The 69,841-nt window shown below is 43.8% G+C and overlaps 5 protein-coding genes and 1 non-coding gene across 15 annotated transcripts; all 6 read left to right on the top strand.

Moving 5' to 3' along the window:
• The first annotated feature begins 2,948 nt into the window (after positions 1-2,948).
• LOC137608428 (sepiapterin reductase-like) lies at positions 2,949-6,337 on the top strand. The gene is made up of 3 exons (XM_068334805.1): positions 2,949-3,339; positions 3,965-4,255; positions 5,387-6,337. Exons 1-3 carry the CDS (start codon positions 3,012-3,014, stop codon positions 5,575-5,577), a joined length of 810 nt encoding a protein of 269 aa, XP_068190906.1. The 5' UTR covers positions 2,949-3,011; the 3' UTR covers positions 5,578-6,337.
• Positions 6,338-9,477: 3,140 nt separating this feature from the next.
• Positions 9,478-28,243, top strand: c15h18orf54 (chromosome 15 C18orf54 homolog). 4 transcript variants are annotated; one of them, XM_068334257.1, is made up of 15 exons: positions 9,485-9,595; positions 17,880-18,038; positions 19,841-19,976; positions 21,250-21,406; positions 22,290-22,457; positions 22,636-22,780; positions 22,994-23,060; positions 24,463-24,649; positions 24,952-25,116; positions 25,190-25,282; positions 26,024-26,117; positions 26,209-26,266; positions 26,500-26,664; positions 26,864-26,919; positions 27,381-28,243. In XM_068334257.1, exons 2-15 carry the CDS (start codon positions 17,971-17,973, stop codon positions 27,529-27,531), a joined length of 1,710 nt encoding a protein of 569 aa, XP_068190358.1. In that variant the 5' UTR covers positions 9,485-9,595; positions 17,880-17,970; the 3' UTR covers positions 27,532-28,243. The 4 variants fall into 4 exon arrangements, with proteins under 4 accessions (XP_068190360.1, XP_068190358.1, XP_068190357.1 ...); XM_068334256.1 differs by having other exon boundaries at positions 25,190-25,312; XM_068334258.1 differs by lacking the exon at positions 9,485-9,595 and adding an exon at positions 18,797-18,858 and having other exon boundaries at positions 18,002-18,038; positions 25,190-25,312.
• LOC137609037 (U6 spliceosomal RNA) lies at positions 16,047-16,147 on the top strand. Its single transcript, XR_011038279.1, has one exon. It is a non-coding gene; the product is annotated as a U6 spliceosomal RNA (small nuclear RNA).
• Positions 28,244-29,044: 801 nt separating the features above from the next.
• wdr91 (WD repeat domain 91) lies at positions 29,045-42,469 on the top strand. 6 transcript variants are annotated; one of them, XM_068334251.1, is made up of 18 exons: positions 29,045-29,193; positions 31,159-31,295; positions 32,110-32,289; positions 32,374-32,581; positions 32,686-32,768; positions 34,202-34,311; positions 37,294-37,465; positions 38,445-38,642; positions 38,732-38,928; positions 39,563-39,617; positions 39,714-39,809; positions 40,258-40,352; positions 40,508-40,640; positions 40,851-40,959; positions 41,120-41,232; positions 41,347-41,454; positions 41,534-41,623; positions 42,151-42,469. In XM_068334251.1, the coding sequence occupies exons 1-18, from the start codon at positions 29,145-29,147 to the stop codon at positions 42,313-42,315; spliced, it is 2,298 nt and encodes a 765-aa protein (XP_068190352.1). In that variant the 5' UTR covers positions 29,045-29,144; the 3' UTR covers positions 42,316-42,469. The 6 variants fall into 6 exon arrangements, with proteins under 6 accessions (XP_068190352.1, XP_068190354.1, XP_068190355.1 ...); XM_068334253.1 differs by having other exon boundaries at positions 29,140-29,260; XM_068334254.1 differs by lacking the exon at positions 29,045-29,193 and adding an exon at positions 29,234-29,252.
• A 3,327-nt stretch (positions 42,470-45,796) lies between these two features.
• Positions 45,797-52,732, top strand: LOC137608621 (uncharacterized). Its single transcript, XM_068335122.1, has 2 exons — positions 45,797-46,825; positions 49,244-52,732. The coding sequence occupies exons 1-2, from the start codon at positions 46,283-46,285 to the stop codon at positions 49,427-49,429; spliced, it is 729 nt and encodes a 242-aa protein (XP_068191223.1). The 5' UTR covers positions 45,797-46,282; the 3' UTR covers positions 49,430-52,732.
• Positions 52,733-53,950: 1,218 nt separating this feature from the next.
• thap1 (THAP domain containing, apoptosis associated protein 1) lies at positions 53,951-58,044 on the top strand. 2 transcript variants are annotated; one of them, XM_068334948.1, is made up of 3 exons: positions 53,951-54,171; positions 55,299-55,491; positions 57,481-58,044. In XM_068334948.1, the coding sequence occupies exons 1-3, from the start codon at positions 54,101-54,103 to the stop codon at positions 57,859-57,861; spliced, it is 645 nt and encodes a 214-aa protein (XP_068191049.1). In that variant the 5' UTR covers positions 53,951-54,100; the 3' UTR covers positions 57,862-58,044. The 2 variants fall into 2 exon arrangements, with proteins under 2 accessions (XP_068191049.1, XP_068191050.1); XM_068334949.1 differs by lacking the exon at positions 53,951-54,171 and adding an exon at positions 54,187-54,443.
• Positions 58,045-69,841: the final 11,797 nt, after the last annotated feature.

Here is a 69,841-nt window from a genome sequence, read left to right as displayed (position 1 = left end):
GTCCGGTGATGGTTCTCATCCCATTCCAGACCTCCCGCACTTGGTTGCGCCCCAGCTGCTTCTCCAGCTTCGTCCTGTACGCCTCCTTGGCCTCCCTCAGGCAGAGTCTCACTTCCTTCTGGGCCTTCCTCATCTCCTCCTCGTTCTTGCTCCTGAACGCCCGCTTCTTCCTGTTCAGGACAGCCTTGACTCCCTTGGTTACCCATGGTTTGTTGTTGGGGTAACACCTGATTGTCCTGACAGGGGCCACGGTGTCCACACAGAAGTTCATGTAGTCTGTAAAACACTGAGCTGCCCCCTCAATGTCCTCCCCATGTGAGCCCACAATAACATCCCAGTCGGTGGTCTGGAAGCAGTTCCTCAGCATCTCCTCTGCTTCCGGGGACCACCTCCTGACCTGTCGTGTTGTTGCTGGCAGCCGTTTCACCAGCGGGATGTAGGTGGGCTGTAGGTACACTAGGTAGTGGTCTGATTTACCTAGTGGAGGGAGGGGGGTGGCGGTGTATGCCTCCTTAGCATTAGTGTAGAACAGATCGATGGTTCTGTTCTTCCGTGTGGGACAGTCTACACACTGGACCATTGTGGGGAGAGATGAGTCCAAGGTGACGTGGTTAAAGTCACCGGTGATGATGACGAGCGCCTCCGGGTGCCGGGTCCGAAGAGCAGAGGTGGTCCCACAGATGGTCTCTCGTGCCGTCTCTGGGTCCGCCCATGGAAGGATGTAGACGGCGAGGACAATGACGTGTGAGAATTCACGCGCCAGGTAGTAGGGTCTGATGCTAACAGCTGTTAGCTCCAGATCGGTTACACAGTGTTGATTTCACCGTCACATGTCCCGGATGGCGCCATCTATCGTTGGTATAGATGATTAATCCACCTCCTTTCTTCTTACCGGCGGTGTTCATGTCCCGGTCCGCTCGTATGGAGGAGAAGCCGGTTAGTTCGACGTTAGCGTCCGGCACGTCACCAGTTAGCCACGTCTCTGAGAACACCAACAGGCTGGTCTCCCGGTAGCGCTGTTCAGTCCAGCACAGCGCCGTCAGTTCGTCCAACTTGTTCAGTAGAGAGTTCACGTTCCCCATGATGACGGAGGGGACGGAGGGTGAATGGAATTACTGAAATAAATCAACTTTTTGATGATATTCTAATTATATGACCAGCACCTGTTCATGCTGTCTTCATTTGTGGCACCTGATGTTTTATGTTCTCTGGAAACTGGGTCCAGACAGCTTTTTGAGTGTTAAAGGTTGCTGAACCATGTGCTAGAAATTCTCATATCTCAATGGGCGGTGGTGATGGATGTGGTGATACCAGCTGATGCCAACAACAGAAAGAAGGAACAGGAACAGGCTGAGAAGTACCAAGGGATGAAAGAGAAGCTGTGGAAAGTCAAGTCTTCGTGGTCGTGGGAGTACTTGAGGCAGTGACCCCCAAACGGAGAGACGGGCCCCAACATATACTGGAAACAACATCTGAAGCCTCTGTCCAGAACATAGTCCCTGGGAACAGCTGAGATACTGAGGGCCCTCAAACAGGGGGACACAGATACCACCCTGGTGTGTGTGTGTGTGTGTGTGTGTGTGTGTGTGTGTGTGTGTGTGTGTGTGTGTGTGTGTGTGTGTGTGTGTGTGTGTGTGTGTGTGTGTGTGTGTGTGTGTGTGTGTGTGTGTGTGTGTGCTTCATAAGGAAAAGAGATGAGAAAGGTCTGCAGGGGGTTAGGAATTCTGTTGAAGCTGATAAACAAGGTTAGAATAATTGAACCTCACTAGCTGGTTCATGTAAAATAGTTTCTTTCAACTTTAGAGTGTGTAAATGTCCCAAAAATCTTGTTTCCCAAAGGTCGTACTTGCCTTCAGATCCATCGAAGAACATTTGCAGTGACATGAGTCCAGCAGCACGTGTTGCCATTTTTCTTCCTGCGTGCTTAACTTTAGCTGGTACTCTGCTAAATCAGTTTGTCAGCTCCAGTAATACGTCTCGGTTACTTCTTAGAATATGCATTTATAATATCGTTCAAACACCAATAAGAAAACAGAATGAAAAAGTGACGTCATACATCCTGTAGACTTCTACAAAATAAAAGCCTCTTTTACACAGAGCGTAAGAGTGTTCTAAAACAAATACTTAACAATCAGAGTGTCTGTCTATTTTCCTTGACCCATCTCTGTCCCCAATCTATTTCTCTTTCCCAACCAACAGGTCAAGGTAGATGACCGCCCTCCAGGGTCTGGGTCCTGCCCACAGTTTTTTCCTCCATGAGGGAGTTTCCCCCCCCACCGTCGCTTATGCTGCTCTGGAGGTTATTGTTGGTTTTCTATCTGTAAAGCGCTTTGAAATGTCTTCAGATGTGATTAAGCGCTATATAAATAAAAGTTGATTGATTGATTGATTGATCATGGAATTCATTAATTGTGTGTGGTTCCTGGAACGTATTACCCGGGAGGACTGAGGGTGCACTGTATATTTCTGTATACATGTATAAACCTTATTCAAATACTGTGCATTGTAATATTGTTTGTATTTATTCCATACATTTACTCTTTCGCTATACTTCTGCATTTAGGTGAACCCATTTACACTGAAATATTCTTTATAATCCCTGAAAGACTGTATGCATATATTTTGGTAAATTATGCATATTCATTGTTCATTTGCTCTCTGGTCTGGTGCCAAACATCTACTTTACTGTCCTGGTGCAGTGAGTCCATCCAATGCGTGTCAAACACGTGTCCTACAGTGTGTTCACCTGCGGGTTTTCCGCCTGTCCTCCAGGTTTAGAGGTTCACACCTGTGTGTTCCAGTTGATTCCGTGTTCGGGTTGTTGGTTCTCATTTGTGTGGGTGTAACCGCCTTTTTCATGCGTGTAATTCAGAGTGGAACTGAGAGGTGGCGACAAGGAATGGGTGGAACAGCAACGTGGCGTTAGAAGAAGAGCAGTACCGGTGTGTGTGTGTGTGTGTGTGTGTGTGTGTGTGTGTGTGTGGGTGTTGGGTCTGACCATCTTCACCAACATGTCTTCACCTGCAGGTCGACGCACGGATTTGGGCCGGGCTCTCTGCGTCATAACGGGGGCTTCCAGGGGGTTCGGGCGGGCTCTGGCGGTGGAGGTGTCCGGGCTGCTGAAGCCGGGATCGGCCCTGGTGGTGGCGGCTCGATCCGCTGAAGACCTGCGGACTCTGCAGGCAGACCTGGCCGAGTCGGAGGCGGGTCGGGCCGGCCTGATGGTGCAGCGGGTGGCGGCCGATCTGGGGGAGCAACAGGGGGTGGATAGTGTGGTCAGAGCCTGCAAAGAAGCCTTCTCTGAAGACATCGACCACGTTATTCTGGTCAACAACGCTGGTAAGAAGAGACATACATGTATAAAGCATTAATTAGTGCAGAGCTATATACTCTTTAAACTTAGTCATACACTTTTGTCAGGGTGACTTTTCTAAAAGTAGATTAATTCAACACCATTAGTGAAGTGAAATGTTAAGAGTTAAAAATCCAGCTGTTTCTGTACAAAGGAGGAAATAGGTTGCAATATTTTTTTCTAGTTTGATTGACATACATTGATCCCTCGTTACTCGCAGTCAATGCGACAAACTATCTTATTATTTACAGTAATTTAAACGTTTCTGAACCCCCCCATACTGATATTAAACCACCTTCTATCTGTATTACCTTTAAAACACTCTGATAGACACTTTTGTGTCTCACGGAAGTCCGAGACTCACGGAACGTAGCGCACTTCGGGATGCCGTATGGTATCACTTGACTGCCAACCAAAAATTCGCGATGAGGTGAAGTCTTGAGCGTTGATGCGCGAGGGTGTACTGCACTCTTTTACTTAATTTAGCCTTATTCTTCTTCTTGTGCTCTCTTGTTGAATATTTTCCCAACACTTGGATACCTATTTTGATGGAGGTGCTTGTGTGTTTGGTGATGAAACACACACCGATACCTTCTTTCCCTCTGATTCCAGGCTCTCTGGGTGACGTGTCCAGATATATTCCAAGTTTCACCGACATGGCTGAGGTGAACTCTTACATGTCTTTAAATGTCATTTCCCCACTGTGCCTCACCGCCAGCATCCTGCAGGCCTTTCCACAACGTCCAGGTCTGAGACGGACCGTGGTCAACATCTCTTCACTTTGTGCAGTGCAGCCGTTCCCCTCCTGGGTTCTGTACTGCACTGGCAAGGCTGGCCGAGACATGACGTTCAGAGTTCTGGCCGAAGAGGACCCAGACTTAAGGGTTCTTAACTATGCACCAGGTGAGGAACAACTCGTTAGTTATTGGTATATTCAAGTTTAACCAGCAAGAATGAGAGCAAGACGTTGCAGAGGGTACTATCCTGTTACACAGATACAAATATCAAATGTGAAATATGTAAGATAAAGTAAAAGTGGTGGAATGGGTAGCTATATTTCTGGATTAGAGCATTTCTGTAATCTCACTGTTCGTCTGTTTTATTTAGTCTTTACGTCATAGTTGTTTTAGATGTGTGTGTGTGTGTGTGTGTGTGTGTGTGTGTGTGTGTGTGTGTGTGTGTGTGTGTATGCAAATAAAGTTGTTATAATTTGTTCATATTGAGGGTAAAGCATCTTAACCTGCAGGCATCCACTGAGATGAAACTTTTTCGGAGCTATTTATTCTGAAGGCACAACTATCATACACTATTTATATTTTTAATGTGTTTTCATTGGCGTGCCTTGAGGAGTGGATAGTTTTCTGAAAGTCCTTACAAATAGAAGTGGCAGGAGTCAAAGGGCACTGTGAATGTCAGCAAGACCTAGTAATGATTGACTTTACAGAGGATTGCTGATCTGACAACTGAGGCAGATATGGCATTGTGTGCTAAATGGTGCCAATATTCCAGGTAAACAAAAGGACGCTTTGGTTGAGTTGTATATAAAGGTCCAGTTTACACTGTTAAAAAAATATTAATTTGTGAAGGCAGCAAGGTAAATCTTCAGACTTGAACTACACCTGATACCATTGGCATCATTGGGACTGTGTGCAGGAACAGATAGAATCTTCAAACAGGTCCATGACTCAGTGTGGATGGCCCTCTTTGACAGGTTTGACTGGTCTTGGGGGATTATGTAACCACTTGTATCTATTATTTATAAAATTGTAGTTTGCTATGGCAATTATAATAATGATATTTTTAGCAATGATGATACTTGTCTGTGTCAAAAATGATTCAGTGGTCCATTTAATCATAGTCCATTTTAATCTCCCTGAAGAAGAAGAAATACGACTGGGAAGAAGTCAAGAGAAGAGACTTTGAATTAGCAACTTTAACAAGTTCTCTCTCTTCTTTCCCTTGTGGAAGAGGAGCGTTATTTTTTTACTTCAGACACTTGAGTCTCATTGTTTTCTGTCCTCTGCATTGATTCAGGGCCTCTTGACACAGCTATGATGAGGGATGCTATTTCCACAGCAGCAGATCCCACCATCAAGAAGACGTATGGTGACATGCATGCTAAGGGTGAAATTCTCACGTGTGAGGCATCTTGTACCAAGCTGATCAAGCTGCTGCTCGAAGACACCTACAAATCAGGAGCTCATGTCGACTTCTATGACATCTAGACGAAACAAGACAACTCTGATAATTCACATGTGCCTTGTTGTATTTCAAAATCTACAAACCCTCAGGTTCAAAAGTTGACAGTTACAATTAAAAAAAGTTCATATCTGACCTACATTGTACCATCAATGTTCACTGTGCATGTTGTGGCCTACTAGTGTTAAACTGACCATAATGAATGCATGGAATGTCAGACTGGCATTCAGGGGATTGACTGTATGTGCCGTCCATGCTAGAGTGGAGTTCATGTGTCATGTTGTGATTAAATCTAAAGTTAGTGCACAAAAAAATGCGTGTTGAACATGGTAGAAATTGCTGGACAACAGGAACATACAATAGGTCTATGGTTGGGCAAAGTTTTTCTAAGTTTTGTTCTATTCAGTACCATGATGAGTCGTTTCATCTGTCCAGTGAATGTTCTTCTAGAACTGCTGATTTATTGATGTTTTTTAGCAAACTCTCCCAAATTCAAGCACCAAACTCTGGGCCTACCATATGCAACAAAAGGAATTTCCCACACCCATCCATGAAATGGCTTTGAGTCATTGTCAAATTACTTTTGGTCTCTTTTAAAATAGGGTGGTGCATGTTCAGGACCTGAACTTCCCAAACCCTTCATCCCTCAAATGAAAGCAGTCTTCACCCTATGTTCATGTTCATTATGTAACTATAATTTGAATGTGTTTCATTAAGCAGGTGTGAATGTCCAAATATATATGGACCTAACTGGATATGAATCATTCCAATAAACATTGACTTCTATGATTGTTTCTGGCATCAACTCATTTTAATTTATCCCAGGTCAGGTGTTTGCTGTTGTCACCACAGGTTGATAAAATCTGAAGGGAAACGGCACTTGTCGAGGGTAGCAATGACCTACTAACCACTTCAGACAGAGGACGTGTTTCTATACTGGTTCTCTTGGAGCTTTTGACACAGTTGACCACAATATTCTATTGAAACGACTGGACCAAACAATTATTAAGGGATCAGCACTGATGTGGTTTAAGTCCTATTTTACTGACCGTTCCCAGTTTAACGTTAATAACGACTCCTCCCAGTCCACTACGGTTAGCTATGGAGTTCCTCAAGGCTCGGTTCTTGGTCCAATACTGTTTATCTTGTACATGCTTCCTCTGGGTAATTTGATAAGGAAACACTCCATCAACTTCCATTGTTATGCCGATGATACGCAATTATATCTCTGGATTAAACCTGATGAAGCCAGTCAGTTGGACAAATTATAGGAGTCAAAGAGATTAAGGATCAAATGACCAATAACTCTACATCTAAATTCTGGTAAAACTCAGGTCATTGTGCTCGGCCCAAAAACTGTTATGGATGCAGTGCCCAGTGATGTCATTGCCTTGGACGGCATCACTTTTGAGGCCAAAACCAAAAATGATGAGGCAAAATTAATCCATGCTTTCATCACATCCAGACTAGCTGACTGTGATTGGCTGTAGACTGGACTGGAGGCCGTGGTGGAGAGGAGGACTCTGAACAACAGGACAACAGCTCTAACATATCAGAGTTCCCCCAGTCTGATGTTTGGATATGGCTTTCATTAAGCCCTGTGTAATCAGAGTTCCTCACTTATTAATAACTTTATACTTGCCATGCAAGGGTATTATTATTATTATTACTATTATTGTTAATATTTTTAATATTATTGTTCCCTTTCCCCGTATGTCTTAATTTTCTTCAGTGTATATATTCCCTGTTTCTGTTTGTTCTGTATGTCTGAATGCTGCTGCAACATTTCAATTTCCCAGTTTGGGATCAAATATCTAAGACTAGATTACTGGAACTCACTTTTTTCAGGCTGCCTCAAAAAGTCACTGAAGACTCTTCAACTAAAACAGAATGCTGCCGCCGGTGTTCTGACCAGGACCAGTACCAGAGACCAGGTTCTGACCAGGACCAGTACCAGAGACCAGGTTCTGACAAGGACCAGTACCAGAGACCATATTTCTCCTGTGTTAGCTTCTCTATCCTGTCTTCCTGTGAAAGCTAGGATAGATTTTTAAAAACTCCTCATTTACAAAGCTCTTGGTGGCCAGGCACCGACTTATCTGAAGGAACTTTTAGTTCCATATAATCCATCTAGAGCTGCGACCCCCCCAATCAGGGGGGTCGCACAGAACCTTTGAATTTTTTTTTGGAAAGATTATCAGTCTAAAGATATTTTATTTTGAAAATAAAACTTCAAAAGCATAAATGAAAAAAAATGAAAAAAACAAAAGCACAACTCCAAACACATCTGTTTGAGACTGACTGCAGCTGAAACCTGTTGCCCTTTTATTGGTTTTATCTTTTTATTGTGGATTCTTTTCATGAATTTTGTATAATTCTGTAGTGTCCTTGAGTGCCAAGAAAGGTGCCTTTAAATGAAATGTATTATTATTAAGTTGTTAAACTTTCAGTGACTTTGTTACTGGCATGTACCCTCTTGCAGCTACATTAACTTGTTACTGGGTATTTCCCTCTTATTGTTCTCATGTTTCTCACTCATTTTTTGTGATGTAACTGTTTATTTTTCTGCAGTAATCATGGAGCTATTTCTCAGTCAGCAGAACGTGACTCCCTGGCCCCCTTGTGTAAACACTAGATGGCTGATAGAACTGAGACCGGCTGGTGAACATTGTGGGGATTTATGGAGTAAATCACACAGTGTTTGCAAATTGGATAGAAATCAGTGGAGGACACAATGGATGAGTTTGGAGAGAACATGATAACAGCTGTTACTGACAATCGTCATGGACGATGAGGGATCACTGGTTAACAAGACCGGTGAGCTAAGCTAACGCAGTCTGAAATGCTTCGATGAAACATGAGTACAATCTCTGATAACTACTGTATGTTTCCATTAAATGCATCTAGACTACCCACAGGGGTGGTACCGGAGTGGTAGGGGGTTATAACTGTTAATTATAACAGGAAGAGGAGGGGCTGGCGTGGGAAGAAGGCGGGGCTGACCCGGTTTTCACCATCGACTGTTAGTGATGTCTGAATGGCCCCCAACGGTCAATGAGCCCAGAAAACAGCGCTTTGACATTCCCTGTATTGCATATATTTTCTGAATAAAATCGAATATAATTAAATTTAATGTGTTAATCCTTGCTTGCTATATTGTAGCTGTATATTATAGGAAATTGTTTTATGAATATTGGTCCTTGCAGGGTTCAATAAACCAATAAGAGATATAGATTACACGTAAAGATTACATAAATTGCATGTAAACAGTATTTAATATAAATATATACATGTGATTTGTGTGCGTGAGTTACATACTGTAGGATGATTAGTGTCACTGGAAACAAACCAGCTCTATGTTGGGAGATCAAGTCTGAATCCTGAGACGTGATCACAGCAGCTCCACCAGCTTCATCCTCACGTCTGGATCGTAACGCCTCATCACTGACGACGTGTTGTTACTGTACGTCAGGTGATGGAGCAAAGAAAACACTTCACCTGTAAATTAGAAATGATGTGTGTGGTTTATTATTTTCTACTGTGTGAGCAACAGAGCCTGAAAGTAATTGTTAGAAATTAAATCTACTTTGTTCGGTGGCACCAGTTCTGAATGTTCCCAGACTTGGGATCTCTTCCTGGTTGTGTCACACCTCTTGTCTAATAGTTTCTGTTTGTTCTCATTTTGCTAACATATCATGTCATTTCAGATCCTGTCCTCATTTCCAGTCAGTTCGTTCCCGCCACCTGCCCTGTCTCCACACACCTGCCACTCCCCTATCTACCTCCACCCTTCATATGCAGCCCTGCCTTCTAATCTCTGCCAGATGAAAAACGTGGTTGGTTGGAGAGATGGCAGAGGGAAGTGACGGAGTAGGAAGTGAGATGGCAGAGGAAGTTTGGAGCATTGCAGGTGAACAGCGTTTGAACAGGAACAAATGGAAGAAAGTGGCAAAGGAGGCAGCAAGGAGAGGGGATTATGACTCATCGGTATCGAGCAGTGAAGGAGAGCAAAGAGAAAAGCCAAAGCAAATGGACAACCGTTTGGTGAGTGGAACCCGGTTAAGCTGACGAAAGCCATTCATAAAGTTCTGGGAGAGGTTAAAAGTGTGAAAGTGCTGCGAAATGGGGCATTGATGGTCTTATGTAGGGGTGGGGCACAGCAAGGAAAGGCAATAAGAGTGAGTAGAATGGAGGGAAAGTCTGTAGCATGCTCGATGCAGAAGAGAGGAGAGGGGCTGTGGGGTTATTTCGAATGTTCCCACAGCTACTACCTGTGACGAGATCAGGGGTAATATAGAGGGGGCAAGAGTGCTGGAAGTGCAGAGACTAAAAATGAGTAGAAATGGAGAGAAGATGGACAGTCTCTCTGTTAAAATCAGGTTTAATGAACCAAAGCTGCCAGAGAATGTCTACATACTGTAGGTTACATGTGTTATAGAGTTATACCGTTTACCCCCCCACCCCTCAGGTGCTTTAAGTGCCAGAGGTACGGACATGTTGCAGCGGTCTACAGGGGGAAACAGAAATGTAGGAGATGTGCAGGTGATCATGAGTACGGTAAATGTCAAGAAGAGGCCAAGCTCAAATGCTGCAACTGCGGGGGGGGGGGGGGGGGGGAGCACGCTTCGGCGTATCGAGGTTGTGAGGCGGGCAAGAAGGCGGCAGAGATTCAGAAAGTGAAAACATCAATGGGAATATCGTATGAAGCAGCGAAGAAAGTGGGGCGAACCAGATAGATCCTGCAAAAACGGTGAGGGCAGACACCAGCAACAGAGTCGAAGCTAGTGTGGCTAAAGCTAAGGAAAATACACTTAGAGTGGGTAAGAACGACTTTGTATTGTTCATGGTGGAAGTGATAAATTGTTCAGCACAAACTAATAGTAAAACGGAGGAGATTAAGATAATTATCACGGCTGCAGAAAAGCACCTTGACATCAGAGGGCTCAGCTGTGAACAGGTTCAGGAAACATTAGCTGGAGAAGTAGAGTCAGAGACATGGACTGGACACTCCTCATGGTCCCAGCTATCCTACAGTGGAACGCTAGAAGTCTTATTGCTAATGGTCAAGAATTTAATAAATTTATAGAAGAAAGGGGTGAAGAGGTCAAAATAATATGTATTCAAGAGACACGGCTAAAGCCACAGTGGTACTTTACGTTAAATGGGTACCCTGCAGTTAAAATGACAGAGAAGGTAGAAGTGGGGGAGGAGGGGCCACATTTATTAAAAGAGGAGTGAACTATAGGGTAGAAAAATCAAGTGATAAACATGAAACAATAGTACTGAGAATATGGACAGAAACTAATAGTGTGACAATAATAAACTACTATAATCCAGGTAAGAGATTGTCCAGGGAGGTACTTCATGAAGCAGGCGGACAGGTGGAGGGTGGTGTAGTATGGTGGGGGGATTTTAATGCTCACAACACTTTATGGGGGAGCATGAATACAGACTTCAATGGGAAAATAATAGAAGAATTCATAGATGATAGCGAGATGGTGTGTGTAAATGACGGCAGAGGCACTCGATACAACACATCTAGGAATACGGAAAGTGCAATAGATCTCACTCTAATGTCGGCTGGGATGGTAGGAGTTAGTACATGGGAAGAATTAAAATACACAACTATGGGGAGTGATCATTATCCAATAATAGTCAAAATTGGAATTAGTCCAATACAGGATAGTGAGGACAGACCGCCAAAGTGGAAGCTAGAAAGTGCAAATTGGGAAAGATTCAGAGAACTCAGTCAAAGTAAATGTGGGGAAATAGATGAGGAAAGAATAATGAATGAGGATGAGTTTAATGAGAAAGTGGTGGGAGTAATAAGGATCGCAGCAGAAGAAGTCAGTTCCGCAGATGAAGGGAAAAAGAACAAGGGAGAGCGTGCCATGGTGGAATGAAGACTGTAGCAGAGCAATCAAGGAAAGAAATAGAGCATGTAGGAAATTAAAAAAGCACCATACTCTGGAGTCGTTGACTAAGTACAAGAGAGCACAGGCAGTAGTGTGCAGAGTTATACGCCATGGAGACAGTACTGTAATATGATAGGGCGAGAAACACAATTAACAGATATATGGGGAATGATCAGGAAAATGAGCGGAATTAACAGAAACTACGAAATCCCAGGGCTACGGGTCGATAACCAAATAGTATGTAGGGAAAGATTGAGCAGAGGTTCTAGCAAAGACGTTTGTCAGGGTACATAGCTCTGAAAACCTAACTCTGAATGCTAAAAGTAATAGAGAAAAGCTGATAGAACAAAACCAGGGTATTAAGAGTAAAAAACAAATATCTAAGGAGGGAATAAATGTGCCGTTTAAGATGCTTGAGATAAAGAGAGCAGTAGCTAAAGCAAAGCAGACGACGCCAGGGAAGGATGGAATCTGTTATGGTACGCTGGCACAGATGAGTGAGAGAGCTCTCAATACTGTGCTTAAGTTGTACAATAAAGTATGGGAGTCAGGCAAAATCCCAGCCAAGTGGAAGGAATCAATTATAGTCCCTACACCAAAACCAGGGAAAGACCAGTCAGACCCAGCCAGCTATAGACCCATTGCACTGACATCTCAGCTGGGGAAAGTAATGGAGCGAATGGTTATGGAGCGGCTAAATTATTACTTGGAGAACAAAAACCTCATGTCACAGTACCAAAGTGGTTTTCGCAAAGGTAGAGGGACTATGGATAATGTATTAGTGTTAGAGTCAGAGATTAGAAAAGCTCAAGCTAATAAAGAACTAGTTCTAGCAGTCTTCGTTGACATTGAAAAGGCAGATGATATGATGTGGAAGGAAGGTCTCCTCATGGAAATGAGCAACTGGGAGTCACAGGAAATATGTACAACTGGGTGTTGAGCTTTCTGTTTGAAAGGAAGATTGAGGTGCGGGTGGGTACAAATTACTCCAGACAGTACAGTGTAGAGAATGGACCTCCCCAAGGAAGTGTGTGCAGTCCAACATTGGTTAATATTATGATAAATGATATCTTTGAGCAAATACAACCAAGAGTAGGGAAGTTGTTGTTTGTGGGTCAGGGGGCGCAACACACAATATTTACAGCAGAAACTGCAGCGTGCTATTGGGAGAGTAGAAGGGTGGGCAGAATGTTGGGGATTTAAATGCTTAGTGAGCAAGACACAGACAATATGCTTTGCGAGAAGACGTAAGGAAGTGGAATTATATCTATATGGACAAAAGATAGAAGAGTTTGGAACAGTAAGATTTCTGGGGTTGTGGATAGATGAAAAACTAACGTGGAGACAGCAAATAGACAGGCTTTGTTAATAGATGCAAAAAAGTGAATAATTTATTGAAGTGTGTAGCTGGAAGGGACTGGGGAGCATCAAGAACATCACTGTTAGGGATATACCAAGCCGTGATGAGAGCCACATTAGACTATGGGTGTATAGCATATATGTCAGCCGCAGATACTCACTTGAAGAAACTAGAGGTACAGCAAGACCCAGATACTGGCCGAACTGGGGCTGCAGTATATACCCATACAGGAAAAATTAGAATAAAGCAGAGGTGTTCAGATCACATATCGGTGTATGCCGTAGAATTAGTAAGGATAATAATAGCATTACAGTGGATAAAAACGCATGGGAAGGAAAAGTCAGTCATAGCGTCAGACAGCTGGGCAGCTCTTTCAAGCATACAAACAGAAGATTTTTATTTTTTATTTTTGCAATAACACTTTAATCACATTCAAACATTTTACAATTTTACATTACATGAAAGCACTAAAGTGCTTCAGAAGAAGAAGAAGATTTTGTGGAAAAAAACTTCAATCACATTCAGAATATTTAACAATTTTTCATTAGATGAAACTTCAAAAACACTAAACACCAAAAAAACAAAAGGAAATACAATATAAAAATTAGTACATTATAACAGGAAGTTTGCAAAAGTGAGGTGGTCATCAACTAAAGTGCATAGGACATTTTTGTGACACCAGATGTTCCTAAAGTTATTCAGGTGTTTTGTCATTTTATAGAAACCAAATTCTAGTTTTAAGCGACATCTGATGTTACAGCAGAAAACAGGAGCTGCTTCTGGAACAGTATTGTTTTCAGTTCTCCTCTTCCTGGTCACAGAAATAGTGAGTTTTGCCTCTCCAGAAATAAAATGTAAAAGCTGCCACTTTCTCTGATTCCATCTATTGTACCCAGCACCGTAGATGGATTTCCTGATACTAACATTTTCACTGAACAAATTAAAAACATTCGTCAGAAGAGTGAAGAGCACTGAAGTCTCCCACACTCACTGAAAGCATGACAGACTGTCTCCTGAAGGGGACAGAAGGGACACTGGCTGGACACCGCAGGGTTAATAACAGAGATAAAGCATTGGAACCGACGGCACCATGTAAAAGTCTCCACTGGAGGTCGGCTGTTTTCTCCTTGAGGGGGGGTTTGTACAGAAGTCTCCACTGTGAGTCAGGTCCATTTCCTGTCCTCCTGTTGGCCCAGGTAGTGGGGGCTCTGTTACACAGGTTTTTCTTGTTGATCACTTTTACACATTGTCTGTACAGTATTTTTTTGTTGGCCGTGTGCAGGCTGATCTGTCGTTCATCTCCGAGGAGAGGACCCTCCAGTTCTCCAAACAGGGGACTGATGTGGACCTCAGGGACAGGATCTTTGCTGTCCGGTACAGTCCCTGTACTATAGTCCAGGAGGAGGTTCTCTCCTTCCCAGAGAGTCTTTGCCTCCACAGTTGTAGCCCCCTCTGAGCCCCCCTGGTGGACTGGATGTTCAGCAGGGAGTTCACAGCCTGGGCATCCGCCAACGCAGGTCCAACGTTGTCCACCAGCTGCTGGAGGGCCATGGTCCTGGTTCTGCAAAGCGCTGCAGACAGACCAGGTGTGGCTCCACTGCAGACATCCAGCCTGGCTCCATGCACTAGTGGTTCCCTCAGTAACCAGAACAGAGAGTCAGAGCTTTTTCCTGGGCTGCTTTTAAATAGGACCAAACAGAAGAAGAAGAATCTCTGCCATATGTTTAGTGTCCTGCCTGACTCTCCAGCCTACGTATCCTGCCTGATCTTGACCGTGTTTGAATACCGTCTGTTGTCTTGACCCAGCCTGTTTCCTTCTCCTCGTCTGATCTGTCTGCCCGGTTGGTTGATTGCTTCGTGCCTGACCCTGCCTGATTCTGGACTGTTGTTTCGCCTGCCGTTTATTGGCTACCTCTGCCTGTTGGACTGATTACTTGGAACCTGAACCCTGCCTGTACAATTTAACCCTTTTTGAGACTTGACCTGCCTGCTACTCTGTCGTGCTTTTGGGTTCCCCTTACCAGTCGTGTTCGAGCCCTGACAGGTTGGTTCCATTGCAAAGCAATTAGAAAGCAAACTGTCAGGAATCTGAACCCTAATCTGATCAATCCAGAGGGTATTGACACGATACGCAGTTCACCACGCTGTTTCATCCATTCTAGCACCTCTGGGACTGGTCGGTGTTTCAAAGCCCAGCCCATTGATCCAAACCACTAAACTGGTTCAGCTGGGGAATGAAGCGCTTGGCGTTTCAAAGCACTTGAGTGTGTCAAACGTCATCAGTCACGTGGTTTTTCCTCGTTTGAAGCTGGCTTCGAAGCAATAGTTCCCAGGGGAACGCTAACCGAGTCCGGGGCGCGTGTTGGAGCGCCGGGACAGAGGGGACATCACTACTTGGCCCCCAATCATTGGAATGTGGACATTCTGTTTTTGCAGGGTGTCTGTGCTGCAGTCACAATTGATAACCCTGAAAAAAACACAGCTTTGACGTTTCCTGTAGTGCACTTATTTTGTGAATAACACCAAACATTTCATTTAATGTCACAGCTTGAACAAACTGGTGGAGAACCTAAAAGCACACAGACAAACGGGCAGGTCAAGAGTCTCAAAACAGGTTCAATCAGACAGGCAGGGTGCTGGTACCAGGGAATTAGTTACAGTAATCCCTCGTGTATTCGCGCTTCAAGATGCCCGGCTTCACGACATCGCAAATTTTTAGTAGGTAGTCACTTGATTCCCTACGTGAATTCTATTGGCTGACAGGATCCGGTAGTGCGCTGCGTTCTGAGACTCACGGAATGCAACGCACTACCGTGTATTAAAGAAGTGCTTTAAACAGTCTATTAGAGTGTTTGGAAAAGGTAATACAGATAGAAAGTGGTTTAATATCAGTATGGGGAGGGTTCATCAAAGTTTAAATTACCGTAAATAATAAAATAGTTTGTCTCTATATTATGGAATTTCATTTTTTCCAGGTGTTGCTGAAACACAATAATTGCGACTGACGAGGGATTACTGTGCATCGCTGTCAAAACTCACCGCAAACATCTACAAGGAAAATTTCAGCCTTAACTGCAATTTAATTTATTAATGCATTTTTAGGTCATGTGTGGTTTTAAACTTCAATCAAATTCTACTCAATACTTGGCATTTTTATGTTTTTATTATTTCATCCATCTTCTTTACTCCAGCTAATTCCAAAGTCTTTGGTAATACTTTGGTAATACCTGTACACATGCTAAAATTTAAACCATACAGAGAAGATTAGCATGGCCCCTTCGCAAGGATGACATGCAAATTCTTGAAGCGTTCCACATTTTTGGGGTGGCAGTAGCTCAGTTGGTAGAGCAGGTCGTCCAATGATCACAAGATTGCTGGTTCGATTCCTGCTCCCGCCCAGTTACTGTGGAGTCTCAGCTGACAGTTCAAACGCATATGCATGTGTTTGAACTAACAAAGTCTGATCTAGAGTGGAGTGTTCTCGTTTGCGTGTGTCCTTGAGTCTTTGATGCATATTTTTGGACAGGGACGCACAATTGTCAGACAGTCTGTGTCTCTGGGACACAAGCTTTAAATGCAATTCCATTCAACAAAATATTCACAATTTTTTTTCACTTCTCCACTTGAATTTCGAACCTGTAAATCGCCATTATTTTGTTGTCACTGAAGTTTCTTGTTACAAAACTCACCTGTGTGATTCTGCCTAATTAAAAACGATCAAACGGCAACACGACGTCTGCTGGTTTTAACGCTGCAGTGAGAGAGGAGTTAGTTCGACCCTCCAGAGCAAGAATAAGAGTCCTGTTGGGTTTGTCTGTCTGTTAAAACGCTTTGAAATGTCTGCTGATGTGATTAAGCACTATGCAAATAAAGGTTGATTGATTGATTGATTGATTGATTGATTGATTATCACCATGCCTCTGTAAAAATGCAAAAGTTGGAGAAAAAGCAACTACACTTTGATTCTCTATGGGAATCATTAAAGTGCTCAATGGCACCTCAGCAGTGCTCAGGAGGTGAACTTGCACCTCTCCACTGCCAGTTGACCCTCCAAATTTTTTGGGTCTACATGGACTTGAACCAGCCACCCTCCAGTCGCCAGACCTAGTGGACTGAGCTACTACAACCGTACATAATTTGAATAAATGAGAACTGAATCTATTACTGAAATGTATTATCATCTTCTTGTCCTTTCAGCTTTTCCCTTCAGGGGTCACTACAGTGAATCTAACCCTGTCTTCTCTCACACCAACTACCTTCATGTCCTCTTTCACTACATCCAACATTCAGCGTCCCTACTCTCAGTCCTATACTCTTGGTGTTCTTCTTCTCTCTCTTCCTACGAACACACTTTCCTCCTCTCCTTCTTCGACCAACAATAGTCCAATTTCCACCGACACCCTGTAGGTGAACAGCCCCGATGGCGGTGGATGTTAACCTGGGCCTCGACCGATCTGGTATGGAAGTCATAGGTTTGATTCACATGTTTGATTTGGCAAAAGTTTCACCACCAATGCCCTTCCTGACACAACCCTGCCATGCCTGGGTACTATTATTATTAGTAGTTCATATTTTAAATATTATTATCATTCCCCTGTGCCTATTGCCTTAATTTTTCTTCAGTGTATATTTTCCCTGTTTCTGTCCGTTCTTATATTTAAATGCTACTCTAACATTTAAATTTCCCAGTTCTGGATAAAGTATATCTGTCTGTCTGTCTGTCCCTCCGTCCGTATTTATCCGGGCTGGGACCGGCCCCATTAGACACTGGCTTGTGTCCTCTTGCAGCTACATTGCAGGAATTTATCATCTAATAATATTTAATGTAAATGGTCAATAGAGGCCGTTAAGCGCCTTTAATTTTCCACAAGCACTAGGTGGCACTGTTGGTAAAAAGATACGTTTTATTAAACATGAAAAACAAGCCAACAACGTCCATACTGCAGGACTCACGTAGTTTTGTCGTTTAGAATTAACCACAAGACCCACAGCCGTGTTCAAAGGTTTGTGTGACGTAACTATTATCTGACGTACTTCCTGCTTTTGAACGTAGTTTGGTCGCGGCGGAAGTGACGCGCTGAAGCGGAAGTGAAGCGGAAGTGACGCGCATGAACTGACCTGTGAACGTCGCCCGGGAGCCTCGAATGTTGTTCGGTCACATCCGCCCCGGTTCGACCGCCGGATTGGACTTCTGTCGCTGGTTTCGGGGGCGGTGAGTGTTTTAGCTCGTTAAAGGTTGTGTTTTTAGACATTTTGTGTTCCGGTGTCTCCTTCTAGCGCTGCTGACGGCAGTGTTAGTGGTGAGACTAGTGATACTAGTGTTACTAGTGTTACTAGTGTTACTAGTGTTACTAGTGATACTAGTGATACTAGTGTTACTAGTGTTACTAGTGTTACTAGTGATACTAGTGTTACTAGTGATACTAGTGTTACTAGTGTTACTAGTGTTACTAGTGTTACTAGTGATACTAGTGATACTAGTGTTACTAGTGTTACTAGTGTTACTAGTGATACTAGTGTTACTAGTGATACTAGTGTTACTAGTGATACTAGTGTTACTAGTGTTACTAGTGATACTAGTGTTACTAGTGTTACTAGTGATACTAGTGTTACTAGTGTTACTAGTGTTACTAGTGATACTAGTGTTACTAGTGATACTAGTGTTACTAGTGATACTAGTGTTACTAGTGTTACTAGTGTTACTAGTGATACTAGTGTTACTAGTGTTACTAGTGATACTAGTGTTACTAGTGTTACTAGTGTTACTAGTGATACTAGTGTTACTAGTGATACTAGTGTTACTAGTGTTACTAGTGTTACTAGTGATACTAGTGTTACTAGTGTTACTAGTGATACTAGTGTTACTAGTGTTACTAGTGTTAACACAAAGCTAACGAAGTTACCCCGAGGTGTGGTCGTCATGTGAAGCGTAACTCCTCCTACACACATGATGAATGTATGTTTCGACAGGGTCACATGACTGACGTGTGGTGAGCGGTGACGTGGATGGCGCTGCCTGGACTGTGTTGTAGGTCAGCAGGTTTAGCTCTGGGCTAGCCAGACCGGTTAACGGTGAGGATAACCTCCGGACTCACCGTTCAGCCGGAGACAGGACGATAATAACGTGTTACTGACAACGATGTTCAGGGAGAGACAGAACCGGTTCATGTCTGTCTGGGTCAGGGGTGTCAAACCTTCACCGGGGGCCACATCATCAGAATAACGGCTGTCCTCACAGGGCCAGATGTAACTAATAAATGTAACTCAGTGTAATGTAACGTAAATGTAACTACTCCTTAATTTTAAATAACTCTAAATTTATTACTTATTCAACTTACATTGTTTCTCTGTTATGACATAAATCCTTTCAATTTGTCAAGTTATTAAACACACATAACTCCATCAAGGATCAAACTATCCAAGAGAAAGAAAAAGATATATACTTTATCAGTCCCGGAGTAAATTGCACAAAAAATATAAAGACATAAAAATTAAATTTAAAAAATTAAAATGAAGGTGTTTTTTTTTTCAAAGTTAATATAGACTTAATTACCGCGTTGTGGAAAATTTGGTTTTTGGTCAAAACACACTTTTGACCTCTATTTTTAGACACTGACCTTTTATTATGTTGTGGGCCACATGAAATGATCTGGCGGGCCACATTTGGCCCCAGGGCCTTGAGTTTGACACATGTGGTTTACATAATTCATCCAGTGTATCCACGTCATTGTGATGCAAATTTATGACTCCCCCTTTACAGTGGACTGACTGCCAGATCTCTGGTCCACTAGTCTGACCCGATCAGGAATGCCAAATTTACATGATAGAAATATGAGCTGTGTCACTGCAGTCGTGAGGAAAAGATCGATAACGTTGTTGGTGTTTTGGTTAACTTTGTTACGTTATGTTTACGTGCTGTTAAAATCTTCTGCTATGTGAGGATTTCATTCTTCCCACTTGTTTAGATGTGACTGAGTGGCTTGTAAAGTCATGTCACTGTATGTGTGTTGTCAGCATGGACTTGAGAGACTTGTCTGGTGACTTCCTGTCTCCGGAGTCCACGGTGACCTGTCTCCTGTCCAGCTCAGGCTACCTGAGGAGCAGCTGCTCTGCTCGCGAACCCGACACAACCTTCACATACAGGAACAAGGTACGCCCTGATTCCTCACCTCTGTGCTGCTGTGATTGAGTGGAATTTGATCAGCCGATGAGGCGGCAGTAGCTCCTCCACCAGGACATGGTTTGTGGACCTAAGAGCTGCTGAGGTGCCCTTGAGCAAGGTACCAAGCCCCAAAAAGCTCTTCTAGGGCACCTCCACATGGCTTCCCTTCACTACACCATCTCTCTGTTATTACATGTCTGCAGGCCCTGTGTGTGTGTGTGTGTGTGTGTGTGTGTGTGTGTGTGTGTGTGTGTGTGTGTGTGTGTGTGTGTGTGTGTGTGTGTGTGTGTGTGTGTGTGTGTGTGTGTGTGTGTGTGTGTGTGTGTGTGTGTGTGTGTGTGTGTGTGTGTGTGTGTGTGTGTGTGTAACATGAGTTAAGCCTTTATTCGCCCCACGGGGGGAATTTTCACAGTTACAACAGCTGTAGTCACACACAATGGAAGAACAGGATAGACAGTCAACAAACACGATAAATACTAATAGTATGGAGTAAGTCATAAGAAGTGAAGAGAAATGTGAACATACATACAAACATACATAAGTAGTAACATACAATTTATGAATTTTCAAAGCTGCTGGAAGGACAGACGTACGATAGCGTTCCTTCACAACTTTAGGACAGAGCTGACCTTCTTAATGAGCTCATTCAGTCTCTCCCCCAGCAGACCCCCCCATAAAAGATGGAGCGCTCTGGAATATTTTACTCCATAAATTGGAGTTTTAAAGGAAATCCTCCACTGTGGATTACTAAAGTGTCTCAAATCGATTCGTCCCAGCAGACATTGACCACACATAGATGTTTGGGCCTCACAACCTGATAGGCAGACTTTACATGAATTTCTTTATTTGTTTTGATGACGTAAAAGAAGAGCAGAATGAATCTCCTCTGCTGCTACGCTGTATAGAGTCCATTAAAAAGAAAAAGTTTTACATTGGATGATCATCACTACTGTGATTTAATGATGTTTTAAACTTATATTTTAGGTCTTGTTTTATCCATTTTATTTTATCTTCAGAAAAGCACTTTGTGATTTTGTCTGTGAAAGGTGCTACAGAAATAACCTTGCTCCACTTAAGTACTGTAAGGCCTGAAGACTGTAAATGTTAAACTGATGTTTTTAACTGAGTGATATCTGGCCTTCACTTCCCTTGAATGTCAGTATTGTAATGAAGCTCAAAATGTTTGCTGAGGAGACCTTGATGTACTGAACTTACTAAAAATAACTTAATGATGCTTTATTGGTGATTGATTTGACACCAGAGCTATGAATCGGCCTCAGCTGCGTTGGATGCGTACATCTCAGACTTTGAGGACACTCCCCACACCAGAAACCCCCCCACAGAAAGGTGTGTTTCACTGCACGGCCCACCCCCGACGCCGAGCAGACCCAGACTGAGCATTATCAGGAATAAAGATGGTATGTCGCTACTGAAAATTATTTATTTTATTTATTTAAAATTATTTATTTGTATTATTATTTTTATTATTAATTATTTTCAGGTTATTCAGTTCCATGATGCAAGAGCAACAGTTACTATGGAAACCTAAGCTGGGAACTAGCCTGGTCAGGAGCAAGCTGATAATTAAGCCTCCAGAATCCCTGAAAAACCGATCTGAAAGAAAAAAGATCTTTCCCATCGACTCTGACGACTGTCCAATCAAGTTTAGAGAAGATAATGTGACAATAAAATAAAGATAACATTAGATTGAACTTTATTTATTACTTAAAGTAATACAATACATATAAATACATGTACACACACACCACACACACACACACACACACACACACACACACACACACACACACACACGTGTGTGTTTAATTGTAGATTAGATCACTTTATGCTTATGAGACAAAATATTGAATTCACATATTTATATTATGTAGCAGTAATAGAAATGCAAAAAAGGTAGTGATTTATTACATGGTTAATTTAGTCTGTCATGTTATTTAACTCAATGGAATTATTGTTTTAAAAATGTCGTGTGTGTCCAGTCTCTTGCCTTTCGGGCTGTAATTCCATGTGAAACAACAACGTCAGTGGTTCAACCAGAGATTTTGTTTGGATTGCTTATAAGATGTGATAACAGATAATTAATAACACTCCAGTGCTGTGAGACTGTACTGTTGGACGACTATCTTATCGTAGAAATCTCATCCTTTTACAAATCTATTAATTGAAATCCACTTTGCTGTCCATAATGAAATTTTTATTGATTCAGTCATAAAATAAATGAATAAATCTAATTTTCTGCTTTCTCTAAATGTTGCCCTTGTTGTCTTTTTCTATCTGTAGTTCTCAGGGAGCATCTGACTGACGAGGAGTTGGACTTCCTGAATCTCCCCGGCAGCTCCCTCCTTCATAGCACCACCCGTGATCGACTCTCCATGACAACCGATGAGCTGCTGTTGATTCCACACGACGGATCAATGCCCGTCACTCGCACATCTGCATTTTTACAAGGTTCTCACATGCAGTCATTTTGGAATCAATGCATTTTGATGTCATTCAGCTCTTGTTTTCTGATATTTGGGTTAATAGAGTAATTTGTTGATCAATGAATATATTTAAAGACATTGATTAGTTGTCGTCATGTCATTCTGCTGTCAGCTCCTCTAACCAGACTCATGTGTCGATCCAGGACACTTGTCTCGTCCTGGACCCTCTCAGCTCTGCTCCTCCTCTGGATCAGTAAATAAAGTGTGGGACAGACTAGGTAGTGGTCATGCTATCCCCCACATGGTCCACCGGCACCCCCAATCGGCCCGGATGTATAGTAGACCCAGGTTAGTCCTCATTGTACTGATAGTTGTTCAGTTCAGTTCAGTTCAGTTCATTTATTACAAATATATATTAAAAGCATTACAAATTTGTTCACATACAATAGGTGGCAATGCATATTTGTAAATGGGACACCCTTGAAGCAGCATTTAGTTTATGTTCTAAGCTACAGAAGACAAAAGGTCAGATCTGACACGAGGTTCCGTTCTCCTCTCCAGGTGCAGAAGACGACCAGGAAGGGCCGTGTTGAAACCAGAAGACATGTCCTCAGACAGCTGCAACAGGGTGACTGTCTTTGTTTCTTTGAGGCCTGACAAACATGTTTTTGGATTTGACTCTGAGTAAGAATATGGACCATGGGCCAGTTGTACTGATTGGCAGTTCATTGTTCAACAGTAAAGTTTGATCAATTTGTTGTCAACCCTGTTGTTGTTCAAAGCTGTCCTGGTGTGTGTTCACTTTGCCTCATCATTCTGTATAGATTGAGAAGGGTGTTCACAACACTAAAATTCTAGATATCAATAAAAGGATGGAGCAATAAAAATGGGAAGTTTGATCAATTTGTTGTCAACCCTGTTGTTGTTCAAAGCTGTCCTGGTGTGTGTTCACTTTGCCTCATCATTCTGTATAGATTGAGAAGGGTGTTCACAACACTAAAATTCTAGATATCAATAAAAGGATGGAGCAATAAAAATGGGAACACAGGACTGGCTCCATGACAAATTATAACCCTATTTCCAGAAATGTTGGGACGCTGCTAAACATGAAATAAAAATTGTATGGAATTATTTACAAAGAAAAGTAACGATAAATTTTAAATGTGAAGATGGAAAAAACCAAATAGTTTTTAAAAGTTATAACCTCATTTAATTAGTTAATTTTGTTTGAGCAGACTCATGATTAATAGTCTTTCATCAACTGGGAACTGATCAGACCTCTTGCTGCCATTTAAAAATGGAAAATGTTCACGTTCTTGCTCATCGCAGGACGTCAGCTGCTCCAAGGTTTGGGGAGCCTTTGTTGTATTTTACATTTCATAATGTGCCGTACCTTTTCTGGACTGCAGACATGTCAGTTTACCCCAGAGTCACACTATTAAAATGACACAACATGGTTTGGTGTTATGTCGCTGACATTAAGACCTTTCCTGAAAAATGAATGATCTATTGTGCTACTTATTACCCTGAACCTGAATGTACATTATCATTCACTATTAATAGAGTCTTTACAAAAGCTTATGTCACACATGCGCCCCGATACCATCATGGTTGCTAGCTTCAGACTTAGCAGACTACAGGACACTTTGAATCAATCCACTTTAAATGATCTCTGCCCAGTAAAGACAGCTGGGAACTGGATTTGATTTATCATCAGTTTCCTCTTTGTATGGGAGACTTTTATTAGTGGAGCAGCAATGAAGTGTTCAGAAAGCCTCTGCTAGCATTGTTCCAACCAAGACATTCAGCGTTCAAACTGATAAACCCTATTTTCTGTTTTTATCTCTTTTACACAATGTCCCAAATCATTTGGAATTGGGTTGTGCTCATTGTTGTCAAATGTCTCCTTTTTCCACCAGACTTCATGAAAATCCATTAAGCAGTTGAAGCATAATCAATTAAAATATTGCTGAAAACAATCTCACAATTCTATTGCTCATAAAAGATATTCATCTTTTTTGACCCCCCAGTCTGCAGACAGGACAGCAGAGCCGTCTCCACTGCTCCACCTCCCTCACTGGTTCACCAGCAACAAGACTGACATGGACTGTTCTGGAATCAGCAGCGTGCCGGACCTGACCTACCCCGCCTGGGTCCAGTGCTGTGCCCCCAGTGAAGAGCCCCCACCCTCAGACTCAGAGTTGTGTGGTGATCACGGTACGACCCACCCACTGCAGTACCAACACCGTCCACTGGGTCTCCACAGTGACTGTCTAACGTGTTCTTATTGTGTTTGTTCATTCTTTTTTTTTATTTACTGACCTGAAAAACACCTGTTTCACATCACTTCTGTAAAAGGTACAGAGTTCCCACTAGAATCCACTTAGAATCTGCTCAAGTTCACAGTTTCAGCAGAAAGTTTTTATTCTTTTGACTAAAATTTAAAATTTTGAATGAGTGATAATTGACTGATGTGGGATGTTTGGAGCATAAATTAATCACTCGTCTCCCCACTGAAGCTCCCAGATCCAGAGCCCCGTCCTGGGTGGCCGAGCTGGAGGATGATGATCCTGACCAGGGCAACAGCCAGCAAAGTCTCAGGGATCTAAGGCTGCAGTTTGCTGAACACATTTCCCTTCTTGCTCCAGAGAAAAGAAGCTCTGACATGGAAACAATACTCAGAGGTAAAACGCAGCAGATTTCTCCAAAAACTAAAGGGTTTGATGTTCTATATAGTTTTGCTGTTTTTTCTGTCAGACAACAGGATTGAGTCCCTGATCCAGAAAGCTGATCAGGTGTTGAACTCTTTGGCACATCGTTCCGGAAGAGAAGCCAGTGTTATAGATTCAGATGAGAGCAAGACCCAACCAGAGGCACGAGGTGACTTCCTCCTCCTGTGAGCTGACACGTTAGCTAACGGTTACAGGACTCTATCAGGGCAGGCATAAATGTACCTGTTGGGAGCAAAATTTAAAAACCACGTTGGATTTTGTGCTGATTTGCAAAATACACTCTCATCCATCCATCCATTCATTCATTCATCCATCCATCTTCAGTACATCTTCAGTACTTCCATCTTGTTTTTAGAGTTGATGGATCACATTACTGTTTAATGAAACATGTAACGTACGCTGGATATTTAAAGTATCATGAAATATTACCCCAGACATGAATTATGACAACGACAGATAATCTGTGGGAATAATAATGGTTTTTTTTTTATGTGCTTGAAGAAGTAAAGTGAATTTCTGAAGTTTAGTTCCGCCCTCACATGCTGTACACTGGAGGATTCACATTTCTGCATCTCACGTTCAGATATTGAGATTCGGATTATCTTTCAAACTATTTGTGACATTAAAGTGAATTTGAAGTGAACACAGAGAAACTTTCCACTTTCAGTCAGTAGATGTAGGCTTTTAGTCGTGTGGCGTCAACACTGTTGGAGACCTGAGAGCAGAAACATTCCAGACTTTCAAGCAGGACTTCTGAGATCAGAGGGACAGTGTGCTTTAGTGCATTTAGAGAGGATTAGTGTGTTCTCACCACACAGTGCTGCCTGTCATTGATAACATGCTGGTGTTACTGTTGTAGTCGCCCCTCCTGGGGGTATGAAAGAATACACTGGTCCTGCAGACTCTGAGGAGCTGTTGTACTCTTCTCCCTCACACTGCCATCCAGTGAATCAGTAAGTCGTTTGTCAGACTTGTTAGATTTAAACTGTCTTAATTTGTCCCTCTGACACACTGACTAAATGTGATGACAAATTACACCTGCAGGGAGGTGGCTCCAGCAGCAGGGGGCGCCACAGAGGTTCTGACTGACAGGAAAACTTGGGTAGGTGATGCCAGATTTGGCTTTACTCACCTTAACGTATTTAATGCTGAGACAGGTGCAGCTTGTTGTTCAGGTGTGTTCAATATTCCAGAATGTACGGTAGAGGAGCTTTGTGGTTCACACAGAACGATGGTTCAGACGTCCAGGTGTGAACGCACCATAAATGATGCCCCTGTCCATCCAGTTTCATTGCACCCTTGTTGTGTTCCCCCCACACCCACCCCCACCCCCAGGGTCAGAGCTGCCATCTCCATGGTAACACCATCTTGAAGCAGCCAGGTCCAGTGGAGGCTCTGAAACAGATGCTGTTCAGACTGCAGGCAGTGGAAACAGCGCTTCAGCACCGAGAGCACCCATCACCCCCCATGAGCCCACAGCGGGAGGAAACATGTTGCATTGTGGGTCACCAGCCTGGCCGTGTGTGTGTGTGTGTGTGTGTGTGTGTGTGTGTGTGTGCGCGTGTGTGTGTGTGTGTGTGTGACTTAAAGTGTGTCTGAACAAGTGTGACAGGAAATGAAATGAGCTGGAGAATTGGTTACACGTCTGTTCACGTGGAACGTTCACAAGTCCAAAGTTACACCAGAATGTTTCTTACAGACTCCTGAACCTGAAGTAAAGCTACGAACGACTCCTGGTGGGGCATCACTACAGAGGTAACTTCCTGCTACCCTCTGACCCATGACTGACCAGGTGACCCAAAACCAGCAGGAGGTCTAGTCTAAACCACACCAGTCAGTCCAGAGCAGTCACAAGTCTTGTGTCACAGGCACCAACATTAAACGCCTATGACAAGATAAAATGATAGTAATAAATAACACTGAACTCCAGTCATGAGCTGCTGAAGGTCTGGAGAACATCCTGTAGAAATAACTCCCACCTCTGAGCAGCACAGGTTTGAGCCCCCACCTCGCAGCCAGTGAGCCTTAAGGACCTGCTGCTCATGTTTTTGTGCCAGACACCACGTCTCCACTGGTCTGATGGTGTCCTGGATGGGTCAGGGCTGGTTTCCCACCAGAAGGGGTCTGACGTGACGTCAGGCAGCTGTCCTAATGTTCTGGGCTCTCAGTGTAGTTCATGAAGCTGTTTTCACACTGACGAATGTTTCCGTCCTCAGAACTCTTCATCACCTGAGCCGCCTGAAGGCTCTGGTGGAAGAACCCAGAGAGGAACTCAAAGTCAGAGAAGAGGAGAAAGGTGAAGATGAAGGACACTACTCATCTTCATCTGCTGATGGACTCGTCTGCTACTCCACCCACAGACCTTAATACACCTGTATCAGTACATAGCCCGGCATGTATGTAACATGTTTGAACTATGTTCAAACCTGGTGGCGTGTGAGCACGCCTCAGTAGCAGGGTTTCATTTAATTTGCTAAACGTTAACATGCTGCTAATGTTAATGCTATAGTTACATTACTGGTAACACAACCATTTTTCTGTATTATGCTAACATTAGCATTTCCACACACCAGTGTTAGCCCATCATAATGAGGCGTTGTGATTGTCCTGTCAGCATGAGGCCTTACTCCACCACGTGGGATGAATGAGTGGATGAAGCTGAGGACTTCTGCTCATCTGTCGTGTTATAAACGTGAACAAAGAGGACGTTAACCTTTAAATCAGGATTATTTCCTAACAGGTTACGTTGTTCTGTACTTAACGCTGATTGATTGGCTTTTTGGCTGATGCTATTGATCCTGATCAGATGTTCTTTTCACTGAGTGGGAAGCAGCTGGAAAAGGACACCACGGACTTTCCCTGATGTCAGTGAAATTAAAATTCACAATTAATGAGAACAGTGGTGGTAGTTTGTTCTTCACGTGGCTCTGTGATGCACTGGCGTCGCGCTTGGAGTGTACCCTGCCTCACACCCAAAGTCCACTGGGGTATGCTCCAGCATCCCGTGACAGCAGATGAAGCTGGTACTGAAGATGAATGAATGAAATGTGAGTGAATATTAAAAACATGGAAGGGTTCAACTTAAACTCACTTTATTGATCCTGAAACCATCAATTGTGGCAGCAGGTGTTTGATCATCGGTCCTTGTTCAGACCGGACACTATTTTGTTCTTCAGAGCTGCCTGGTATTTTCCGTCCAGGTGTGTCAGGGCAGGTGGGTAGGACTTCAGGTGTTCCTTCAGCCGCCTCAGGCCCCCCCTCAGCCGCTCGTTGTCGTCGGTGATTCGCCGGTACTTCATCTGGTGCAGGTCCCTCTCCCTCTGGGCGGTCACCAGGTCCCCCCGGAGCACCAGCAGCTCCTGCCGCCACATGTCCGTCTGCCTGCGGGCCTCCAGCAGCTGCTGCTGGAAGTGCTGCCGCTGTGTCAGGGCGGTGATGATGGGGGCGTCCAGAGGAGCGGCTCTGGGGGGGAGCTGGTGGGTGGAGGCGTACCACTCCGCCTCGAAGCGGCCCAGAGTCTTCCTCAGGCCGGCTCTCCGGAGGGCGTTCCTCAGGAAGTCCTCCACCACCTCCGGGAGGTCCTGCATGGTCCCTGCGGGGGCAACTGGACACTGGCTCTGTTCATCCCATAATATAAAGCTTCTTTCATCCTCTGATCCTCTTTCAGTCTGTTCCATTTTATTCTCTCTTGTATTGTCGTTTACACGTTGCTATGGTAACCGTGTTTTACCTCTCAGTGACATTTCCGCCTCTCTGCGGAAGTCTTGGGACCGGATTTAGTGAGAATTTAAGATTCTGACACTTTTTCTCTTTAAACGTTGTTTTATTTCTGTACTTGTGTCCAGACGTCGTGAGAAGGAGGATGAGGAGTAATGACCACGACCCCGGATGGAGACATTACGTTGTACCCGTTCAGCGTGTTGTAGCGCGACGCGGTGGCCGGCAGGGGGCGCTCCGGAGTCGTCGCCTCTGCTCGTCACATGACCGTGTCACGTGACTGCCACAGGACACAACAGGAAGAGATCGTGTGTAAGTGTTTGTCGTCCTGTCGGTGTGTGTCGCGAACAGACGGGTGTGAGCTGCTGCAGGTGAGGAGGTGAGTCTGCTCACACCTGAGGGTTCTGTAGGTCCCGTCGGAACCAGAATGTCGGAGAACCGACTGGTTTCACCACGGACTCGGGGGAAGACGGAGGTTCAGGCTCTTCCTGTCACACCTGCAGATTCCACTGAGGCTGAAGACACGAGGTCAGGTGGACGGAAAGGTCAAACAAACGAACGCGTCGAAAAGGAAAGGGTTTCCTGTTGTGTGACGCGCGGATTGTCCTCAAATCCCGCTTCACAGAGGAGACGTGTTGTGATGTCAGAGTTCATGTGTTCACTTCACTCGGGCAGCAAAGGGGATGAAAATGAGATGATGACGTTGACCTTGACAAAACGAGGTCAAGGTCAATTTTTTTAACTTGTGTACTTTTTTTTTACACGTATCTCAGGAACCGGATGAGATCGAAAGACGAAACCAAAGGCGTTATCTTCAGGGAGGCAAGGAGATGGAGATTAGATCACAACCTTGACCTTGAAGAAAAAGGTCAAGGTCAAATTGTCACTTTTTTTGGAAACCTTTTTCGGTACACATCTCTGAAACGTGATGAGACATAATCACAAAACAAAAAGCAACATTTTGAGGAAGCCAGAGGCTAAAAAATGTGATGATGACCTTCACAACCTTATAGGTTGACCTGTAATACCTCTAGCAGTGCTCAACCTACAAATATGAAATGTAAAAGCCAAATGCTCGATCAATGTAGACTCATTGCTGCGACCGTTAAAATGTAGGTCCGGGTAAAATTTTGAATTGAGGGGTGTCACGGGATAGTTCTGACTGCCTTGTTAGTTAATTAGCTCTGCTTTGTAAGGACAGCCCTGAGTCTAAAGTCTGCTGCTGGAATATTATCTCTTTAATATCTGAATTCAGGTATTACAGAGAAGGAGCTCATTTTCAGGACAGAGTGGTGTTGCAGCGGGTAGCGCTGTCGTCTCACAGCGAGAAGGTCTTTGGTTCGATTCCATCTGTGTGGAGTTTGCTTGTCTCCTATGTCTTCATGGGTTCTGTCTGTGGTCTCTGGCTTCCTCTTTCAAGGCGTTTCCTTTATTTTCATGACTACGTTGTCGATTCTCACTGAAGGCATCAAAACTATGAATGAACACATGTGGAGTTATGTACTTAACAGAAAATGTGCCACTGGTCAGATGTCCATTCCTTGTGTTTCTTAGCCCAAATGAATCTCTTCTGCTTGTTGCCTCTCCTTAGCAGCTATTTGACCATGAAGGCCTGATACATGCAGTCTCCTGTTAACAGTTGTTCTCGAGACGGTTCTGATTCCAGAACTCTGTGTGGGCTTCACCTGGTCTCTGGTCTGAGCTGCTGTTATTTCTGAGGCTGGTGGCTCAGATGAACTTCTCCCCAGAAGCAGAGGGGACTCTTGGTCTTTCTTTCCTGGGTCGGTCCAAAAATGTGTCAAATGTTATTACTTTTGGGATGATAAACGTCATGTTGGGATGCACAAAATTTAGTTGAAGCGCATCCCAGGGATGCACTACTTTCTGGAGCTAAAATGAACTGTGTGATGGACATCCTATTTCTTTTGTTAGCTGATTGGTTCTTGCCATAATATGAATTTTAATTGTCGTTTGGTCTGTCGGCTGTGTATTAACCTGGCTTCTGCACAACAAGACTGATGGTTCCAACATCATTGATAAAGAAATTCCACTAATGGCTCCTAATTAAGGCAGGCCTTTGAAGTTAAAACCATTTCAGGTGACGACCTCTAGAAGCTCATCGAGAGAACAGAAGAGTGAACAAAGCAGTGACCAGAGCAAATTAGATCAATACCATTAGAGATTGTAGTAGGTTCCTTTTTGTCTGATGACATGTTACTGATGACTGCAGGCACACAGACTGAACACCAGAATTTTTAATCATGTTGTTTGTTACAGGGTCAGAGGTCGCCATGGGGTCAGCAGTTGAGAGAACAGAGGAGCACCTGAGGGAGTACCTGATCTACCGCGGCTTCACCAACACTCTGAAACACCTGGACAACGACATCAAAGCGGACAAAGAGAAAGGCTTTCGGGTACCAAGAGAAAAAGTGGATCATAAATCTTAACATACGTCAGATCAGTGTCTGCATGTTGTTTTCTAAGTCACCGTCCTTGTGAGAAAAAGAGAAAGTCTTCAGGGTTTTTTTAATGTAAATGCTGATAAGTAATATTTGTTGATGCTCAACTCTCAAACCTGGGCTTTGTTGGTGATAAATAATTCCTTTGGCTGTTTTGCACTATTCACTCCTGTTCATTTAGTCATATTTCAGTTTTTTAAAAAAAGGAAACTTCACAACAAAGTCATGAAACAGAAGTGAAGCAGCTGGCTGGTTGTAGTTTCAGGGAAAGGTCACGTTTCCTCTACAAACTGGTTTATATTTATGGTGAAGAGTTTAGCCAATGAGAGACCTTTAAATGATTGTGTTGTTGCATCAAATTCTACACAATAAATACATACGAAGGTAGAAGTGATCTGTTACAGAAGACGTATGTAGTCATTTTGTGTCAGCTAACTCCTCATGGAGCAGACCGTGTGTGGGGGTGGCAGTAGCTCTATTCCCTAGCACGTGGGCTGGGGACCGGAGAGGGGCCGGTTCAAGACCTACCCGTGGTCCAAAAAACTGTGACCTGGCAGTGGAGAGGTGTTACTTCCCCTCCTTTACACTGCCGGACCCTTGAGCAAGGCACCCTCTCCAAAAAAGTTGCTCATTGGACGCACCAGAAAGGGGTTGTCCGCCACTCTACCAACACTGTGTGTGTGTGTGTGTGTGTGTGTGTGTGTGTGTGTGTGTGTGTGTGTTTGCTAGGCATCTCTCTAACGTGGAATCTAACTGATTGGGTCTGCAGGTGGATAAAATCATCGAGCAGCTGCATCACTTTGTCCAGAACTTTGACCTGTGTGGTCTGAAGGAGTACTGGCTCTACCTGGACAGACGTCTGTTCAGCAGACTGGAGGACGTCTACAGAGCCACGGTCAACAAACTGAGAACTAGTCTGTACAGATATTACGTAGTCAGCACTATCCAGGTACAGTCCTGTGTAGAAATCAAACGCACTACCCTGTGGGGGTCTAAAATGGACCAATAGTGAAGTGTCTGTCTCCCCCTCCAGAGAGGAAACCTGGAGAAGACTCAGGAGTTTTTCCAGAAGCAGGCATCAGAGCTGCAGGGTCAGGCGGAGTGGCGTGATTGGTTCATCCTGCCCTTTATCCCCACGCCTGAGCAGAACCCGGCCTTCTCTCCTTACTTCTCCCGCCAGTGGGCCGATACTTTTCTGGTGTCTTTGCACAACTTCCTGTCTGTCCTGTTCCAGTGTATGCATATCCTTCAGCTGTGGCGCAGGTCTCCATGCTGTTTGACTGAAATGTTAAAGGTTCAGTGTCACGCCTCTGCATGTCATTTTCTCATCCTTAACTGGTGTCACCCCAGCCTGTTCTGCTGAGCTTCGATGCTGAAGTCCAGAGGACATCCAGTCTCCTAGAAGAGAATGAGCAGCTCCGCCAGCTGGTGAGAAGACTCTTCAAGTATAATATCTAGAGACAGTATGTTCACTGGTTTGTTTGCTTGTCACGTTCTTGTCAACACGATATCTCAGCCATGCTGGGGGGAATTTCTTTGCATCTGAATAAGTGGCCTCTTGGTGTCAAGGATAGCGTGAGCAGAATGTGGTAGTTAGGGTCTCTGTGGACAAACAAGACACGCTTACGTCCAGGAGACTTCACAAAGGTTCGTACGTGACTGAAGAATGCTGCTTATAGCCCAAAAGCAGACATTTCATTTACTGTAACATCAGAATATTGTGCTTGAACACTTTTCACAATGTCACTCAGAGCAGAAGAGAGTGGGACCGTCGATCTGGTTTGGTCAGAGACTGAAGGGGTAAGGAAGTCAGAAGGCTCTCCATCTCCATCGCTGATCGATAGAATTTGTTCAGCAGGTTGTGATGGCGATTGGCATGCCTCAACTTCCTGAGGAAGTGCAGTCTTTGTTGAGCCATCCCCACCTGATACCTCGTACAGGGTTAGGGTTGGGTTAGGGTTGGGTTAGGGTTGAGTTAGGGTTGGGTTAGGGTTGAGTTAGGGTTGGGTTAGGGTTGGGTTAGGGTTGAGTTAGGGTTGGGTTAGGGTTGGGTTAGGGTTGAGTTAGGGTTGAGTTAGGGTTGAGTTAGGGTTGGGTTAGGGTTGGGTTAGGGTTGAGTTAGGGTTAGGGTTGGGTTAGTGTTGAGTTAGGGTTGGGTTAGTGTTGGGTTAGGGTTGAGTTAGGGTTGGGTTAGGGTTGAGTTAGGGTTGGGTTAGGGTTGGGTTAGGGTTGGGTTAGGGTTGAGTTAGGGTTGAGTTAGGGTTGAGTTAGGGTTGGGTTAGTGTTGGGTTAGGGTTGGGTTAGGGTTCAGGCAGAGTGCACCATGTGTTTGGATTCCCCAACAGCCACAACCATTTCATTGGTCGTTGAAAATCGAGTCCTCCTCCCTCTTGGCTGACTTGTTGACTGGATATGGTGTTGGTGTTTATGGGCTGGATGGGGCACAGTCATATGTGTAGTAGTATGTCATATTTAAGTGCTGGCTATGTTTCATTTTTAATATAAAGGACATCCCACATCGATTTCAGACCTTCAGTTTCAGGCCAGGCCAACTTCAGTACAACTTCAGTACAACTTCAGTACAACCTCAGTACAACCTCAGTACAACTTCAGTACAACTTCAGTACAACTTTAGTACAACTTAAGTACGTACACATATGCAAATAGTTCCTTCAGGAAGTGTTCAGCGTCTTCACCAGGGTTTAACCGATCAGATTTTAGACTGTTTCACCCAATCATTAGATGGTTCCTCACCTTGAATATTCAACAACAACCCCAGCCTACAGTTTGCTGAGTTATTCCTGATCTTTCTGCCTGTTCTTCTTCTTATGCTTCGTTTTCTTCTTCTTCATTATGCCCAGCTGTTTGCCCTGCAGACAGAAAGCCGGGACCTGAAAGATGGGGACGAGATGGTCCACCACAAGCTGCCGTTGTACGTCCAGAACATGGACCGACTTGGAGACACTGAGCTGTGAGACATTAATATCACTGTCTTTACTGAGAACTGACTACACCTAAGATGCCTGCCATTCTGTTCATTTTGTGTTTTGTGGACATGAAAAAATGCTCAGTTAGTTCTTAAAGTTGGTTTTTGGACAAATAGTTCTTAAAAATGGCAAATATATAGAATTTTGATGATATTGCACTTGTTTGATGTCTATGATGTGATTGCCATACTTGAATGAATAATTTGTTAGACACCAGTTTTACATAAATGTACACACTTCACCAAAAACCTCTTTCAGTTGTTACACTTCATTGTCATCTTAAGTCAGCATTCTCCAATATGTGAGAGGTTCAAATTTCTGTCCCTCATCGTCGTTTGAAAGTTATTTTACTTCACTTGAAGGAGGTCTAATATGTTGGGCATCATTCAGTGGAAACCTCCATTAAAATGCAGGACTTAGTTCAGTTTAATTCATTACTTTTATTCATATTGTTTAAAGAAACTGATGGTCTCAACAACAACAACGAAAATCAAACATTTGTTAACCTGTAGTTATGTTAATGAGCTCGGTCAGTTTTCACATCACAGGTTACAGTTGTCCAAATCTGATTTTTGTGCTCGTAAATTACTCAGATATTGGTTTTCATTACAGTTTGAATATTAAATTGTGGTCTTACACAGTACAGTTTAGGTCAACATAAATTGATCAACTTTTTTTGGATGGCACTTAATCACATCAGCAGAGATTTCAAAGCACGTTAACAGACAGAGAAACCCGACTGGACCCCCCCAGAGCAAGCGTAAGCGACAGCTCGTGACATATTAGCTACGATTTATCAATTCTGGGGATATGATGTTATATATTATCAAAACAGAGAACTGCAAGACTTGTGGTACTCTATGCTTAAGCAGGACCACACAACTTATATAAATGCAGGTGTGTCTCACCCTGCGTTGCTAATTGGTTCCAGGAGACGTGACACAAGCCGAAACTTGTCTCCAGGCTAAACCAAAATAGCCAACACAGTTTTGAACTGTTATTATTTAATAACGTAACTCGTAATGAAGTAAGCAGAGGTTTACTTGTGTGACAGTTATATTAATGCCACACAAAATATTAAAGTATAGTGATCTGTCAATACTCACGGTTAAATGCGTTCCAGGACCACCCACAAATATCGAAATTCCACGATATAGCGACTAATTATTTATTTGATTATTTATGGTAATTTAAATGTTTCTGAACCCCCCCATACTGATATTAAACCACCTTCTATCTGTATTGCCTAAAAACATTCTGATAGACTGTTTAAAGAGCTTTTAAGTGTGTCTTTAATACACAGAAGTGTGCTGCGTTCGGTGAGTCTCGGAATGCAGCGCATGAATGTGAACATGAATGTGAACATGAATGTGAACATGAATGTGAACATGAATGTGAACATGAATGTGAACATGAATGTGAACATGAATGTGTGAGGGAAGAAATTTCAAAACAATGCTAAAAATCTGAATTAAAACTCTTCATGCCACTCTTTAAAGAGTCTTAACCTAAAACATTGAACTGCAGGATTTAAGGCCCAATAAAATTCATCATTTTTTAAAATGTGTTTTATAAATTCACCATATTTTTAAATTAAATGTTCCCTTTCAATCCCTGACCTTAATTGGAGATCTTAGATAGTAGTTAGTAACCATCGTCTCATCTACAAAAAGATGGATGGATAGATGGATGGACGGACAGTTCTGTGATTTATCTTCACATGCTGACGGAAAATTAAAAATTACATGTTATAATTTATAATTCTGCATTTTTGAAGGAGTGCCAGATACGTTAGACTTAAATTGTAACTTGTATGTGTCTCAAAATTGTTCATATCATTTGATTAATGTTTTTGGCAAAAATAGTCCTCAGTAGACGTAGAGCAGCTGCATGTTGTGGTGAAGTTCATTTAAAGAGCTCTTTTGTGCTGATCAGAAATTATATAATGAAGCATTGTTATTAATACAATAACTATGACATTTTCCCCAGTGTACTGTGATACATATGTTACCAAATAAACAATTCATCTGATGAATTGCTGTTTTTTTGTCAGCATGACACTTTTTTATTTTATTTTATAGTACCGTAAAAATAATACCACAGTCTAAATACCAAAAAATGAAAGTAAAAAGTGATAATTAACTAATCCAACATGATGTGTAATTGAGACCATCAATATTAAAATTTGTTTTAACTCATCATCTTCACATATTTTTGGACATAATATTCTGAGTAGAATAATGATGTCAGTCAAAGTTACATCTTCCTGTTTGTTTGTAGCTACTTCATAATACTCGTGCCTGGAAGTGTCGTCTTTGTTTTATACGTATGTTCAACATGACGGCTGTCCTCGGGTCCCCATCGTTCTGGGATCATCTTTTTTCTCTAATTTCACCAAATGCTGTCTCCTCCTTCCACTGTCAGACAACATTCCTGATCCTGTTGTCTCCTCTGTGTTTTCTTTGTAGCTGCAGCCAATAACTGCAGTTGTTGCTACTTAAGACATGGGGCTATAAGTAATTTTAGATAAGAATGAAATAGATAAGAGTTGTTTGAGGGTTTCACCATCAAACCTTCCGTTCCTCGCTGAGGTAAGTGATTACAGAACTGCTTCCCAAACCTTCTGGTTTTACTAAAAAATGTGGATTTGGGGCTGAGAATATTAGTCCTGATTACGTTTTCATTCATAAAGTATTTTATAAATTCTGAAAGAAGTACTTATTATACAGTATAAACATGTGTATACATATACTTTTGAATCTAATCTGGTCGTCATTTGGATGTAAAGTTGAGAATGAGTGATAGGTCTCTTCACACAGGTGGAACGTAAAGTATTAATGAAAGTAACTGAGACTTGGTTTTCTCCTCTTATCAGTGAGTCCTTCCGTGCTCCTGAATCTTATCTTGATATTATAATTCTGTACCTGTTCTTTACCTACATTTTTCCTCTGTTTCCGTCCTCTTAGGGACTTGGTGTCCAGCCAGCGTGCCGTCATCACTGCCACCCCTCCCTCCAGAAACTTCTTCTCTACATTCCTACCGCAGGGCAGACGCACTCCAGGGAAACCATCTCAGGTCACCACCATGCCCTCCCCAAGCCAGATTACAGTGACCAGGAAGGATCCACTGACCAATCAGGTGAGAGCTGGGGAGACTTTGAGCTCAGTTGGATCAAATACGTTAAATACAGCTGCTAATATTCCCAAATTAGCCAAATGCTAGTTGACTTCAACAGCCAGTGTGTAGCTCTGATCCAGGTCGTTACCACACACTGCTACCATAGCCTGAACACAAACCACACACACACACACACACACACACACACACACACACACCCCTGACTGGAGCGGGGCTAACTAGTTAGCCAAATGCTAGTTGACTTCAACAGCCAGTGTGTAGCTCTGATCCAGGTCGTTACCACACACTGCTACCTTAACTTGAACACGAAGTCCACCTCAGGGATGACCACGCCCTTTTTACATGTCAATCCATCAGTGTGACTCCAGGAGTGTGTGTGACGTCACACGGAGCTGTTATGACATGAAGCGTTTTCCCTGTGGATTGTGCATTGTTTCATATATTTATCGATTCAGGAAGTGTTTGTTTTCCAGATTCTAGGAGTTGGTAGTTGGTCGGGTTAGGGAGGACCACTGTGTTTATGTAGAGACCTGGAGAAACGTCTTTTTCATAATAGGACCCTTTAAATCGTCCGTTCTCAGACTGCACACAACCTTGTGGCAGCCCTCCCCAGCAGCGTACCATCCCGTAGCGTGATGCAGTAGTACCTCACATTCTAAGGATGAGACTTAACCTTCTGGCTCAATTTGGGCTCAAATCAAACATCTGTGAACAATCAATAGATCAAATACTTCTCCTGCCACTTTACACCCTAACTGTGCAGTGTGGAAGTGGAAGAAGAGAAACAGTCGTTCATCAGGGTTTCAGATGATGGTACAGAGTATTCACCTGTGAGGCTGCATCTGTCACACAGTAAGGACACACCGCAGAGGCTTCGGGCTTCTCAGGCTACACAACAAATCCTCTCTCACAGCAGCAGCGGAGCTCTCCTGACAGCTCATTACCCTGTGACCGCTTTTTGGATGTCTTGTTTTTCTAGCCTACAAAGTCCAAAGAGGGGGTCCAACCCAAAGAGGGGAAGCCGGTTTCCTGCCAGGCATCAACCAATGAATTAGCAAGCTCCCAGTCCCAGCAGTCAGCAAACCAGTCAGCAAACCAGTCAGCACACCCCAGGTACAAGAGAATTCAGGATCATGAGAAAGAGAGGAAGGAGCTTTTCTCCAAACCGCCGTCACAGGTACCCCGGGGGGGCTGTAGCGTTACACCTGTGGCCGTAGGTGTCCATGCTGCCGGTGGAGGACTTAGCTGTTGTGTGATCGTCCTCAGACGTTGGAGAAGAAGGGGGAAGCAGGAGAGACGGAGCTTCTTGCTGAAAAATCCAGTGACCCTCCCGACTCGTCTTCATCAAACAGCAGGAGCTGCTCAGGAAGAGCAGAGGGGGGAGGTCTGTCAGCGGAACAGCCGTTCATTAAGCTCAGCCAGGAGGAGTATGGAGAACACCACTCCTCCATCATGCACTGCAGGTCAGCCTGAACTAGCGCCGGTGAGGCTGATGTGTCCAGTGTGAGGGGGGCGGTGGAGCGTTGGGGGGTTGTTGACTTCTAGCTTCTTAGCAAGACGGTTGAGATCCTCCTGAGGACCTGATGTCTGTCAGTGAGGGTCGGCTGCAGATTCACAAGGACATCAACAAGAAGGTCAAGTACACGGGGGGGCCAAAAAGACACGTTTGCTACAAGCTGAGGGCCGGACTGGTTCAATATTTATTAAACGTATTTATTAAAACATTGTCTATTGAACCAAGAGCTCACGCAGTCCGTATTATGTCATGATTAAATGAATAAAGCTTCTTATGGTTTTATCGGTAAATTCAAGGGGAAACGTTTTGAAAAGGCAAACAGCGTAAAAGTAAATGTCCTTCAAAAACAAAATGTTAATATCAAGATGAATGCATTAACACAGTTGCATGAATTATTAACTGAAAAGACATTATTTTGCAAAAGTTTTAAAAAAGATTATTGTGCTGCTCTGCGATCCACCAGTCACTGCTTTCAAATAGTAAAGTAATAGAAAATGTAACCGGTTGTATTCTTCCTCATGGCTTCGGTTGAGGAATATTCATGCTTGTGTCTTCTTCTCTCATCCGTCCTCGTCCTTCAGAGTTGACTGTTCTGGTCGTCGCGTTGCCAGTTTGGATGTAGATGGAGTCATTAAAGTAAGGATGACCTGTGTACCTTCTGCAGCTGCATGAGCATCACCATGGATTAATATTTAACATTTTTAATCAGCCACACACTTTCCTGTTGCACAGGTCTGGTCAATCAATCCCATCATGCAGACCAAAGCCACCATCATGTCTAAGTCCCCCCTGCTGTCTCTGGAGTGGGCCACCAAACCGGACAGACTGGTATGAACACAGACTGAAGACATGATGACGTCCTGTCTGCACTCGGAGGCTCTGGAGCCAATGGGAAGAGAAGAATTCACAAAAAACACAGAAGTAGACTTGAGAAAAATCAAAAGCACTCTTTTTGTTTTTGCGCACACGTACATTTATTGTCTCAGAGCCGATCACTGCTACATTTTTTTTAAAACATTTTTTTTTAAAAACTAACAGATGTAATGATGTAGTTTTGAAGTGTTATATTGCTGAATGTTAATATATTTTTAGATAACCAAAGCTAGTAAAGAATACGTGAATGATCTGGATCCCATCGGATCGCACAAGCTTTGTTTTTTACATGTGCAGACGAAGAATCCACAGACAGTCGAATGGAGAGCATAACGTCTACAGCCAGGTTTAAATGTCACATTCTGAAGTGTGTGTGTGTGTGTGTGTGTGTGTGTGATGTCAGTTGTTGCTAGGCAGCGGGATCGGTACGGTTCGCCTGTACGATACGGACGCCAAGAAGAATCTCTATGAGATGAACATTGATGAAACTCACCCACGGTAACGAGTCTCTCACGCTTCAGGACTTTGTGTTGGATCTCTGTGGAGGAAATCACTCCTGGAGAAAATTCATTTATTGTTACTTTAGACAATAATCTTTATTTCTGACAGTGGACACCCCCCTTCTGATGACCCCCCCCCTGTGTTGGTCTCAGTATCTTGTCTCTAGCCTGCAGCCCCAGCGGCTCGTCGTTCGTCTGCTCGGCTGCAGCTGTCAGCAGGTCGGGGTCGTGTGATCCGGGTCCTGGACAGCTGCTGCTGTGGGACACCAAGACCGTCAAACAACAGGTGATCACCAGACAGAGATTATCGTCATCTAATCCAGTGGGCTGAGAGATTATACGTGAGATGATCCTCTAATAGCACTGATAGATGGATCAGTTAAAAGAACACGACGAAAGTTTGAATAAAGATCAGACGTAGAATCAGATTTAATGTGTGTAAAATGAAATTTGGTGTCTGTCTTACTGACATTTGGGGTATGATATGTTATGTTAGCTCCAGTTCTCTCTAGAACCTGAACCTGTAGCCGTCAACTGTACGGCGTTCAACCACAATGGGAACCTGCTGGTGACTGGAGCTGCTGACGGAGTCATCAGACTGTTTGGTCAGTGCTGGAGGCGCAGCGGCGTTATTCTGCATTATTATTGTATAAGTTAGAAGCTTGTGGATTTTTAAAAAATGATTTCACAAGAACAAAGTTATTGCCAGGACTCCATTCTCTTCACCCACGATTCTCCAGGTAACCTGTGATTTGTGTTGTGCAGACATGCAGCGGTACGAGAGCGCTATGAGCTGGAGAGCTCACGATGGAGAAGTTTACAGCGTGGAGTTCAGCTACGATGAAAACACCGTCTTCAGCATCGGAGAAGACGGGAAGGTGTGTGTGTGTGTGTGTGTGTGTGTGTGTGTGTGTGTGTGTGTTGACCACCTGTTTTAATGTGTAACGTCCTGAGGAACACACTGTTCAGTCAGTCCGTGTTCTGGTGTTCAGTTCATCCAGTGGAACATCCACCGCTGTGGGGTGAAGCAGGCGGAGCAGCTTTTACCTCCGGACGCCACGGGGCCGTTCGTCCTGTCGGGGTACAGCGGGTACAAACAGGTGGGCTTATACTGTATACTTGTACTTCTACTATACTTCTACCGTTATACTGTGTGACTCATGAGTGAACTGTGTCCAGGTTCAGGTCCCCAGAGGTCGACTCTTTGCCTTCGACTCTGAGGGGCAACACGTGTTGACCTGTTCCACCACGGGGGGCCTCATATACCGGGTAGATACGCCCTCACCCCCACCTTCACCTGCATCTAATGACACTCTTATTACTTTTTTTTTTTGGATAAAACACACATTTTGTAGCATTTCTAAATATTTTTCAGAGAAAGTTGAAGACTGTGTTCAGAACTCATTCATGTTTCTTGCCAAAAGTGTGAGCGTAAAAAAACTAATGACAGAAAAATGCTTTAAGTTCCTGGAGAAAATGCATGTGGATGGTGTCCACCAGAAGCACTCCGTGTATATTACAGAAAGGTAAAAGTCGTTTGCTGAAAATCATGACAAAATTATTTTATTTTATTACAACTGACTGAAGAAAAATCCAAAGGCAAAACTGTCTGTTGTACTGAACTGAAGCTGCCTTGTGTCGTTCTGTTCATAATAACAGCGTTGTCACAGGCCATCACTCCGTATCAGTGTCGGATGTAAAGTGTACATTCCTCAGTACGTCTGTCAGTACACTAATCTTGAAGGGTATTGTTGAGTTTCGAGGTGAACACTCACGTCTGTCCCCCCTCCCTCTAGATGACCAGTGGGGATCCAGCTCTGGAGAGCGTGCTGTCGTTGGGTGGGCACAAAGCCCCCGTGGTGACGGTGGACTGGTGCTCAGCCATGGACTGTGGCACCTGTCTGACTGCCTCCATGGATGGGAAGATAAAGCTGAGCACACTGCTGGCCCAGAAACCCTGACTCCGGACCCAACAGGACCACTGAGGACGGGATCGTCAGAGTACCAGTGCCCTGAAGAGATTTACATCACCCGTTTTTCTGAGGTTATACGGTGAAAATTGATTAATTGAGATTTTTTTAAAAATCATATTGCCATTAAAACCACTCAGCTTTCTCCAGATTCATTTGTTAAAGCTTCATTCCGTTTGTCCTGCACCCCTCTAAGCGTATGACCTCAGTGGACAGATAATGACATCACTGCTCGATCTACCACTCAGAAACAGGGGATGTGAAAGTTTCCAATACCCAAAGACAAAATTTGAATTGGAAAGACGAGATTAATTTGGGATTAAAATGTTTTTATATAATCAGCCAATGAGGATGTATGACATCAATAAACATTGCTCTACTAGAAAATGACCTCTACCCACAATTTAGACCACATAGCGCCACCTTGTGGAAAAATAATACCCCTACAATTAATAATATCCATCAATCCATCTCCAATCGCTTATCAGGGATCAGGTCGGTACCGGTGGAAAAGAAGTATTATGGATCTCTCGGATGAAAATGTCCAATTAATGCAACTGAAACCTTTTCAGTACGTTTGGAGACGGGCAATGTTTTAACAAAACACATGGAAATATTTCAGAACTGAAGCTTTTCCGTCAAATATTTAACAAAAAGCGATAACTTTTTTTTTAGCCACCAGAATAACTGGTGATAAAGTGATTTCCATTGATAGCCAATTTCACTGAAAGTGAAAGAAATTGCATTTGAACAATATTCATTCAGCTGAAACTGAAAACTGAACTGAAAAATCTTCAAACTTGAAATAGATATATTAGTAATTAAAGTAGAAAAACATGTCATTAGCTTCTTCACTGACCGATTCAGTGTGAGTTGATGTTCGATCTCACGCACTGGTGCTCCAACACACCCAACACACCTGGACGGACAGCTCTTGGATAGCTTCTGGGCTTTCTGGTCTCACTGGGATCAACTGGAGATGAAACTTGGTGCTCATGGTATTGGTAATAATCGTGTCCATTGAAAGGTTGTTTGTTTGCTTGCTTTGAGAAGACTGAAACATTTACAGGTTTTTACCGGACCTGAAACGCAAACTGAAAAAGCAACGTTAGTTGAAAATTATCAGGAAAGAAAAGATCCAACTGATGGGTGTTAGAGAATCATATGAAGTCTCTGACGGCAGCTGGAGCTACGCAGGACGACGTGATATTGTTGGATGTGATTAATATCCTGGCCTTAGGATGGAACAAGAGCCAGACTCGTAACGACTTTGTATGCATTAATAATAACAAATATGTTTAACGTTATTATCACTTATAATTACAAATAGTACAATGTTATGAAGGTTCCCCTCTGCATTTGAGCCAGTCCTGAGGAGGACTGGACAGTCAAGTCCCATTGGTAACGGTCTGGATCTCAAACTGTCTTCTATTTTCTGAGTGTAGGTCAAGTGATGGTAACAGTAACATCATGGTCACCAAACAGGTTCCCACCGGTTCTGACACTGTCAGCAAACAAACAGGAAGTGAAAGGAACTCTCCTGTGTTGACTTGGACTTGATAGAACCCGGTGGACCAGAATGGACCCCAACCATCAGTGACGCGTCACACTTCAAGCAGCTTGGATTTTGGATTCAGGGGTGTCGCAGGATGTTGTAGTCTGACTGCCTTGGTTGTAGTGACTTCCTGCTTCAGAGCGGTGGTGTAGTGTCAGTGTTTGTGTGTTCATTTGTTCGTCCACCAAATTTCTTAACAACCGTTGCAGATAGAAGGATGAAACAAAAAGTTCATTACTCGGGCGGTAAAGGGGATAAAAAAAAAGATGAGCTTGACCTTGAGAAAACCAGGTCAAGGGAGACAGTCCCCAGGGTGGTGGAGTCTCTGCTGGAGGAGGACGAGGAGGAGGAGGAGGATGTTGTGATAGACGAGGAATTATTAAAGATGGCTCTTAAAGGAAAAACACAACAATGAATAAAGCAAAGAAAATTGCTAAAGAAACACCTGAAACACCTCCTGATACAAGTAGCTCTGAGAACGGAAATGAAAACAGTTTGAAACAAGTCGTGACAGAAAAATTTGATTCACAAAAGATAAAAACTCCTGTAAAACACAAAAGATTCGAGGGCAAAGGTAGAATTTTTTTTACGAACCTCAACGTGTTTCTGGATAGAGTCAGTTTTTATATGAGAAGTAAAACAAGAAGCGGTGAGCCAGTTTTTACAGACCAAGAGTTTTATAGATCGAAACAACTAAGGAAAAAGGTAAAAGACATGATTGTAGAAGAGATGATTGTGAAGAACGGATTTCATTTTTTTTCTTAATTTTGTTTTTTTTAGTTTGATAAATGTTATGAGTTTAGGTGTTTCTTTGTTCAGAAAACGCACAGTAAGACTCCCGGAAAGGAAGTGATGTCACATAATCAGGAGCAAGATGGCCGCCCTGCCATCACACAGCTGAGGTTACCTAGAGGAGCCAGGCTTCTCACTGGTCAGATCACCAGGTACTCTACACCAGTCTGTTTGCTCTCAGACTCACCGTTGTTCGCTCCAGAAACCTCTCCACTCCACTCCGTCCTTCAGGCCGTGTGCGTCTACACCCAACGTGAGTCGTTTGATCAGACCTCCATCTGTGTTCTGAGGCGCCATGCGGCCACAGACACATGTTTGCACACTGGACTGGACCACCAGGCCTTTCCCTCCATTCATAGTTTCATTAATTAAAGTTATTTAAGTTGTATTGAATGTTTGATCATTTCCTTCAGTTTATACATTGTGCATTTAAGTATTTGTCCTTTGTTTATTGCCTGAATGCACAATGAGTTCATTGTTTGGTCGATTGGTTTATTGAACAATTATATTGATGCTTATTCCAATTAGTAAATTCACTGACTTAAACTTCAAATAATTATTAATATTAATAAACTTTATTATGAATTTAATCAAAGATTTGGACAAGATTTCCTTATGATTTATTGTTTCTGAAAATGATTTATTGTTACCAAATAGAATATTGATTTAAGATCAATTGAGTATTTGTTTATTGTAGTTTGTTTATTGAATATGCATTGATTTAATGAATCGGACATAATTATTAATGCAAATGTATTTGCTAATTCTTTCTGTACAGCACACACCCAAATCCTTTTGGTTTTGTGTCACGTCATTATCTTGTAATTTGGCATTTATGAATAAACGTGATTTTAAAAATAAAAATCCAAAATCTCTTTCTCTCCCTTCTGTGTTTATGTGTGTGTGTGTGTGTGTGTGTGTGTGTGTGTGTGTGTGTGTGTTTATACGTGTGTGTTTGTAGGTGTGTGTGTGTGTGTTTGTTTTTTTGTTGTGTGTTTGTGTGTGTGTGTGTGGGTGTTTATGTGTTTATATGTGTGTGTATATATGTGTTTACGTGTGTGTGTGTGTGTGTGTGTGTTTTTACATGTGTGTGTATTTATGTATGTGTCGGTGGGGGGCGGGGCAGAGCACGTGACCACAGCGCCTGGCTGACCGGAAGTGGATCTGCTGTCATTCCTCTCCGCGGATCAGAATCAGCGTCACAAACAAACTCCGCTGACAGAAACCTCCGAGCCGCCATGTTGGAATCCTGGGGGGGCAGGAAGGTGTGGGACGTCTGACGGGCTGAGTGGAAACCAGCGTGGAAACCAGTGTGGAAACCAGTGTGGAAACCAGTGTGGACGGGGGGAATCCGGATCTGGTGTGTTCTCACTGGGGAACGTTTCGCGCTGATTCGTTAGCCGCTAGCCGCTAGCCTCGGTCCCTCCGTTAGCCGCTAGCTGTTAGCCACTAGCTGTTAGCCGCTAGCTGTTAGCCACTAGCTGTTAGCCGCTAGCTGTTAGCCGCTAGCTGTTAGCCGCTAGCCTCGGTCCCTCCGTTAGCCGTTCGCCCCCGCCTCGTCTCCCGCGGCCCCCTCATTGATGCCCCCGGGCCCCGTCCCCGCGGCCCGCCATGGAGAGCCTGTACAAGCGGAAGATGTTCGCCTCGATGCGGAAGACGAAGGTGGACGCGTCGAAGAAGCGGCAGATCGGCCTCCCCGCCTCCATCCTGGACGACAGTGACGAAGGCTCCTTCTCCTCCTCCTCCTCCTCCTCCTCCTCCGGGTCCCAGTCGGACTTCCAGAGCTCCCCGGAGGAGGACAGCGAGCAGGCGGACCGGGACCGGAGCGACTCCGGGGCGACTTCCAGCGACGACAGCCGCTCGGTGACCCGCAGGAAACGCTCGTTCCTGGGACGCGACAGCTCGTCTTCCTCCAGCCCCGGAGAGGGAGGCGAGGATGAGGAGGACGCGTCGGAGCAGCCGAAGAGGATGGTGCAGCCGCGGAAGCGGAGCCGGCTGCAGCGGCAGGACGAGTCGGACTCGGACTACGCGGAGGAGAAGCGGAGAGAGGAGGCGGAGAAGGTGAAGAAGAGGCAGAGACACAAGAAGCTGCTGGCGCTGTCCCGGAGGATGAAGGCCCGGGTCCCCAACCGGAGGAGGAACCGCCTCAAGCAGGTCCAGCACACACACACACACACACACACACACACACACACACACACACACACACACACACACACACACACACACACACACACACACACACACACCACACACCACACACCACACACCACACACACACACACACACACACACACACACACACCACACACCACACACCACACACCACACACCACACACCACACACACACACACACACCACACACACACACACACACACACACACACACACACACACCACACACACACACACACACACACACCACACACACACACCACACCACACCACACCACACACACACACACACACACACACACACACACCACACCACACCACACCACACACACACACCACACACCACACACACACACACACACACACACACACCACACACCACACACCACACACACACACACACACACACCACACACACACACCACAACACAACACACACACACACACACACACACACACACACACACACCACACACACACACTGGGTCCAGCAGTCACCAGTGTATCCAGTTCCCTTGTGGTGACCTGTCCTGGTGTTGGTTCTTCACATAGAAGAAGGTGTCAGGGGTCACATGTTAGAATGAATGGCAAAGGTCAGAACACACGTGTCAAACTCAAGGCCCGAGGGCCAAATGTGGCCCTCCAGATCATTTAATGTGTCCCGCCAGAGCATAAAAGGTCAGACTGTTTAAAAATAAATAGGTCAAAAGTGTGATTTCACCAAAACTTCATTTCCCACAATGCAGTAATTCAGCCGATTTTGAACCAACTTAATGTCCTAACTTGTGTCTGATGTTATTTTTCTTTATTGATTGATAGTTTGATCCTTGATTGATGGAGTTCTGTGGGTTTAATAACCTGACAAATGAAAAGGATTTATGCTATCGAAGGATTTCTGTGTAACTAACGTTTCTAACTTCAATAAGTAATAAATTTAGTTATTTAACATTAAGGAGTAGTTACACTTACATTAATTGCATTTATTAGTGACACTCAGCCCTTTGAAGACAGCCATGATGTTGAGGATGGAGCTACCAGGCAAGAGGAAGACCAGAGAGCAGGTGGATGGATGTAGAGAGGAAGACATGAGGGCAGTTGGTGTTAGAGAGGAGGATGCAGAACATAGGCTGAAATGGAAAAGGATGTAGAGACCCCTAACGAGACAAGACCAAATGAAAAGAAGAAGATGGTGATATTGGATGCTGTCCAACACCACCAACTCTGAACAGGAACACTGACCAGTAATGGTGTGAAGATAACAATAAAATATATACGTGTGATGTGTGATAGAAGAGTTTCAGCTAAAATGAAAGGAAAGGTGTACAAAACTGTGGTGAGACCAGCGATGTTGTTTGGTCTAGAGACAGTGTCACTGAAGAAAAGACAGGAGACAGAGCTGGAGGTAGCAGAGATGAAGATGCTGAGGTTCTCTCTGGGAGTGACCAGGATGGATAGGATCAGGAATGAGTCCATCAGAGGGACAGCACATGTTAGAGGTTCTGGAGATAAAGTCAGAGAGGCCAGACTGAGATGGTTTGGACATGTCCAGAGGAGAGATAGTGAATATATTGGTAGAAGGATGCTGAGTTCTGAACTGCCAGGCAGGAGGCCTAGAGGAAGACCAAAGAGGAGGTTTATGGATGTAGTGAAAGAGGACATGAAGGTAGTTGGTGTGAGAGAAGAGGATGAGAAGACAGGGTTAGATGGAGGACACTGATTGGCTGTGGAGACCCTGAAGGGAAAAGCCGAAACCTCTAACATGTGCTGTCCCTCTGATGTACTCATTCCTGATCCTATCCATCCTGGTCACTCCCAGAGAGAACCTCAGCATCTTCATCTCTACTACCTCCAGCTCTGTCTCCTGTCTTTTCCTCAGTGACACTGTCTCTTGACCAAACAACAGTGTAAAGACAGTAGGTCCTGATGATATACCTGTAGAGGTTTGGAAGTGTCTAGGAGAGGTGGCAGTAGAGTTTCTGACTGGGTTGTTCAACAGGATCTTGGATGGTGAGAAGATGCCTGAGGAATAGAGGAGAAGTGTGCTGGTGCCCATTTTAAAGAAGTTTCAAGATTCAAGTTTATTTATTCTTCTATAGCCCAGATTCACAAAGAATGTCTCAAAGGGCTTTACAGTCTGCACATGGACGATATCCCTCTGACCTTTGTGTACTGCGAGCAGTACGACCCTCACATCGGATAAGGAATGTGAGGGTCAAAGGGGGATGTGCAGAGTTGTGGCAACTACAGAGGAATAAAGCTGATGGGAAGAGTAATTGAAGCTAGTGTTAATACCAAAAGAAAGATGAGGAACATCATTGAGCCATGACTAAATTCTGTGTTCTATCTCGCTGTCTGTGTGTACATCAAATAAAAGTCTGAAAATTTTGTATATCTAGGGTGGGAGTGACGAAGATGAGTCGAAAGAAGCTGAAGATGATGGTGGTGGTGGTGATGAAGATGGAGCGGGAAGTGTTAACGGCAGCAAGGAAGAGGCTTTGAAAGGTGATGGTGACAGAGAGCAAAAGAAAGACAAAGAGGAGGAGACGGAGAACCAAAAGGACAAGGAGGTGGAGAAGGAGTAGACTGACACCTCGTCGGAGGACGAAGAAGAAGTACAGAGATTTAAAAACTGGGTTTTTTTATCCTTCAGCAGTCAGAGTGAAAAACAAAACCATTCCTGGTTTTTTGTTGTCATATCTGTTGCTATAGAAACAGTAAATATGCAACATAAAGAGGTACATTATCTAAACAGCCATGTTGACATGTTATAATATGTTCTTTGGGAATGACGCAAACCTGAAACAGGACAGTCGTAGAAATGAGAGGAAGAAGTTGATGCATCGCTCCTGGTTCACAGGTTTTTGGGACGTGTCCTCATGGATAGTATTTTTTGACATGGACCAGCAGCCCAGTGAGGTGGTGGTTCTTTTCCTGCTTGTTTTTTAACGGGGTTCTGGTGCACAATGGACTAATGGAACTTGCATATGATGTAAGATATCCAACCACTAGTAGCCCCCCTACTCCAACCGCAATTTCGAGAATATCCCAAAAATTCAAGGACAGTATATCACGACGTCGGGTGTTGACTCAGTTCAGAACTGATCCAGACATCAAGTCAGAGTTTCAGGTTGTGGTTTTGTTGCTCACTTACAAAACTTTAAATGCTATAAATCTACTTTCATAAGTGTGATGGCACACTGTTGAGGCTTTGTGGCACTACAGTTTGAGTTGTGTTTAATACACACAACTGACTGTACTGATTGTTTTTGTTGCACTTGTTTCATTCGTGTTCATTTATAACAGGAGAATATACTGGATACTGTTACTGCGAAGCAGACGTGTTTTTGTTGTCGCTGTCTGAGAGGCTCCGGTCTGGTGTCATCACAGGATGTCGACTGATGCCACGACCGTCTCATTCTATTGTCATTTTATTCATTCTTTATAATTTGTTAATTTTCCTGTCTTCTGTCTTTGGAAATAGAGCGGATTTGAATGCTTAGCTTTGGATTTGAAAAAGTGTTCTTTTGGTTTCCATTGTGGATGTCTGACTAAAGCAATCTTTTTGTGACAGGCCTATATAATAAGCTAGGCCTATCTAGTTACCATGTCAAGTGTTCCCTTTGTTATCTCTGCAGAGAGCTCCTCAAACTAGATTTTTTTCTCAATAAACCCTGCCCTATATGCAGTTATGTTTTCTGGCTTAACAAGTGCAACTCTGTGTTGTTTGATTGTATCTTGGAATTGAAAAACTGCTTCAACTCACCAAACAGGTTATTTCCACTGACCAATATATTAACAGTAATAGGTGTGCAGTGAGACTTCCAGCTTTAGAAATAGATGTACCAAAAATACCAAGATCACTCTGAAAGTTTGGAACTTGTTTGTACAGTATTTTAATCTCTGCTGAGATTAAATAGTAAGATATGAAGCCAAACATGTTTAATGTCTCAAAATATCACAAGATAACGTTTGTCCATGTGGTCCCTCCAGAATGTCCCTTTTGATTGTATTTATCAAGTTTAGGCTAGTGTTCACTACTGGTGTGCCTACAACCTCTTACTGTCGTATATAACATCAAAAAAATGTTGTATACTTAAATGCATTTTGTTCAGCAGATACTTCTTAATTATTATTGACTTTAAAGATTCACTGTCCTTTGTGTCTCCTGGTGTTTCTTTAACCTAAAAATGGTTCAGTTTTCTGTCTGATAAAGCCTCATTGAGTCTTCTCACAGTTGGGGGTGTCAAGGGTGTGTCTAGGATAGATTTAGAGAGGAAAAGTTTACCGTTAACGGCAAAGAGATTCTAAAAATGATGGGTGAACAATTCTCCATGATGAATGAAGACTATAAAATGCAGTTGTAAGCTTCTAGAACTACCAAAGACAGTTCATTTAAAAAAAGCTGCATGTAATTGAACTTTTGGAGGTGTCTCAAACTACCACGGCAAAATTCCAATACTTGTTGTACCAAAGTCACTGAAATAAAGATTTCCACTGAGATGCTACTACTGCAACAGGAAGGATGGGAGAAGTACTAATATAAGTTTCCAGTAGTGACAGAAACAAAGTAATGTTATATTCATTTCATCTGACATTCAGGAAATGTAATGTTGACATTGTGGACCAAGGGGGGGGGGCAGTGGTGTTTTTTGGACCATTGTATATAGAATGAACTTGGGAAGTCCACCTTAAACCTTTGTTTTATTATTTTTATTTCTCTTTTACTCCTCCCATTATTTCTTCCATATAATGGTGTTCCTATATACAGTAGTACAGATTATGAAAAGAAAAACCTTATAAATTCTATTTTGAGATTGCTGACACCTAGAAATACATCATGAGCTGAAATGAATGTCTTTAATGTCGAGTGTTTCATCTACATCTACTCAGGCAGAGCAACAGAAAGTTTTCCAGAGCCTTTTGGCTTCTTTTGCTTTTTTTTGCTGACTTTCTGACTTGAGACTAAACTCCCCGGCCTTTTCACTAGGTACAGCTGTTCACCTGCTTTTAAAGCAAATTTAAAGCAACTAATTGCAGTTAAGCATATAGACATGGTCAAGATAATCTGTTACAGCTCAAGCTGAGCATCAGAATGTGTAAGCAATGTGATTTTAAATGACATTGAACATGTCATGGTTGTTGGTGCGCGGTGGTTGGGTCAGAAACTGCTGATGCAGGATTCTCATTCGCATCCGTCTCCGGGGTTCACAGTTAATGGTCCATGAAAGAGAAAATATCCAGTGAGACAGTTTTGTTGTTAAAAATTAGCTGTTGATGCTACAGTTCAGAGGAGAATGACAGGATAGTTTGTGCTGATAGAAAAACAACAGTAACACAAATAACTACTTGTTATAACTGAGGTGTGTGGACGAGCATCTCTGATCATGTGACAAAATGAAGCTTGAAACACATGGGTGACAGCAACAGAAGACTGTAGCGGGGGCCGCCACTAAGAAGAGGAAACTGAAGCTACAGTTCACACCAAAATTAGATAATAAATGATTGTAAAAAAAAAAAGTACCTTTGGATTTGGTGGAATGGGAGATTCTTGTGTAATGCTGTCATGTAAATATGGAACGCAGCCTCTGGTGACTGTTCCCAGCTCCTCACTGAATCATTATGACAGTTCTGAAGGCTTAAGGGGGTTCCAAACCGGTCCTTGCAAGGTGTGTCTAGTAAGTTGTCCTGCAAGTGTATATTTAATGTATATATTGGTATGTGCTGTATGTTATAAAGAACGAAGAAAGGCAAACATACATGCCACAGTTACATATCAGTGCTGTGTATTTAGTTTTTCCAGTGTAATCCTGGTTTTTAGTTTGCTGTAAAAGACTTGCCTTGATGATAACGTCTCTTTTATTAATAAAGGTCCTTTTTTGATCAAAGTATTTTGTGTTGAAAATCATTGCACCTTCACTTGAGGTTATCATGCTGTTAAGTACTGGTCTTATTTGTTTGTATGTGAAAAACTGAAGATAGACACAGTGGGACTCACCACCCACAGCCTGGATCGGTAGCCCAAACCCTTGAGAGGAGCTGAACTCCTCAGTTTTGTGGTGTTGCCCAAGGTGCAAAGCGGTGTTCAGTTATTGAACTTCTGTGCTAGTCATAATTTGACTTTAACAAACACCTTGTTCTCTCCGTAGTTACCTTTAACTTTGCCCTAACCAGCGTTAATCCACTGGAGAAAACCTTCCTGATGAAATCAATTTCTGAAAGAGTAATAGTTAAATTTAAAGAAAGATTCCCTTGACCATGGAGTCAGTATGTTCCCTTGACCCTTACTCTAGCACTGGCTCAAATAATGTTACAGACATACAAGAAACAACTTTAGATGAGATTGCTATTAAAAATGAAAATTAAAAACAGGAAAGGTCAGCCCCATGGTTTAACTCTACACTCTGGAGAGGGGGTCATCCATCTGGACCGAATGGGTGGAAAAGAAATACAATTGGGATAGGGACAGGACAAGGGAAAGACAGAGAATGGCAGATAGGACAGATAGTCAATGGGCCCGTTTCACAAAGCAGGATTAACAAACCCTGAGATAAACCTGGGACTCTGGGTTGACTTACCCAGAGCTTGTAAACCCAGGGTTTCTGGTTGCACACAGACGTCTCAGGGTAAGTTGACTCATAGTTTAGCAGGTGCGACACAACTCTAAGCAGCCATTATCAATGGAGCCACGATTCGAAGAGTCACCATGACGACAGACGAGAAGTGCCCTACAGCGCTTTACGGCAGTTGAAGTACAGACTTTAATTCATGCGTATGAAGACTTTGAGGATATTTTCCAAAGAAAGAGAAACTGTTACAGCTGCAAAGAAGAGAGAGATGGCGTGGGAGAGAACTGCTGCTCGAGTCAGTGCGTAAGTTTAAACGAAGTCCATTACAATCACTGTACAATTACGTAGGGAAACAGCTTGAATAATAGTCTATTAATTTATGTTAATGATTTAATAGACTATTAATTTATTAACATAAATGTTTGTAACAAAATAATTGAGAGGCACTGAACTACATCAGAGATCACTGCAAACACGGAATAATGATTGCCCCCTAGTGGTCACTGAGATATATCAGGAAACATATGTAAAGAATCTGCCAATCAGGTCCGAGTACGTCATGACGTCATCCGACGCGCGCCGCCGCCATCATTGTTAGTGGCAGTGAAGCCTGCTGGACGGGTGAGGGTCAGCGGGGCTGCGTTCGGTGTCCCTCCGGCTGTCGGTGCGTGTTGTCCGGGAGGAGCCATGGTCCAGACGTGCTCAGCCTACGGCTGTAAGAACCGCTACCACAAAGACAGGAACATCTCCTTCCACAAGTAGGTTCACCAAACTGTCAGGAGTTAGCTTTAGCTGCCCGACGGAGTGGACCCGAGGCGGAATGAGTTGACCTGTGCGTGTTCACGGCGGTCCCGCTATAACGCGTCATAACGCATCATGAGCTGCTGACACCGGGCAGCTGATGTTTGGGTTCAGCTCATCGCTAACATCCGCTCAGGAATCCCAACCAGCGCCGGCTGCTAACCAGTCTACCGTCCAGTTCAGCCTCCAGACACAACATCTCTGAGGTCAACGGTGTCAACGTCACCAAGTTAGTTTAAAATCAATCAAGTTTTATTCTTAAAGCGCTTAATCATGGCAGCAGACATTTCAAAGCGCTTTAACAGACAGAGAAACCCAACGGAACCCTCCAGAGCATAACCGACAGCGGCAGGGAAAAACTCCCTCATTGAGGAAGAAACTCCGGCCAGGACCCAGACTCTTTTGGCCCATCCGCCTTGACCTGTTGGGTGGAAAAGAATGTTTTTAGAACCTAAATTCGGCTCATTTAAAACCCAAGTCCTGTGTTTTGAATGAAGCGAATTTCCTATGACATACCATATACTCCCAAATACACTTAACGTAATATTTTCAACATGTTTGCCATGTCAAGAGTATGGAGATATTAAAATAGGTTCTGATCTGAAAGGAGTTGTGCTGCTGGATTCCACCTGATGTCTCCTTTTCAGGGTGGATGAATTAACGAACAAAGAATTCTTGCAAACGCCAGATTATCTGATTTTTTTTGTATGATGGATGTTTAATCTCATATTAATCCTTGATCCACTCCTAGAAATCCTGGGTGATCAAATTATTATGTTTCATACTATCTCAATAAAAGAGGCATGTCTCACCAGTGTTGGTTTAGCTGGTTGGTCTCAAATATGTATGAATGGGATTTGATTTTTTAAATTATTAGGTTTTGGTGGTTACCATTATGGGATGGGGCAAGGGCAGAATTTTATTTCTAATTTCATGGAAAATGCTACATTGCATATACTTTAATGACATCACTACAGCCCAATAAAGAAGATAAAGGAATCATTGCTTCTCAACACAGTCACATAATGAGGAACCTGAAATGCTTTGGTGGATGATTGGTTCATTGATTTATCTCATTTCTCAGGTTTCCTTTGGCACGGCCGGATGTCTGTGGTAAATGGGTGGCGGCAATGAGGAGGAACAATTTCAAGCCAACCAAATACAGCAACATCTGCTCGCAGCACTTCACCAAAGACTGCTTCAAGAGTGAGTGCAACAACCGAGTGCTGAAGGAGAACGCTGTGCCCTCTCTCTTTACCTTCAACCTCAGCATAAAGGTGAGACACCGCAGAACATTTTCCTCCATTCACAGTCCTCATAATTTAATCCAGGGGGCAAGTGGAACCAAAGGGGGTAACAGAGCTGTCTCGCTTGACATATCCGACACTCTCAAGTCAGCCGCTTCTTGCTCTTTACCCCCTGCTAGAAGATGTTGGACCACATCTTTCCCTGAGGCACTGGAGTTTTCTGCCAAGGACCTTGTGGGGATGTGCTCTTGGCAGATCCTGAGTGGTTCCTAAGGTAACAGCAGCCTGAGGATTTTGAAGTCAGGAGGTCGGGCCACAGTCTGGGCAAAGCAGGCTGTCTCCTATAAAGGCATCAGCTCCATGGCTCTGCCTTGGGACAGAAGAATCACCTTGTGCAGGTGAAGGGAGTGGTCGGTCATCACACACAAGTCTTCTCACAATACCAGGTCTGATGAAGCCGTCGTCTTCTGTTCCAGCTTGGCTTGGTGTGCCTTCAGGAGCAAGGTGGCATTCAGAACTCCAGCCACAATATACGTCTCTTCAGTGAGGCTGTGTTGGAAACGGGCTGCTCTGGAGGGGAGCCCTGTCGTCTTCATTGGTTATCACACACACTGGTTTAGTGTCCCCACTTGATATTTTTATTTCCACCATACAGTCGTCCATGCAGCTGTAGTTGTGCCTTGAATTCACCAACTCCCTGATGGTGAACATGTGTGAAGACAACAACCCAGGAGTCGGTGAACACAGTCTGACTTTCTGGTCCCCAATTCAGCTCCTGCATCAAATGTTCTAACTATAACCATGAAGACACTGACTCTATCTGGTCTATCTGACACTCTCTGTCTCTCTCTCTCTGACCCTGTCCTGATCTTCATTTTATTTCTTTTCCACCCAACTGGTCAAGGTGGATGGACGTCCAATAGAGTCCTGCCTGGAGTTTCTTCCTCGATGAGGGAATTTTTCCCTGCCACAGTTGCTTATGTTCTGGAGGGTTCAGTTGGGTTTTTGTTTGTTAAAGCACTTTTAAATGTCTGTTGCCATGATTAAACGCTATGCAAATAAATTGATTGATTGATTGATTGATTATCATTAGCCAAATTCACTGACAGAGTTCATCGAGCTGACGCTTCGCTGTACGGGCTGCTATGGTTAACTTGGTTTGTTTAGGGTACTGGACACTGTCTGGGAAAAGGAGTTGTGCAGGCAGGTCATGTAGCAGCATTGTGGCTCTTGACCAGCTGGTGAAGGGAGTGCTAGTTGTTACCTGGTACTACCATGGTGTTGAGTTTTGCAGCTCAACTTGGGTGTTGCTGAAGTTGAGTGTTGCTAATCTGTTGAACTAGCCGTCATATTATTACTACCTCAGAGAGATGGCAATGGCTCCTGGGTAAGTACGACCAAAAGTGATCAAAGTGCCCGGTGGCCAGGTTTTCACTCTGGTCCTTGGACAGTCAAGCTGGGTTACTCAGAAGCAGTTCAGACGAGAGAGGTCACTTCTGCTCGTAGCAAACTTCCCTTCGGTTCGTCCCGTTAGGGGTCGCCATAGCACGGCATCCCTTTTCCATTTTAGATGAACACTCATAACTGTTTTGAGGGTTTTTAGTTTTTTAGGCCCTTCCTGCTACAAACCCTCTAAACTTATCCAGGCTTGGGATCGTCTACAGTTGACACTGGCTTGTGCTCTCGTAGGGCTGAAGATTAAACCCATGTCGTAGTGAGAAGAGGTCGTTGAATGACGGACAACGTCGTGTCAGGAGGATCTCCATGCTTCCAAACACAAACTAGTTCCAGATAGCAGAAAGTAATAGGAGCTTCCAAGGAGGTCACACCAAGGGCGTGTGAGAGACAGGATGACTGCTGTATCAAGACAATTTAAATAGAGTAGACAACTTTAGTCTCTTCATTTCAAAATAAGAGCTTGTACTTATCATGCATGAATCACTTGTTGACTTCTGTACCAGTTATTCCATCTGTTTCATTCACATATCCTGGATTAATTCAGTTTTTTTGGTTTCCTAGTCTCTGGAGGATCCCTTTCCCTCAGATATCCACTTGCCTCTGCCGCTGAGCTCTGATCTAGCAGTGGAAGAGGAAGAGCCTGGGCGGAGCCTCTCCGACCCCCGGGGCGGTACAATGGCAGTCTCCTGCGATCACAACTACACAGCAGAGGACTCTGCTTGGCAGAAAAAGCGAATTGAGCAGCTGGAAGAGCAGTTGGGGATCCTGAGGAAGAAGCTGAAGACGATGCAGCAGAAGTGCAGACGGCAGGAGAGACAGTTGAAGAAGTTTAAGGTGGCTTGTGAGACAACCAGGACTGGCCGTGAACCACATGCAGTGTTCGGAGAGGGATATGTCATTTTACCAAAACACATATATCACACACTGAAAGGCATCAAGTAACGACTTGGTCAAAGCAACAGTCTTCCAGAGGTCTGGATGACTGTTGAAGAGCTGCTGAAGGACCTTCTTGTTGGAGAACATGAACATTAGTATGTGGGAGACTTCTGGATGTCCTGCCTTACATATCGGATTGTCTTTTTTTGATGAGACGTCTCTCAACTTATTCATAAATAAACGAGAACTTCAACCTTCTAATATTTGGTCATAATTTAGTATACTTCTTCTTCTTCTTCTTCTTCTAATTTGTCCAACAGCCAGTTTTTGGGACTTGCTTGAATCTTAACTTGCGAGATGTTTGTACTGCAGCCCTGGGTGGATGGGTATTTGAGTATTACTGGGTTATTAACCAAGAATCTTGAAGCTGAGCCTCTCACTGACTCCATCTTGCTAGTATAATTTAATTTGATTAATATGTCAGTCATTTGCTTCCACCACGTTACTCCACAGTCACTTGAGGGCTGGTGAAGTCACACAGACCGACACCAGAAATGGGTCTCATCCAGAGACGGCGCTTCAACTTCATAAGTTCTTCCAGTGGACTATCGTAAGGTCAGGGAGTGGGGGGCTGGAATTGTTACACAGGTGGGCTTGGAAAAGCTCATTCATATTGACATGGAAAGTTCAACATGAATGATGTGAGTTTCATAAGTGTTGATGTCAGATTTTGCATAAAACCGGAATAAGGAATAAGGAATAATTCCAGCATAAGGCTGGAATCAGGTCTACGTTTCGTGACATAAATTTATTGATCTCATCACGTAGATCCAGGAGGTTCTCTGTGATTAATTTAAATCCAGAGGAGAACAGATCTTTTCTTTTTAATCTGAAGCCATGTCTGTTGTGAATGCAGGTGAGGGTGATCATCTTTCTGTGCATATCCACAAGAGTCCTGCTGTAATTAAGGCGTTACCCCATTGAGTACGTCCAGATGCCCTACCACAATAAATCATGTATTTTTAAAAGAAAAGTTGATTTAATACAGTACAAAGTACAACAGTTTCTAGTTGTGTGTACTGTTGCTTTTTAACTTCATTTTTTAACTGCGTGGTACCAAATTTGTCTAATACTTAAATAGTTCAAAATAGGAAATTAATGATTGTTCATTCATCGTACTTCAGGTAAATGTCTGAAACAACGATGACCATGAAAAGCTGTGCTAGCTTTTTTTCCCTTGCTGCTAGCCTTGAAGCTAAAATGAGCCAATCCACATCCTCCAGCTCTGCCTCTGACACGACACATTAAGGGTCATATTAAGGAGCGTTTCACTGGTGTTTGAAATATCGTTCCTGAATTTAAATAAATGTACAGATTTCCGTTCCATAAGGGGACTAAAATCTGTTACAGTACTTGGAAAAGTGACATTTATAGGGAACGACGATCAAACCAGTCACACGTTTTCACACAGTCAAATTAGTCATTTTACCTGTAACCGAGTACAGTAGGAAAGGGGATGAAACATCTGATTAAAGCTTTTTTATCTATTAATTTGTTTTGTCAAAATAAATAAAATTGTGTATCTTGCTAATGCTTAGCTATTACAAAGTTCAATAATTTATGACAAGATGACTAAGAGTTAGATTTGTATGGAGTGGAAAAATAATTTCCCCAATTGGGTAATTAGAGTTTCTTCCTTTAGACACGTCCAGGGTTTTTTACGTGAGACCGTCTAAAACAGTTGTTAGCTGGTAATCCAGGGTGGACTGTAATCTAATGCATAGGCTTGTTGTGACAAGCGGACAAAGCGGTAGATGATGAATGAATGATTGATTTAATGTTTTCATTCAAATGGAAGATAGAAACATCAGTGAGGATTCTGGACAGCAGGTGGCGGTACTGAGCTGTATCTCAATGACTGTCCTGGTCTTCCCTTGTTCCGACAGAACGCACTGGTAGAGTTCCTCACCACCCACCATGTCTGAATGTGGAGGGATTTAAAATCAGCAGGTCAGTGTTTGTGTGGAGTTTAAGAGTCGGCCAATCAGACGGAGGGAGAAGGACCTGCCACAGGCCCCGGGTCAGTGGTGTTACCCACCACACCGCGGTGCATCACTGTTCATCTAATGCATCAACACTCAGTCTGCATGAACACACTCTCACACACACACTCGGCTTGTGTGACAAAAAATAGAAATTTGTGGTTGGAGTAAGTTTGTTTTGTGTGATGGTGACGACATCTCCGAGTGATAACCGGGGTAGAGAGACTATCCCCTTCACAGGAACACAGACAGACAGGACGTCTGACGTGTGGCAGAAGGTGAGGCTACAATAAGACAGGAAACGTGTTTATTACCATGAGATGGAAAAAAGAATTTAATGAGTTCTGAGGTTTTTTTCTGTTTTCAATGTCGTGACCATTAGCAGCCTCTAGGGGCCGCTAGCTCGGCTTGATGTTCGTCATCTGTTTGGACCTCAGGACTGACCTCTGCAGTGACCTCAACCCTCCATCGGTGAAAACAGTCCCAGTGTTTGGGCTGAAGCTCCGCCCCCGTGGGCACAGAACCAAGGTCATGGTGTCCAAACCGAAGCCCTCCTGGGGGTACAGTCTGATGGCTCTCATGGAGCAACACCTGCATGACCTCCCCCACACGCCCCGGCTTCCTCTCACGACAAACAAGTACTCAGTATTAGTGACTCTAAATGACGGGTGAGCGTGAGTGTGACAAGTTGTTTGTCTTTCCTGTGGCGTGGAATGAACTGGTGACGTGTTCAGGGTGGATCAACTTGGTAGGTGAACCCTTAATCCTGGTGTAGCGGTACGAGTTGGGCTAGTCCAGAATATGTTGTTATGTTCACCTCATCATGTAGGTGTAGCCACACTTACTTTTATACATATTTATGCAAAATCTTCAGATGAGGACACACATTATATACTAAGTAGTGACACCGGTGGCCTCTGTCCCCATCCTGCAATACCTAAATATTGTTGCTGATTAGTGCATAATTAATGATATATATTAATAAATAATATGAATGCCAAAACAAGTATAAATCAGTTCATCCTTTGACCCACATAAGAACTGTTAGCTTCACTCTGTTTCTTCCATTTGGACTCACAGCGTTTGGCTTGGAGCATCGGAGTGAATGGAGGTTAGTGGAACGAACATAATGATGGTAATGTACGTAAATATAAATGCCATAAATCTAAATACTGCCTGTCAGCTTTAATCACATCTGTAACGCTCTCTGAGTTTGCTGCCAGTGATCTGTTGTTTCTTCAGTGACACACACACACACACACACACACACACACACAACGCCTGAGGGGAAGAAACAGTCCACTGGAGGTAATCAAGCAGGGAGACTTTGGAAGCCTTGTATGTAAATGTAAGCAAAGAGCTGCTGGTTTGAATCCCAGAGGGAGGAAATAGATGAGAGGTTTTGCTGACATCTAATTCTCATCAATAAAAAAAATTTCATCTCCACATTCTCTGAGGAAGTTGTTTAGTAAAGTTCTGTTTTAATCCAGTGCACTCCAGTGAAGCAGTGATCAAACCAGCAAGGGAAGTAAATGGTATTTGTTGTTAAAGAAAGTCATCATTATGGGATATACAATACACAATGCAACATTTAGGGTTTGCAGGAATGACCTTAAACCTCTGGCTGCACTGATCTCCACAGTCAAACAGTGTTGTGGGACCAACGCTGGAGGTAAAGATGATCTCCAGTGTCAGACTCACACAGACCTGTTATTGTGTCACTATTTCTGCCTGACCGTGTCATCCTGATGCACGCCAGGGTGGAGACCGTGTGACATCACTCCTATGGGGTTAAAGGGTGTTGCCGTGACGCACGGTAACCATAACTACCTCCTTCACCTCCTCTACACGTGTGTTCATGTGTGTGAGACACACAGCTGAGGTGTGTGTTGTGGCTTTGAGTCATGTCTGACTTTAACTCCAAATGATGTCATGAGAAAGTTGGTGAGAAAACAGATTTGCTGCTTTCACACAAGAACAAATACTGAGACTGAAAAGTTGGATTAAAATGTATGAATTTAAAATATGTGAAGAATGAAATCTTTTGCTGACTCTCTGTTCTCTTGGTTTTACGTTTGAATGCTGGTCTGGTGGATCAGTTTACATTTCCACGCAGACACGGGGAGAACATACCAACTCCAAACAGAAGACCTGAACCTGGAACCCTCTGGCTGAGAGGACACAGCACGACCCCCGCCCTCTCCATTCATGTGTTTTACTGGAAGAAGGGGGGAGAGACGGTCTGATGGATAGGGAGTGTAGGCAGCACTAGGGGTCATGGTGCATCTTCTGGCGTTAGGAGAGATTATATCTGGTGAAGGAGGTACCTATGGGATTAGTTCAGAACACAGCTGCTGCTGACTGACTGGACTGGGGGGGGGGGGCACGTCTCTCCTGTCCTGTCACTTCATTGGCTCCTGATTAATTATAGAATACGATTCAAACTCCTCATGATCACATAAAGCTCTCCACCGTAAGGCTCCGTCTGACATGGAGATCTGATTGAAGTGTATCACCCCCCCCCACACCCCCCCAGGGCCCTTCCATCAGAGGATGCAGGATTTCTGGTGACCCGTTGGGTTTTTAGGAGTAGAACAGGAGGCAGAAGCTTCAGCTATCTGCCCCTCTACCTCGGTCCGGGAGGGGGGGGCACCCTTAGCTTATTTAAGAGTAGACTAAAAACCCCCTTTGACAGAGCCTACAGTTAGAAATAACACCCCCCCACTAGATAAGCTGCTACAGGCCGAGGCTGCTGGGGGTGTTTTTCTGTGTCTCCTGTTGAAGTGAGGTCCTTCCATCACTTGAGGAGCTTCTGATATTTCTCTTTTTTTGCTTTTCCTGCTAACATGCAATTTCCTCCAGGATTAATAAAGTATCTCTATCTATAATCTAACATCACATTGACCCTTCGAACGCCGCCGTTTATGTGCCTCTGCTGGACACGTGGGTAACAAGTGTAGAAGACAGGAAGTACAAAGGCCTGGAAGTCCCGCCCCCACTTCAGCAGCAAGAGCACCATTATGACGGCAAATTCTATCTGGCCGATCTGCCACTCTCTCTCTCTCTGTCTTTTGCTTGACCTATGCCTGTCCCCAGTATATTTCTTTTCCCACCCATGGCGAATAACCCCCCTCCAGAGTCTGGGTCCTGCTCGGAGTTTCTTCCTCAATGAGGGAGTTTTTCCCCACCGCTGTTGCTTATTCTTGTTCTCTAGGGTGCTGTTGAATTTCTCTGTCTGTTAAAGCACTTTATACAGATAAAGGTTAATTGATTGATTGATTGATTGATTGATTGATTGATTGATTGATTGATTGATTGACTTTACACTTTTATGAGTATCAGAGCGTTGGACTAGAATTCATTGTGGAGATAAAGTCTGTGGTGCATTCATTGTCTCATAGAGTATGTTCTCTGTCCTTTTCAAATGTATTTTGCTCTTTTGCTCTTTTTCCGACATGTTATTGGCGAGCTGTCATGACCGAGTTGATCTGCTCTAATTAATAATTACAAGCAGCTGTTGTTTTTGTCTTTTTGCCTCGTTCTTTTCTAAATATCATCTTCAGTCAGACTGACTAATCACATCTTTATGGGTTGAGTAGTTCTACGATGACCACTGACCTATAGAATGAAACAGACAGCATGAGAAAAGTTTCACTCTTATCAATAATTAAAGTCAGCAAAACAATCCAATAATGTGCTCCTGTAGAGAACGGCTTTTTGATTCTGATCGCAACTTCAGGTTTGTGCATGAAACATGTGAAACAGAAGTATTATTAGATTAACTGTGATTCCATGGCTTTACATGGAATTAGTTTATGGGTCTGTGATCATGTATCGCCCCCAAACACACACACACACACACACACACACACACACACACACACACACACACACACACACACACACACACACACACACACACACACACACACACACACACACACACACACACACACACACACACACACACACACACACACACACACACACACGCACCACTGACCTCGTCCTGAGCGGGGCTCTGATCACATCTGATCACTTTCCACTCTGCTTGCTCTCACAGCGTGAACTAGAAGAGGCAGCAGCGTGAACGTCCTCGCTGTGTTTCCCTCTGTACTTCGGTGCAGCGGAGCAGCTCAGAGCCTTTTCTCTCAACATCCGTCTGTTTGAATGTCTGACCACACTTCCATTCCCACCTGAGCAGGTCACAGGATGAACAAGGAGAGGTTTATCCTGCATGAAGATCAAGATTGCACAAAAAATGGTAATGCAAAAAGTAATGCCACATTAAATTCAAGATACCAAAAATACAAAATCAATACGGAAAAATAATTCAACGCCGGCAGCGATGGACCAATCAGAGGACGTATTACGTCACTACGTACGCCGGCAGCGATGGACCAATCAGAGGACGTGACGCGAGGCTCCGTCCGGCACACCTCCGGTAGGTACCGGTATGGGGGGGATACCGGGACTGGACCGCAGGTATGCTGGTAACCACATCTGATTGGCTGAAGACCCCCGACGATGACGTCAGCGATGGATGAGAGACGTGGACACAGGTTTACCAGGACTGGGGGCAGTGCAGAGGAGTTACACCCCCCAACAGGTGGTGGATTGTGGGTCCTGGACTCACGTGTCTGCTCAGACTTCTGTCCGATGTTTCTCTAAAGCCGGAATAACTCCCACCAGGTCATTTATTGATGAACAGCAGATCTTCATTGTTCTTCTCCCATACCTCAGTATTACTACAAAGCGCTGGCAGTACGGGAACACACTGCTCTGAAGATGACTGCAGCCACTGAGTTCATGTCTAAATCATACATGTTCAGACTGACACGCTGAGTGTTCACCTGTAATGATTAATGGTGACTGGGAGACCTCCCTGTTCTTACCTGCTGCTGATAGCCGCTACTTCTCTCTGCTCTCACCCCTCCAGTGAAGGACAGGAAGTCAAACATCAGGTCAATAGTTTTTTCAAGAATGAAACCCCCCCGGTATTAACCGGTCTACAATTATTTTCTGTTTCAATTCTGTTCCAGAACATTAAAAGATATGAAGTTTTCGGTTTCGGTTTCGTTCCTGCCAAAATACCAAAAGTTTCTGGTTTTCGTTTTCGTTCCATGAACCAGTTCAAAGCCCTGGTAAAAACTGAATTATGGTCTCAGTGCATCCATCCGTCCGTCCATCCATCCATCCATCCATCCATCCATCCATCCATCCAACAGGCAGCTGAAGCTGCTTCTTGAACTGCTTTGTCTTCTAGTTTCTTCTGGTTACATAAAAGCTAGTTCAGCTTCACCAGAAATTTATAAGCTGCTGCATTTATTAACTTTTTTATATATCCTTTCTAAGATTAAAATTTTCTCTAGGAAAACTAAAAACAGTCATTAAAATAGTGAGAAGCACTGCAAGTGTCTTATACTCACTAAGCATGTGAAAAACTGTCTCACAAAGGAGACAGAATGGACAGCATGGACACCAATTTGAAACAGCAGGGTCAAAAACAGAGGTAAAGGCTTGGAGGTGTTTTTAAGGGGAGGTTTGTACAAAATCCTCCACTGTGGGTCCACTGTGGGTCATCCAGACCATCCAGCTCTCCAAACTGAGGACTTGTGGGAACCTCTGCTGTGAGATCTTTCTTTCCGTCCCAAAGATTCTTTGCCTCATCATCTTCTGAGCTACCCTGGTGGACTGGATGCTCAGTACGGACCCCACATGATGGACATTCAACAGTGCCAGCCCTGTGTTATCTACCGACTATTGGAGGGCCATGGTCTTAGTTCAGCATAACACTATCAACAGCTCAGGTAAGTACTTTCTCAGTTCTTCATGGTCATTGCTTCATTGCTAAAACACCATGTGACTTCACATCATCAGTCAACCATTAATTCATACTTATCTCCAAGATATGTTCTGAGGGACAACTGGGAGACTGTCAGACCATCCGGTGACAGCAAGGGCTTCGCTTTATTTTTCCAGTTCACTCTTGCCACTGACAGAGTGTTGAATAAAAATTATTAAAACATTCATCCATCCATAATCCATTTTCAGTCTGAAGCTGGATCATGGAGGCAACAATCTGAACCAGGATGCGTGTATTTCTCACTCCCTAGATACCTGAGCTGTCTCTTCCGGCAAGATTCTGAGGTGTTCCTTGGGCTGTCTAGAAACTGTCTCTCCAGCATCTCCTATGTCTTCTTCAAGGCCTCCTACTGGTAGAACATGCCTGGAATAACTCCCCAGGGAGGTGAGCAAGAGGCACCCTTGAGGCACTCTGAAGGCATCCTGTCGAAGAAAATTTCTTTCAACTAAATAAGCAGCAAATTACCAATACTGAAATGATAATACAGACTTGGAAAACTAAGATTTGGTTTTGTAATTTCATTCAAAGCTTTGGACTCAGTCCAGACAAGTAGCAGGCTGGTTGAGAGAAGCGACTGAGGGGTGTAATGTCTGTGTATCCTTTATACAGTCGTGGCATTGTGACCTCTAACACGTAAAGCTGATGGGTTTGGACCTGAACCCAAATCTGGACAAATGATTTGCTGTCTTAGAGAAAATGGTTAAACACCTGGTAGATTCAATATAATACAAGAGTGAATCACTAGGGGGGTCTAACTTAAATGAAAGTAAAGAATTTACTTAACACAATGGCTAATACATAATTCTCACCCTGTCCCATAGGTGAGAGTAGGAACTTGGATTGACCAGTAAATTCAGAACTTCATCTTTCGACTCAGCTCCTCCTTCACCACCACAGACCTACAGCCACTGCACCGATCTGTGTGTCAGTCTCACGTTCCATCCTTCCCTCACTCGTGAACAAGACCCCAAGATACTTAAACTCCTCCACTTGGGGCAAAGACTCTCCACCGACCTGAAGAGGGTTGACTACCTTTTTCCGGTCAAGAAACATGGCCTTGGATTTCGAGGTGCTGATCCTCATCCCACTGGCGTCACACTCAGCTGCACTCTGAGTCTCCATCAGTGTAGGTCTATGAGAAAGAGAACTTAGCAGTCTAAGCTGCCTTAAAAAAATCTGTTAAAAAAGATGAGAATGTGTCGTACTTCACTGGAGGCTAAATGTCAGTCTGTACCACCAGAATTCTGAGCAATGGGAACAGAACTATCAGTAACATAAAATATTAGACCACCTTTGTTTTCTTCAATTTCTTGTCAATTTCTTTTTCTTTTAATCAATTAGTAACTCCTGTGTGTATCACGTGACTAAAACAGACAGTAAATAAATCCTGAAATTCCTGAAAGCAGTTATAAGCAGCTCAATGCCACAGCTATTGATGTCAGAACTAACAAGTGCTGACATGTGCGCTTGTCCCCCGCTGGATTGCTTCTACATAAAATAAACTAATAAACTATGATTCAAGCCGTTTCCCTACGTAATTTTACCGTGATTGTAATGGACTACATTTAAACTTATGCATTGACTTGAGCAGCACTTTGCTCCCACGCCATCTCTCTCTTCTTTACAGCAGCAAAGCTGTTGTTCTTTCTTCAGGAAATGTCCTCAAAGTCTTCAGACGCATAGATTAAAACCTGTACTTTGACTGCGTAAAGCGTTGCAGACCACGTCTCGTCCGTCGTCATGGTGAATTGTTGAATCGGGGCTCCATTGGTGATGGCTGCTTAGAGTTGTGTTGCGCCTGCTAAACTGCTGGTCAACTTACCCTGGGTTGACAAAACTATCCCTGAGAAGCCTTTGAGAAACCGTAAACCCTGGGTTTACAGGCTCAGGGTAAGTCAACCCAGAGTCACAGGTTTATCTCAGGGTTTGTTAATCCTGCTTTGTGAAACAGCCCAGTATCACGCCTCAAAAAAGACTGACGGGGGGAACCTAAAAACACGACAGAAAAGCAGGCAGGTCAAGAATCTCAAAAAGGTTTAATTTGACAGACAGGGTTCAGGTTAGGGTTGAGCCGGGTACTCATTTCAAACGAGTATCCGGTACGGATAACGCACTTTTGACGAGTACAAGCATGATACGAGTAAAACTCACCAATACTCGTACTCGTTCGTTCATTCATTCATTTTCCTGACTGCTTCATCCGCTTCCGCGGGTCAAGGGGAGCCGGAGTCGGTCCCAGCTGCCATAGGTGAAGGAAAGTCCTCAGAACTGACTGTCTACACGCTCTGTGATTGGTCAGTCACACCCAGAGCCCGCCCCTCCCTACAGAAACACTACAGGGACATTCTGCCCCACTCTCACACACACATCGACAGACACTGACTGATCTCTCTGTTCGTGGCTTCGCTGTAGTTCACGTGTTCTCCTCAGGTTTTCTCCAGCTTGTCTCTACTTCGGTCTGTTTGAGGTTTCTTGGTGAACGTGTTTCTTGTTTTGTTGTGTTACACGTCCGCGGTGCATTTAACCAGACAGATGAAAACTGCTGGTGGTCCATTGGTCCATTGTCGTAGCTCATGGGGTGCAAAAGCCTATCCCAGCAAACTGGGGGCATCAGGCAGCGGACACTCCAGGTATGACGCCAGTGCCAGAGCCACAGAAAGACAGTCCAACCAGTCCAAACAGGCAAACAAATCAGACGAGAATCAGGCAACAGGCAGAACCAGTAGAACAGTCAGGCAGGAACCAGGAATGTTGGAAAGTAGAATGAACTCACAATCTGGCAGGTAACTAAAGTCTGAGCAGAGCGTTAGCCGTTAGCTGAGGAAACACTGGTTAAGGAATAGGTTTGAGTGCAGGGACACAGGGAAGGCTTTGCAATGACAGGAGATATGAATGTCCGGAATCCACTCAAAATGAATCAAAAGAAAAATGAATTGAGCCGTTGGCAGAAGTCATGACAGAAGCTAATATTCAACACTTCCTGTGTTTCCTGGTTCCTCTCTTCTTCGGTTCTTCCTTTCACTTGTTCATTGGTTCTTACTATCTAATATTTTACCATCTTAATTCACATTTCACATTCTTTTCTTCAGCTGCTCTGTCCTCAATGTCTCTGTATGTTCTCATTTATCCAGGTCATTGATCCAAAGTTGTTGAAGTCAAGTTGTTTTACCTCTCATCCAAGAGGCTCCTTCAGTTCTAGTGGTGGCTGGTCTGTTCTCACCCTGACAAACCTGTTGCCTTGGCACTATTGGTCTGGCTCCTCAACAGTGGTTGATGGGGGTGCCACGGGGTGTCAAAGGGGGTATCTGAAATGCAAGTTTCACGAGCCTTTGTTTACTTATGGGGGTCATTAGCATGAGACTTCACCTGGGTTAATCTGCTGAGCTGTTCTTTTAGGGAGTTTTGAAAGAACCTGATTGGACACACAGTAGGTGACAGGTGATGGCAGATCCAGAAAGGAGCATTCAAAGGCTCGGTGAAACTCACGTTTCTTCAACCCCCTCTTTGCCACCCCCCTGGCAATCCCATTGGCCATCGTTGAGGAGCCAGATGGGTTTTGACTATGGTTGTTAGAATGTGAATAGAACTGACTGGAGCTGACAGGGTTAAGAACTGAGACAAGATCAGCCCCCACTGGAACTGAAGAAGACTCTTCCTAAAGACTTAAACAACTTGGGATTCTGTCCTCATTCCTTCTCTACCTTTTTTTAAATTGTCTTTCCATCATGCACAGTAAGGCGGTCTCAGGTTCGAGTCCTGCTCTGTGTGGAGTTTGTATGTTCTCCCCATGTCTGCGTGGGTTCTCTCCGGGTTCTCCAGCTTCCTCCCACCTTCAAAAAAGAACCCATCTGCTACAGGTTAACTGGCCGGTCCCAGACTGCAGCAGGTGGCTCAGCACCTTACTTCCCTCTGCTACCGTTGGCTGTTCAGTTTTCTTTTCTTTTCTGTTTGCTCCTCAGCCGGTGTTTGGTTTAGATAATTTATTCCAGACTGATCACACTGGTTTGTATTTAACCTACTTAGGCAGAAGCGAGTGCGCCAAGATGAATCCCCTACAGGATTTAACATTTCCAACTGTCAGGAAGAATTATCCGGCACTAATGCCACTTTCATCCCTCACCGGGTTCCTTCGCTGGGG

The sequence above is a fragment of the Antennarius striatus genome, chromosome 15, assembly GCF_040054535.1.
Source record: "Antennarius striatus isolate MH-2024 chromosome 15, ASM4005453v1, whole genome shotgun sequence".
Taxonomy (NCBI): Eukaryota; Metazoa; Chordata; class Actinopteri; order Lophiiformes; family Antennariidae; genus Antennarius; species Antennarius striatus.
This window is presented reverse-complemented; position numbering and strand designations above follow the sequence as displayed.

Coding starts and splice junctions, on each gene's coding strand:
- LOC137608428 (XM_068334805.1), top strand. CDS start 3,012: ATGTCTTCACCTGCAGGTCGACGCACGGATTTGGGCCGGGCTCTCTGC. Junction 3,340..3,964: donor TATTCTGGTCAACAACGCTG/GTAAGAAGAGAC, acceptor CTCTGATTCCAG/GCTCTCTGGGTGACGTGTCC. Junction 4,256..5,386: donor GGTTCTTAACTATGCACCAG/GTGAGGAACAAC, acceptor GCATTGATTCAG/GGCCTCTTGACACAGCTATG.
- thap1 (XM_068334948.1), top strand. CDS start 54,101: ATGGTCCAGACGTGCTCAGCCTACGGCTGTAAGAACCGCTACCACAAA. Junction 54,172..55,298: donor AGGAACATCTCCTTCCACAA/GTAGGTTCACCA, acceptor CTCATTTCTCAG/GTTTCCTTTGGCACGGCCGG. Junction 55,492..57,480: donor CCTTCAACCTCAGCATAAAG/GTGAGACACCGC, acceptor TTGGTTTCCTAG/TCTCTGGAGGATCCCTTTCC.
- wdr91 (XM_068334250.1), top strand. CDS start 29,662: ATGAGATCGAAAGACGAAACCAAAGGCGTTATCTTCAGGGAGGCAAGG. Junction 39,618..39,713: donor ATGTAGATGGAGTCATTAAA/GTAAGGATGACC, acceptor CCTGTTGCACAG/GTCTGGTCAATCAATCCCAT. Junction 41,455..41,533: donor GGTACAGCGGGTACAAACAG/GTGGGCTTATAC, acceptor AACTGTGTCCAG/GTTCAGGTCCCCAGAGGTCG.
- LOC137608621 (XM_068335122.1), top strand. CDS start 46,283: ATGGAGAGCCTGTACAAGCGGAAGATGTTCGCCTCGATGCGGAAGACG. Junction 46,826..49,243: donor GGAGGAACCGCCTCAAGCAG/GTCCAGCACACA, acceptor TTGTATATCTAG/GGTGGGAGTGACGAAGATGA.
- c15h18orf54 (XM_068334256.1), top strand. CDS start 17,971: ATGTTGTTCGGTCACATCCGCCCCGGTTCGACCGCCGGATTGGACTTC. Junction 22,781..22,993: donor CGGATGTATAGTAGACCCAG/GTTAGTCCTCAT, acceptor TCTCCTCTCCAG/GTGCAGAAGACGACCAGGAA. Junction 26,920..27,380: donor GGTGGGGCATCACTACAGAG/GTAACTTCCTGC, acceptor TTCCGTCCTCAG/AACTCTTCATCACCTGAGCC.